We start from the raw sequence: 72089 nt of genomic DNA, 5'->3' as shown, positions 1-72089 counted from the left end.
CGGTGATGAAAAGATCTCCTTCGTTCCCCACAGACGACGCCAATTGATAATCTGAGATCCAGAAAATAGGGTTTTACAGAGGTTTTGTAGGTTATGGAAAAACTTAGAGGTCTGAGGGAAGGGTCTCCCCTTTTATCCTTTTCCTTTCGTCCGCTAGTGACATACAACAGAGCCCTCATCATTGGGCCACGTGTCTCTGTTATACAGATATGGACGTACGAACATATCAGGCTCCTGCTACATGCGTAACGATCTTTGATTCTCCTCTGACACGCATGCAAGGGGACCCGCTAGCAAGAAAGGCTGGCCGCTTTCGGTCTTCCGGGTCGGACAAGAAGGTGGGGTTGTGGCCGAGGATGGAGAAGGCTGGACTGTGGGCCCAGAGGGTTTGGGCCAGCTTGTAAGGAAAGCTTAGGTGAGGTGCGATCTCCCGGCAGAATGGGCCAGGTCTGGCTCTTGGGGAAGATCTGGAAGTCTTCATATCGTGGGCTGTCTTCATGGGCCGACCCTTAGACAGGGGTGAAGGAATCCAGTGGTCATCAATATTTATCATAATCTCATATCCACTATTTTACTAAGTAATTATTTTTAAGAATACCTTTGTCTATTAATTTTATTTATAAATATATATTATTTCATTAAATTTTTTTTTTATCAATGTATCTATTTTTAAGTTGTAATTATTAATTCTACATTATTTAAGCCTTAAATATATACTTTGTTAAACTAATATAATTTTCTTTCTTATATACATTTTACTTAATAATTTTAAGCAAGACTAACATTTAAAAAAAAATAAAATAAAATCAACAAAAACCACCTACAGCCGACATCCTTCTCCCATTCCATAGCCAACAACCACCATCGTCCCTTGTCCTTTAGCACTTCACATCGGTGCCACTATCTTCTGCTTCAGCATTTCATCGGCGCCACCAGCAGCAAGGGAGGTCTTCTTATCAATTCAACCACCCTTCTCAAATTAAAGTAAGGAATCGCAGCAGCCCTTCTCATCACAACATCCCTTCTCATTAAGAGCATTTTTTCAATTCATCCATAATAAAAAAAATAATTATCAATTTACGTAAAATCTGAAAATATTTTTAGATCCTATGTGTTAGCGGAGCGTGTTCGGCAGTGTGACTGTCGAACATGCTCGTTCGATACCCATGGTGTCGAATAATAGGGAGTTCGACACCATGGGTATTGAACTGCCATTGGACCAGCTTGTTCGACACCAATTGTAACGACCCGAAAATCGGACCGCTACCGGCGCTAGGATCCGGGTCGACTTAAGGCCGCCGGGACCCGTAGCAAGCCACATGAAATCTGTAAACCTGTTTAATCCCATACATGATCAACAATCATACATAAAAATCTAAACTTTTCTTTCATTCATTTCTCATACACCAACTCAACCTGTGCATGCACTAAAACATAGTCATAAACTTGACCCCTCTGTGGGATCTCATCAATGCCCCAAAGGGCGATATACATGTGTTGAGTTGGCTAACATCTGTATCATCAAATATCTAAGATCATGCATCAACAAGGGATTACAATACTCATAGGGTCAAGCACATCTATAACCTCAATATACCTCATTACATCATATACTGTAAACTCTTACATTACATCATAGTACAATTGTCATGTCCACAATCTAACTATTACAAAAAAACATACTTCAAAACTCTGGCTAACCTCCTGGTCTACCATGTACCTGCACATCTGGGGTTAGGGGAGAGGGGTGAGCTACAAAGCCCAGTGAGCAGAATAGTGAAATCATATATTAAAATTTCATGCTTTTATGAAATGCAACACATCACAACAAATCACATCTCGGATGGTATTGTCACCATTAGTCCTCTACATAGTCCAACTGTGCCGGGACGTAGAATGGGTACAACCGGTCTTTCCCTTAACATAACATATCATACAGTCCAACTGTGCCAGGGACGTAGAATGGGTACAACCTGGACTTTCTCTTACATCGTGCCAGGGACGTAGAATGGGTACAACCTGGACTTCCATACCATATCATGCCGTAACATCATCATGCCATATGAGGACTAAAGGAACATCCAATAACCAATCCACATCAACATCATAAATGCAATGCAACATATTCGTGAATACTAATGCAACAACCTACTATATCTCATGGCATTCATGATGCATGGATCATGCTCAAAATTCATATTTCATTTAATTTAAAACTTAAGGTTTATTCCACTCACCTCTGGCTAGCTCTGACAAACTCTGTAGCAGCTAGCTCACTGCTGGGGTCCTCGGTTCCTCGGGTCCGAACCTACACAGGTGGACTCCAATGAGGGACCAAACATACATAAACATAACTCTAATATACTCCCCAAAAACCCCCTAAAACATCATGAAACAATCATAGAAAAACATGCAAGAAATGGCTGGACAGGGCACTTTCGGCGGCAGGTTCGGCGGCCGAAAGTCCCTCCAGAGCCGAAAGTCAGGCAGGTTCGGCGGCACCTTCGGCGGCCGAAAGTCCCAGACAGATCCGAAAGTCTTCTTTCGGGGGCAAGCTTCGGCAGCCGAACCTGGTTTCTCCCAAAAGGGCAGAAACTCGGTTCACATGAGCCTCTTGCCTCCCAAAACCTCAAATCATGCATATAGCTCAACTAAAACATGCATACACGTTCCTAGGGGTCTCAAACAATCATATACCCCAACTACAACACTTCAAACACACACAATCAACACACATTGCTCAAAACATCAATATTAACCCATAACTCAACATATTTCCTAACATGCATTTCTACCCAAAGAACTCATAAAACTTTACTTAAAACACATAAGGAGCTTAAGATCAGCCTTTACCTCTTGAAGATCGAGAGGAAGACGACCTAAACTTGGAGATCCAAGCAAATGAGCTCCTGAGTTCCCAAAGCTCCAAAACTTGTCTTAAATGCTCAAAACTTGCAATGAGAGGTGAAAACTCAAGAAAAATGGAAGAGATTTGGAGAAAGAACACAAGATCTGGGGAGAGGGAGGTCGGAAGCTAGCTATGGCCGAAAATGGGAGAAAGCTCGCCCATTTCGGCTAAGTGACCCTTTTATAGTGGCTGGCCAGGCCACGTTCGGGGGCCGAAAGTGCTTCCGCATGCATGCCATGTTCGGCGGCCGAACCTGAACTTCCCTCACTCATGCTTTCGGGGGCCTAACGTGCCTCCAAAACGCATGCATGTTCGGCGGCCGAACTTGACTTTCGGCGGCCGAACCTGGGTTTTCCTCCAAAGACTTTTCATGCAAAAACTCATTTAATTTTCATACTTAAAACCATGAAATATCTTAAAACATTTTATGAAAACATGTTTCTACCCTACTAGAGGCTTCCGACATCCGAGATTCTACCGGACGGTAGGAATTCCGATACCGGAGTCTAGCCGGGTATTACACCAATGGTGTCGAATAAGCTGTTTTCTGTTTTCTGCCACAGAAACAGTTCAAACTGCTCCCATAGCTGCATGCGTGGGGTGCCGAATACGCACAAGCATCAAGACTTTGTCCGAGATTCCTAACGAAACCTTGACCAAAAGAAAATTATTCGACACGTATAGTGCGACACACTTTTCTTTTGCATGAACGTCCGTGCAGAGCCACGCAGACCTACATGCACAGGCCGGGGAAGACTTTGGTGTTAATGCCAAGTCTCCCTCCATCTCCCCCTTTTTTTCTCATTTTTCATCAGCATTCTTTCTTCTCTTCTCCCCTCCCAGCATTCTTTCTTCTCTTCTCCCTCTCCACACTTTGCTCCACGTCTCCACCTCCACAACTCCATCTCCAGCACACTGTAATCTTCTCCTCCAATACAGCATACTGTGATCTCCATTTTCATCTCCTTCCATTTTCTGAGCATATCACTATTATCAGTTTTTTTATAAATTGTTTTTTATTTTTAAATGTATATATATTTTTCTTACTTGATATATAAAAATAAAATATTAAATGCTAATAAAAAAAGTAAGATATGTCAGATTAAATAATATTGTTAATATAATTTTTTATTTAATTTTTATAATTTTAGAAATTTTGTTAAATAAATTTTAAAATTTTTAAAAATTAACTAATTTGTATTTTTATTTAAGAGATTAAATAGTTAATTTTTTTAAAAAGTTTTAACCGTACATCAATTATTTAATTAAAAAATTATTTAATTATATTTTTATATAAATTTATCTGTAAAATATAATTAAAAATTTAAATAAAGTTGAATAAACATAATCCACACCCATAAATTTTTTATGAATTAATTTTTGGAGAAACTTTTAAAATGATAGTTGAAAAAATTATTTTTGTTTAAAAAATATAATATTTTAAATTCAAATATTATAATAATATATAAAGTGGTTATTATTAATTTTATTTTATGTTTAAGTTTTTTAAAATATTTTTTAATATTTAATAAAAATTAATATTTTAAAATAAATGTAATTGAAAATTTAATAAAGTTTAATATTTTTTTAAAAAATATAATAATTTAAATTCTTAAAATATTTCATTCGTCTAATTTTTTTTATTATTTTAAAATTATTATTTATTTTATTTTTATATTATAATAATTTATAAATTGATTAGTATTAATTTAAATACTGTCGCCAAGAACGAGAAGTTTGGAGAGCTGTTGTCCCACTAGTCTGCTTTCATATTATAGAGACCGTATCAGCCGGATCGGGTCATGCGACAGTTTGGTATGCAGTAGTATATTCCTGCTGAACCTCAACAACCTACTGCACTCCATGATGTTGATTTGCGGAAGAGCGACACAAATTGGACAGAAGTGCACTCTCATTAGATCGCGCGCTGGAACACCCGTGATAGAAGAATAATAACTAGCCCGCCAATAACAGAGCCACTCCATTTTCATTCAGAGTATATGGAGTGGTACCGTAGGGTGTCCAGACGTTGGATTTTGGTTAAAAGAGCGGCAATGGGATCAGAGATAAAAAATTTATGATTTTTATATCATTTTCAATCATAACAGCATATTTTAAATAATATTATTGAATATATAATGCAGGAGGATGGTCTAGAGCATATGTACGCTATTGCTACCAACCCAACCACTGGGAGCATGACAACTATTTGCGACCTCATACAGTCTGTTTCTTTTTGTATGATGGATGAGAGGTGGCAAACACAGTTCCTAGCTCCACATCCAGCACCTACTGCACCGCCTAGCATGGCTGACCCAAATGACCCACCTATTCCAGATTTAGTTTCACCTAGATGACCCACCTATTCCAGATTCAGTTTCACGTGGTAGTAAGGGTAGGACTCGTGGTCATGCTAGGGGCCGTAGAAGGGATCAAGCACAAGCAGCACAAGGTGAGAAGGATGTGCATCCAGTGCCACCCACAATACAGTATCATCAGTCACAAGCAGCACACAAAGATGCACCAAGTTCATCTCATGTGCCACCTAGTTCATCTTAGGTTCCTTCTATGTTTTATCATTCTCAGAGTCAATTCATGGGATGAACGCCTGGACCGAATGCAATGCCTTCATTTACGACTGGTGCTTATGGTGTACCATATACGCCAATAGGATCGGTGTTTCCTGTATTTGCATCAGAGCTTGCACATGAGCCTTCTACTTCTAGACAGTTTTACATGTCAGGCGGAACTACAGAGAATATGTTTGGAGGATATAACGCTGGATTAGGATATGGCCAGACTGGTGTCAGTCTGTTTGGTTAGTCCGATCCTTTTGCTGTTGTGGTGCAAAATCCAGATGTCAATGCGCCGATACAGGATGATCTGGATCCTCAACAATTTCTAGTACCGGGACCATGGCAAGGTCGCTTACGGGCTCCACATGAGAGGAGACATTGAGGGTGTAGTACTGGTGATCATAACTGAGTGTGAGTTGAATATGTCTGTAAAAAATGTTTTAATTAAATTATTTTCATTATGTTTATTTTTTTGGGGGGGTATTTAGTTGAGCCTATTCCAAGATATTGATTGAGTCTTATGATTCACTATCATTTTGGGCAATGTAGGTAGTAATTAGACATGACATCTTTGGCAGGCACTTGAAGAAGCTGCTATTGAGTTCATTCTGCATGTAAAATTGGTGCGTGTAATTTTTTATTTTGAATCAATTATACTTTATGATAGGTTCTTATTTGCATTTTTTTTGAATTATCTTGTTTGCAATTGAACTATAACTCTATTCTGATCGTGAGTTGCACTTGCATTAATGTAGTGAGCTATTGATACGGATATGTTTATAATCATATATTTCAACTTAAATCGATTACACTCTTATTATTGTCTTGTTTGATTTATATGTAATGGTGGGGTCTCTAATTGTAAGTTGCTAAATTCAATATTTCCTTGTTGGTGATCTCAGAATACGATTTGAATGGATTAATTGTGGCTATCTAAATATTAACATGAGTGAGCATGATTTGAACACTACACATTTTAACATATGTTGACTCCTTGATTTGTTGTTCCTCTTTAGATTCATGGTGATTATTCAACAGATGATATTGGTGTGAAGTTGGACATGCTTGCTTATGATAGAATGGATTAGGAGTAGATTGAGGTTGTCGGTCCAACCTTGTAATTTTCAAATTCAGAAGCGCAACTATATGAGTGGTTGCTTAGATATTAAGTTGATTTTGCCATTTTTCCATGTGAATAACGTTAGCAATTTGCAACCTTATGCTTCATTATAATTTCTGTTATGCTTTATGTTTGGATGGTTGCCTTGCTTATGTTTAGCATGGTTGCGGACAGTGAATGCTTTTGAATGAATGGTTGCCTTGCAGACTTTCTTGCATGTGGATATGAGTTTGTTAATTATTTAGATTGATTAATAAAAAAATTGGTTGTCCCTTTGCTGTTACAGTTGCATATTCTTTATGAGGAAATAGATTAAAATCTCAATTATTTTTTAGCATCTTTTTTAATTCACTTAGATTTTAGTTCAAAATGAAGTTGTTACAATTTAACTAATGAACCTATAGCTGTTTATTCACTAATGAAACATAGTCTCAATGTATACTACTTGTTCAGATAACTAATAAAAAAAAACTTAAATTTCAATAATTATTTTTTTATCAATCGATAATTAATAAAAAAAAATGTGTGAGTTATAAAATAAGTTTAGTGAAATTGTAGACAACATAAAGAATGATAAAAATAATCTCAATTATTACACTTAATATTTAATTATGTTACAAATTCATATATAATTCTTATGTTATAAAAATAAACTAATTTATTAAAAATAACTTAATAATTAATTGAATTCTTTGCAATACTCTATACATTTATAATAAATAAAATGATCAATATTTATCTATTTGATTCCCCATTCATACAAGTTTTCTTATTGTGCCCCACCCTGCTACATATGGAACAATGGACTCTAGACGTTTCTTTTATTTTGTTTGACCTCCAGTCCATCTCATTATGTATTCTAGAAGACCTCGGCTGTCCCTTCTTGCTCTAGAAATATCAGACACAAGAGGAAGTCCATCTACTGCAGGCCAATAGTCAGGATGTCCAAGAGGATGGAATGTGTACGCATAACATTGGATGGTACGATCTAATTTATAATAGTCAGATACAAATTGTTCGTAGTCAATTGAATGTGACATGCATGCAGCAATAGCATGTGAACATGGTATCATTATCTCCTGAAATTTGCCAAATGTGCATGTTTGATACATGAGTTTCACCACTTGCTTTTGCCTACCATTTGCAGTAATTATTTCGCAAATCATTGTCTGACTGTTGAACCGTCTAACTCTATATCCATTCGCTTTAATTGTGTTAGCACGCAGTGTTTCACTGCAAGACTGACTGAAAACATAACCTTTGCTTTGTTGATCCAAAAATACTGTCCTTCGCGTATCAAAATGATGGACACACTGAAAAAATATTATTTCAACCATTGCCGTTACAGGCAATGCCTGAAATCTTTTCATCATGCCATTAAGGGATTCAACCATGTTTGTTGTCATCACGCCATACCTTTGTCCACCATCGTGTGATCTTGTCCATTTCTCTAAATTTTTCTTCACTGCTCAATCATATGATTCAGGGTGCACCTCCCGAATATTATTTATTGCCTCGTAAAACTTTCTCTTCTGGTTTTCATTTGCTGATATAAATGACAAGTTCATCAAAGTAAAATTAGCATTAGTCAAAAGTGACATTAAATTTAAAAAATAAAGTAAACTTCGTATTAAAACATGACACATACCTGCCTTGCGCCATGCTTCCTTTATTGCTACATTTTTGAATGTCTTGTTGTAATTACTCAAAATATGTCTGATGCACTAATGATGATGACCAGCTAGAGGTTGCCACTAATCTTTCTGCATAGCCTTAAGAATTCCAGCATGACGATATGAAATTACACACAAATCTTCTTGATTGGTCACAAAGATCCTGAAGCAATCCATAAACCACGATCAATTATCACCGTCCTCCTTATCAACAATGGCAAAAGCTAATGGAAAGAGTTGATTATTCCCATCGAGTGCGGTTGCACACAGTATACATCCGGTGTATTTTCCATATAGGAATGTCCTATCGATTGAGATTATAAGTTGGTAATGTTTAAATCTCTTAATCGATTGCTTAAAAGCACAAAACATACGGTTAAATACACGACACATCAGATTTAGTCGCTCATTTATCTAATGTGGATTATTTTCAATCATGTATACTGTTTCTGGGTTAAAATGATGAAGAGCAGTCATGAATCTATGCAAACGACTGTATGATTCATCCTAACCCCCATAAAGCCTTGCAATTGTCTTTTGCTTTTCTTTCCATATTTTTTGATAAGACGGCTCATACCCAAATTTGTTCCTCACTTCGGCTTGTAGGGCAGCAATTTTTATATCAGGCTGTTGTTCAATTAATACAAAAATAAATGAACAAATGAAATTTTCATCCAATTGGCTATGGTTTTTCGTCAACTGAGGATTTTTACATGTGTGCAGTCCACTGTATCTCGTAATTTTCCATATATCCTCTCCTTCTTTCTTGGATGCTCGAAGCCTCCATGCACACCCACTGTCTTTGTCTTTACACTTTATAGAATAAGTCTTCTCTCTTGTTTCATAGTAAAAAAATTGACGATGATGTCTTAGGTGATATTCTTTTGCAGCCGCAGCCACAGCCACTGCATCTCTCAAAGAAAATATCATCCCAACTAAAAACTCTTTAGAAGGATCTCAAAAGGAACGACCTTCTGGCTTATCATAAGGATCCACCCTAAGCAAATCGAAGTCTATTTCTGCATATGGGGGAGGATGAACAACAGGCATAATAGGATTAGAAAATTGAGTGTTGTAATATCGAGACCCACTTCCACTATCCTCCTGACCATTATCATCATCATCATCCTCAATAGACATCTATGAATCATCGCCATCGTCATCGTCATCCTCGTCCTCACCCTCTACTCTATCAGATAAATTATTTGACGGCCCTCTAAGACTATCAGATAAACCATAATCATCCACTACATTTTGCTCTTCACATTGTTCATCATTTGATTCCACAGCAGTTCTAGATGGACCTATATCAGCATCCTCATTTATCGCATCAACACAATGAAGTATCTTAACATATATTTCTATACTAGGTATACCACCAATTTGATACAAGTAATTAAACATATACATCATCTTCACCCCATATCTCCATACATTTAAATTTTAAGGATCCAACCACAATTGTAGGCTTTTTAAAACTAATTATCTCTATAAATTCATTATTCTCGGATAATCCAATTGCACAAGCAATTTTTCCAACCAATTGATTAAAACTTATCCATTTACCCATTGGAATAATCTTTGAAAAACCTCCATCATAATCGTAACCATGAGAACTATTTATAATATTTCCATCCCAATGAATAGCATATGCAGGAACTGCCATTCTTCTGATAAAAAAAATAAAAAAAATATATAAATTCAATATTTCTATAATTGATAATTAAACTTTTAATTTCTTAAAAATTACAATAAATTAAAATTAAACACAATAAATATAAGATATTTATTTTAAAAAAATTATAATTTTTTATATACTTACCTTTTAAGAATAAATCACTGTATTACGTTTTCACCGGATCGATCACTAAAATCAATTCACTCAATTCCTGCGAATAAAAAATAATTTGTCTTGAGAATTTATTTTCCTTTACTCAATTTACTATATAAATAAAAAAATTTAAAATTTAGAATATAAAATATTTAAAACTTACCGACGTTTCTTTTTTTGTAGTCGAATCGAAACAAGTAGATATAATAATTTTGTGAAATTTGTAGAGGAAAATAAACAGATTATAGAATGCAATTTGTTGAGATATGGTGCAGATTTTGGGTAATTTATAGAATTGTGGGTTGGGGTAATTTATAGAGAGGTTGGGTAGCCGTTGGTGGGAGAATGGCTCAAAACGGCTAGTTCGGCAGTGAGGGTGCCGAGTTAGCTGTTGGCTATACAGAGCCACGCGGGCCTGCATGCAAAAGAAAAGTGTTCGGCACTATAAGTGCCGAACACTTTTCTTTTGGTCAAGACTTCGTTAGAGATTGTGCGTGTTCGGCACCTTGGGTGCCAAACATGCCACGCATGTAGCCACGGAAGCAGTTTGGACTGCTCCCGTGGCAAAGAACAGTTTGTTCGACACCGTTGTTGTCGTCGAACAAGCTAGTCCAATGGCAGTTCGACACCCATAGTGTCGAACTCCGTATTGTTCGACACCATAGGTGTCGAACGAACGTGTTCGGCAGTATGATTACCAAACACGCTCCGCTGACACACAAGATCCGAAAATATTTTCGGATCTTACATGAATTGATAATTATTTTTTTTGTTATCTATGAATTGAAAAAATGCTCACAACCTTGTCCTCAAGGTTGGTGTTAAGGAAGTTATCCTTGAGCTGTCAAGTGTCTTCCCATGTGGCATCTTCAGGCCTTAGCTTCTTCCATTTGACCAAGCTTTGTTCTATTATTTTGTCCTTTTAATCCAAAGAGTATCCAAGATAGTGTCTGTGCCATAAGAAATGCACCATCATTAGTGATGACATGCAATTTTATACTCATTGTAGATGTGGTACCTAACTTCTTCCTTATAAAGGACATATGAAGATGAATGCGTGAAGTGGTTGGCAACTTGAGTTTATATGCTACAACCCCTATTTATTCTTCAATCCAAAATGGTTCATAAAATTTGGTGGCAAGCTTTTAGGATGCTCGATGAATCACAGAATGCTAGTGGTAAGGCTAAAGCATAAAAAACACAAGGTTCGCTTACTTGGAATTCTCACATACTGTCGTTTGGCATGAACAAGTTGCTTCATGTGATTATTGGCAGCATGTAAATTAAGTTTCAGTTGACATAGTTCATCTTAGTATGCTATTTGGCAGTCTACTTCATGTATGGGGCTTGAGCCAGCATGGTATAATGAAATAATCATGGTGTTCGTCCATAAAATACTTGGAAAGAAGTCATACCTTTGGATGTAGGGTGTGTAGTGTTGTACCAAAATTCTAGCCATGGAAGGTTGGAATGCCATTTGTGCAGTTCTTGATGAGTTAGGCAACAGAAGTATTGTTTAATGCAATGATTGACTACCTCTGGTTAGCGTTAGTTTAGGGATGATATGAAGTGTTATGTTTTAATTGGCTGGCAAGCAGTTTAAAGAACTCTTGTCAAAATTATCTGACAAAAACTAAATAATGGTCACTTGTAATTATTTTTAGCATGCAATATAACTTGACTACTCCCTTAATAAATTTTTCTACAACCATTTTTGCTATCTAAGGATGAGAGAGTCTGATGAAATGTGTTGATTTGCTCAGTTTGTCAACCACCACTAAGATTGAATTTTTGCCTTGTAATGTAGGTAAACTATCAATAAAGTCCATTGTGATATTGTCCCATATTTTATAAGGATGGGCAGCAACTGTAGAGTGCCAATGTGTCGAATTTAGCTCATTGGCATGTGTCACAGGAAGCCATATACTACTTCACCGTTCGATACATCAAGGGCCAGTAAAATTGTTGTGCTAATCTCTTGTACGTATGTAGGACCCCTGAATGCCCCCAGATTAGTAAATCATGAAATTCATATGGTAGTTTTGGAATGATTTGGGACTATTGCAATACCACCACTCGATTCTTGTAATATATTAATTCATTCTACCAACCATAAGGCTTTACAAGCTAGTCATTTGTATGTTGGTCGATTCTCTACATGTATGGATCTGTTTTAGCTTTTTATTTTATCATGTCCAAAGTCAAATTTAGGAAACAAATATGTTTCTAGACAAGGACTATCAACTACATAAGAGAGAGCATTAACTGCAGTATTCTATTTGCCAGCTTGTATCGAATTTCATACTCATAGCTCAAGAGCTTTGTGATCCAATTTTGTTATTCTGAGGTGGTAATCCACTGATCCAATAAGTGTTTCAGGCTGCATTGGTCTATATGAATGAAGAATTTACGTTCTAATAGATATGGTCTCCATGCAAATGTATAATGGTAAACATTTCCTTTGTGTATACTGACCATGATTTCTTATTAATTCCCAATGCTCGACTCATGTAGCTATTGATTGCCCATTATAAGTTAGAATTTCCCCTATCTCATCTCCAGATGCATTCGTCTCAATAACAAAAGATTCATTAAAATTAGGCATGTCCAAAGTTGGCTTGAAGTCCTTGCTTTTTTGAGTTATTGAAAGGCTTGCTCAGCTTCATTTGTCCATTCAAATTTTCTCTTTTTACGAGATTGGTGAGAGGTCAACCTATGATATCATAGTTACGAAAACATTTACTGTAGTAACCTATCAAACCTAAGAATCTACGCAACTTAGTAACATTAGATGGTCGAGGCTATTTAAGCATAACAACAATGTTTTCCTTAATCCCTTTTAACTCACTGTTATGTATTATATGCCCTAGATAATTGTAATTCAAAAGCACACTTGGTAATTTTTGCATAAAATTTGATTTTACCTTAATATTTCAAAAGCTTTACGAACATGTTCTAAGTGCATGATCCAATTAGGACTATAAATGAGTATATCATCAAAGAAAACCAATATGAACTTATGGAGATAAGGCCAAAAAATGGAGTTCATAATGGCTCAAAAAGTTGAGGGAGCATTATATAGTCCAAAAGGCATCATTAAATATTCATAGTATCCATTGTGGGTACGAAAAGCAATTTTGGGAATGTCAGATGAATGTACTCGTATCTGGTGATAACCCTCTCGCAAATTGAGCTTTGCATAGAATAGGTAGCTCTGTGAAGTTTATCTAACATGTCTTCAATTGTAGGGATGGAAAACCTACCTTTGATGGTTACAACATTAAAAGCGTGGTAATCAGTATAAAATTGTCATGACCCATTTTTCTTTTAATTAAGAGTATAGAAGAAAAAAAAGGACTTGTACTTGGTCATATTAGCCCCAATTTTAGCATGTTTTGAACTTATTTCGATTTTTGCTTTTTGAAAATTGGCATACCTATAGGGTCGCACGTTAATTGGTTCCACGCCATCCTTCAGATTAATGTGGTGGTTAACTTCCCTTAATGGTGGTAGTTGTGAAGGTTCCTAGAAAAGGTTACTATACTGTTCTAGCAATTACTTCATTTATGGTTTTACAATCGGAGTTGATTCATCGGTCAAGTATGAAGACAAATGTCTAATGTAGAATTTCCTTGCTTCATGCCTTTGGCAATAACTTAGGTTGGTGCAACCTAAATGCTTTGTTTATTGATTCCTTGCAACCTGTGAGTTTGATTATTCTATAGCAAGATGCTTCTAGTCACAAACAACTATCTCCAATTGTGCTAACCACTAAACTTCTAGAACCAAATCCAATCCCATTAGTTGTAATATATATATAGAAGGGTAAAAGTGATACCTTGAAGTAGGAGGGAAAATCATCAAACTACCCCTGGCATTGAAGCACTCTTCCATTAGTGATCTTAACTTCAAATGGCTTAGTAGGAGTTATGGGCAGTTATAGTACAATAGCCAACCTCTCACTGATGCAATTGTGTGTAGATCCACTATCTATTAGTACTACCACTTGACAGGTACCCAATTTGGCCACTACCCTCATGGTATTAGCATTAGACCAGTCCACAAGTGCTTGTAAAGAAATTTCAGGTTGCAACTCTAATGAATTTCTTATCTCATCAACTTCTAGCATTCAATATTTCCATCCAGTAGTAGCAACTGTGGTCACTTGCGCTTATGTTCTGCAACAAACTTCTCATCATAATTAAAGCATAACCCTTGCATCTAATGTTTCTGCATTTTCTCCCATGACAACCTTTTTATTACTGTAGTTGGTTTGGTTTTTATAGAAAGTCCAAACTCCAAAGGGAATTGGCTAATCATCTGTGATGCTTTTCACTGTCACGTGAGTTGCTCGTGTCTCATATGAGCTAAGCTGATTGCTTTTTTAAGTGTCTTTGATTTGAACATGTGAATGCCATCAGCTATCTCGGGTTTGATCCTCCAACAAAAGTCTCTACTACATCATTCTGGGTCCATTCTTGCACTTGGTTGCTTAACCAGTCAAATTCTTGCTGGTATTCACAGAATGAGCCTATCTGTTGTACTTTAGATTAAGCTTCATTAAAATCTTCACAATCTGTTACACCAAATCTTGCCCATAATTCATCATGAAATATTTCTCATATTATTTCTTTTCCCTCTTCCTTATAAGCCTGGTGTAACAACTTCCACTGCCACCATTGATTGGCTTTCCCTCCAAATGGAAAGAGGGCAAAGGAGCTTTTTATAATTTTGTGGTGCCTTGGTATTCAAAAAATTGTTCCACTTTTGAGAACTATTCAATAGGATCTGTGTAAGAAAATCGAGAAAATTCTAGCTTGGCTAATTTCAAAAGAACATCTATCGTCCTCCTTGATGGGAAGTTCGGGTTTTACCTTGTTGGCTTTGGGATGGGTTAATAGGAGATACATTCGTGATTTTTGAATTTAAGTCGGAGGTGGGAGTTTTATTAGAAAGAATTAGCTTAGAGATTCTATTAAATAGTAGTCTTTAAATAGTGCAGCTTATTTGCTCTGCCTTCTTTTATTCGGCTAATACTAGTCTATAGTCCTCCCAAAACTTACTTCTAAATTCGCTCTTTATTAGTAGCCATACTCTTAATACCAATGATAGATTCTAGTTAGACTCGAAGTTAAAAGTTTGTAAAAAGGGAAAAATTCTGGTTATGGTGAGAATGCAACTAGAGAATTGTTTTTTATTTTTAACACCGAACTTTCCAAAATACAAAAAAAAATTAATTACAAATAAGATACCACTGTTGACCTATCTTTTAGGCCATTAAACAAGAAATATAAACAAAAAAAGTAAAAATCCTTCATCATGTATGCATGGATTGTGAAAACATGCGAAAGTGTAAAAGTAGAAGGGGAGCCAACGTATTCTGCATGTGATCACGACGTGACCCATATTTGCATGGTGTGGGTTGTTAACAGGTACACGTGTAGACCTTTGCAGCTTATCATTGCGCGCGGCTATAAGTTTTGTGCAGTATCATGAGTGAAATTTAACCTTTTCTAGTATTACCAAACTATATACTTTATTTTATTTTCTTTCTTTATAGATTATTTATTTTAATTGTATTATTTAAAAATAATTTAATTTTATTTATTTTCAATGGAATTGCGATCATCCTAAGATGCTATAAAATTAGGTCAGTTTTCCCATAAAAACAGGCTTATAATGATTTCATATGTATTAAAATAATAGATTTTATATTATTTTTTTCTAATATATTCTCCACTTATATTATTCAATTACTAATTTATTCTTAAAATTAATAAATTTATTTTCAATGGTAAAATTTAGAAGCTAAAAAATAATTTACTATATCAAACATAAAAATGACATAATTAAATTTAGGGTGAATGAAAAAGAGAAATAGATCTCTCTTTGTAAAGCTATTCTTTTGACAGAGGCCAAGAACAATTCCTCAAAAAATTACAAGTTTCCAGATTCTACATAAGACTTGTGACAGACTGATGGAAAAGAGCTACAAAATATTTAGGTTAAATACATAATTTGATTTTTCACCTTTATATAAAAAGAAAAATTGATACCTTCAATTTTTTTTTATAACTTTTAACTCATAATTTTAAAGTGTAGTTATTTAACGTCTAATTTTTATAATTTATAATTATTTAACACTTAAATTAAATATTATAACTAATTAACCCTTGAAAATTTAGAATATGTGTAAATCACATAAATATATAAAGATTAAATAACTATATTTTTATAAAAATTAAGTATTAAAAATTTAAAAAATAAAATAAAATGCGAGGTAAAAATCAGGATCAAATTATAAATTCAGCTAAATATTTACTTAATATTCAATTTCTCTTGTACTTATTGAAAAAGTTCAATTTATCTCTTTGTAACACTCTGCATATTAATATAGAAATCTCAACTTAGCCCATATATCAAGAAAAACAAAAGCTTTCTCAATTTTTGAGCAGAAATTTAAAAAAAAAAATTGGCATAAAAATCAAGGAATTTAACTTTTTGATTTTTAAATCTAAATAAAGAAATCGAGAAATTTGGATAAAGATTTTGATTCTTGAATTTAAATTAGAACTTTTGAGTTAATTTAAATAAAAAGTTGAACTTGAACATACAAGGATGAAATTGAACTTCTAGTCATGAAATATTTTACAGTTTCCATCCTGCAATCCTTCACAACAGAAGAAATCATAATTTTCTATACGACTATGCTAACCATAAAAGAAAATTTTGAACATGTAATGGCTTCAAGTAGACAGTAAATGGTTGCTATTTTGAACATGTAATGGCTTCAAGTAGACAGTAAATGGTTGCTAATTATAATTAATAATTTAATATATTTGAAGATGATAAACATACAACAATAACAAAGCCTTGCACACAAAACCAGTTGGGGTCGGTTATATGAATCATTTTCGCCAATCAGCTCTGTTAGTATGATATACAAAAATAGAAAATAGATATACAATGCAACATGAGGACCTGCCAAATATCTAGAAAAGCCAATGCTTTCTTCTTGATACTCTGGTTGGCACATCTGCAAGTATATTGTTTGAGTTAAAAAATGAAGGTTATTACTGAAATATCCATTGTCGAACGAAAAACACAAGCTTTCACTCACCTCCACTTGCATACAAAGAATTATAATGAACTTCACTCCAAAAGCTCAGCCACACCTCTGCGGACAAGCAAGGCAGCCGAATCCAGAAATACTTAATAATAACAATTGAAACTCACGAATAAAAGAATGTAATCTGATAAAAACTAACGTTAAATATTCTAGAGAAGCATTTACCATTGCCAAAATGGAATTGCCCCAAGAGTATCAAATCTCAAAATCAGTTATACACGTGCAAACCCACTCATATATAATACAATAGAATATGTTTTAAGGAAAATTACCATTTAGTTCTGTGGTATGGGAAAATTAAATAATTATTCCTTAAATTTTGCAAAATACATTAAACCACCCCTGCGATTTTAAAAAGTAGAGCAAGGCACCAAATAATAGAACAAGGAATCAATCTATGGTGAAAATGAATTACCACTAGATGTTGTCAAGTATGAAAATAGCCAAGATAATCTACCACATATATATATTAGTATCCTTTAGTTAATCCAAAGTAAAAATACAACCAACTTAATTTTTTTCTAAAACTCCAATGTCTTTTGTGAGAAAAAAATTGAATAAAAGTTGTAAAATACAAAAACTGCTAGTGGGCGGAATCAAATTTGCTCCTTTTGGTTCAATTTTCCGCTTCTTGCTTTCAAAAATGTTCTTTCTGGAAATTGTAATTTTGATTAAAAAAAAAACAGTGCAATAATAGATATAACTTTTAACTATTTGGGTTTTACTTTACATGCGGAGAGAGAAGAGAAAAAGAAATTATCAGAACTTAAATTTTTTGCTTTTCATAAATGGCTATCTTTTTTTTTTTTTGGAGAGAGAGACTGCAAGAGGCTCAAAAAAAATTGCTAATTTCTTTTTCATAAAAGCAGAAAGATCAATCTCACCAAATGGACTTACACAATCTAAACTATCAACCAAACATTTATCATAATCATATTATAATTAAACTCTGTGGAATGAATTTGATAAAGCTGAACATTACTTACGCAATGATCAGTGTTGCTAAAGGCGCGAGCCTCAGAGAGAGAGGCGCCAGAAGCCAGGCAAGGGAGACGTCGCCAGGCGCCAGAGCCCGCTTTTTTAAACAAAAAAAAAAAAAAAAAGAATAGAGCAGAAGTAGAGAAAGAAGGAGAAGGAAAAGAAGAAGAGAAGGAAGAAGAAGGTGGTCACGTGGAACATGGAAGAGAGAGTATTTTAACTTTTTAATAATATTTAAATTTCACTTTTCTTCCTGAAAGAACAAAAGACAAGGAATCTTTTGATTTTTCTTCATTTTTTTATTTTTTTAGTATAATTATTTCTCCTATCGACAAATTTCCTTATACCCATGTCAACTGAGCTGGAAGGAAAAAAACTATACAAGAAAATCATGTGATGCCTACTTTGCAGAAAAACAGAGTCCAAGATTCTTAAAAGGCGAAATTTTCTTCTCACATTGTGATTGGGAGAGATGATTTATGTTTTTAAAGTTTCAGGTGGTTAAGGAAACAGTGGAAGGTTGTTACAAAAAGAAATTCATCTCAAGGATAAGATTCATATACCGGGAGAGTATACAAGGAATAAAATAAAGGCTAAATAGGACTATGAGGATTTACCTCTGGTAGGATTCTTGTCCTTGGGAGTGATCTCAATATAGCAAGTGTCCCGGAAAGATGTGACCAAACAGATTTTGGCTTCAAACTGAAAATATTGGTCTACACAGTCAGAACTCGAACAAATAATAGTTGGAAAGGACACATGCAATTACAAAACAGAATTCACGTGATTTATATTTTCAGATTTATCTTGTGACGGAATATACCTGGATTGTTTGCTATATCCCATAATTAATTTTTTAGCATACCATATTTCTGAACCATGTAAATTTACCTTAATTATTGGAGTTTAAACAAAAAAAAAAAAAAAAAAAACAGTACCATGTGACTTCTAATCCATGTTAACAACTCATACTAATTGTTACCTGTATAGGAGAAATTCAGTGGATTTCATCAAGGGATTAGATGTATAGACAATTACTTCATACCATTAAGCTAATTAATTATGAATCTATACAAATTCTATCCTCTAATTTTCCTGAAATACAACAATTGTCATATAGAATTCAATTATGTACAACAAAATCACATTTCAATGCAATATTTTGTACCATCTACTACAATGAAACCATCAGTTCCTATTTTATCGGTGTTACCGTTGATGAGATTCTTCTTAAATTAAGGAGAAGATTACTCCTTAGTTTAGGGATTAAGCATCTCCTTCTTAAGGCTCTAAGTCCCTAATTTCTCATTTCATTCATAAATTTTCAATTCTAAAATATCAGTTCTTTTACCCCAACTTTTGGTGAGTAGAAGGGAGCTTAGCCAAGTATATTGCTGCACCTTGAGGGTGTTGCTAAACCTGCTTGGTTTCTGGACATGTTGTAGGGATCTGTGGATGATTTTGAGTCACTTTTTGGTGGAGTTAAGAAATCCAGAAAACAAGTTTCTATGGAAAGCAAGAATCAATAGGCCACTAATGGCCAAATTGCATTCGGCTGAAAGGAAAATATCTGCGGACAGCCAGGAATTACAGAGGTGTTTCTCAAGAAAATAGCCAAACAAGCTAATCTCTCCCCAAGCTAAGAAGCTGGAATAACAATTCTAAATTTTAAAGGAAGAAGTCATGCCAATTACACTGTTCACAGCTGTTATTTATAGCCTATCCCCTCACATGCATTACATGATTTCCTCTAACAAATTCACTTCCACATCGGATGCTTTTCCCTTATGCTTTCTAAAATACACTTTCCATTTTCTCCATGTGGACTCTTCCTTTGGGCTTTGGATCTACTGTCTTATCATTGCCAGAAGCTGAAGAATCAACCTTGTCCTAAGGTTGAAATTGGGAAATTGAGCACGTATCGATCCAAGTAGCCCCATTAACTGGTTTGCCAGGCCAATGAATTAAAACTTTCTGAATTGGGATGCCACTGAGAGTGTCAGTAGTGCAATCTAGGATAGCTTGCAGAACAGCCAAAGGATTGTCATCTGGAATCAATTCCAGAGGAATGGCCCGGGGGAGGGCGCGGGGGGGGGGCGGGGGGTGTGTGGCTGGCCAGTAAATTGTGAACGATAAGCCACTGGTAGTGAGGTGCCAACTTCTTATTGCTGCAAAAAGCCAGAGTTTATTGACAAAAGGTTCTTAATTTAACCAAAACTGATCTCCTGGTGGTGCTTGTTGGCATGTCAGGCCATCTTAGATTGAGCTAGACTAAGATTGGTCTTTGGTTGTCTGAGAATGGCATCTCTCTCGATAAGGGCTTGAGAGACATGCTCAACTTTTGTCTTACCAAGCATGAATTATATAATAGAAGGTGGATGTCTACCGTAAAGGATCTCAAAGAGAGTGATCTTGACAGTTGCTTGAAATGTGGTATTGTACTAATATTCAGCCTAATGCAACCAACGAATCCACAATTTGGCTGATAAGAAACAAAACATTTGATCCAAACAACGGTTAAGCACTTCAGTTTGGCTGTTGATTTGTAGGTGGTAAGCGGAGTTGAGTTTGAGGGAAGTTTGCATAGACTTGAATAATTATGACTAGAAATTACTTCAGAACAGTGGGTCTTCGTCACTGACAATGGATTTTGGGGTACCATGTAACTTAATGATTTCCTTGGTGAAAAGGTCAACTACTATTTTTGCAGTGAAAGGGAGTTTGAAGGGAAGGAAGTGGGCATACTTAGAAAGGCCATCAAAGATGACTAAAATACAATCACAGCCTTATGATTTGGTAAGGCCAGTAATAAAATCCAGAAAATATCTTTTCAAACCTAGTGCAGTATTGGTAAAGGCTGGAGTAAACCCGCAGGTTGTAGAGCCTCATTTATCTTTTTGACAAGTAATGCAGTTTGCCACAAAGTGCTTAACAAAATTTGTCATACTTGACCAATAGACAGATGCCACTAGACAGCAAGATGTTCGAAATGCGCCAGAATGTCCACTTGTGAGAGTAGAGTGAAGTTCGTGCAGCGACTTCGGTATCCATTTAGAGGAAGATGGTATAACTAATCTGCCTTTGTAATAGAGTTGATTATTGACCAGAGCATAAGGAGTCTTGGATGCAGGGTCAAGCAGCAGAGCAATAACAATCTAGTCGAGAACAAGATAACACTGAATTTCAGAATGCAATGAAGCAAAATAAATCCAGAAAGGTCGAGATATAGCCGAGAATCCAGGAGATCCTCATCATCCCTGCGGGATAAAGCATCAGCTGCTTTGTCAGACTTGGCCCGGTTTATACTCAATATCAAAATCATAGCCCAAAAACTTAGAGATCCAAGTCTAACATGCTGCTCTAGCAGATGACACAAGCTTCGATGGTCAGTGCGAACTATGAATTTTCTACCCATCAAATACAACCTCCAATGTTGTATGGCTAAGACCACTGCCATTAATTCCTTTTCACACGTAAAGCGAGCCAAGGTGCACCCAAAGAGAGCCTTGCCAAAATAGGCTATGGGTTTACTCTCTTAGAGAAGGCCCCTAAATAAGGTAATACCAAAAAAATAAATCTAGAGTTTTAAAAAAACAAAAAAAGAAAATTTGAATTTAAACTCTAAAATCAAGAAAAAACTATGATACCATAAAAAATTTTATAGAATTTTAGAGTATTCTTGTATATCGCTCTTAATCTTTGCAAGTGATTTACATGACTATTTATATACAAAGAATTATTATTAAACAAGAAGCAAATAATCAAAATAATTACAGAGATAATTAACGATCCTAATTTATGCATAGAATTCGTAATCAAATTAAATCATATCACTAGAAATCAGTGAATAAGTCAACATAAAAATAAAAGAAAACTCAAAATACATTGTCGGTATCCACAATGCAACATAAGAAACTATAAGTTTCATTTTAAGTAAAATGTTTACAATTAGTTATGTAAAATAAATTTACATTTTCGTGTATTTTAAAAAGATAATATCTTAACAATGCATCACCTCTACCATGCATTATAAAGAAATTATTCTTTCTATTTATCTTCTTATTCGATAATAGATTCATAAAATATTATTTCATTGAAATCAAATTGAACATTTTTATTCACAAACATGAAGAGGATTATTTTCCAGGAGAGGTCATGATTTTTATAGGAGGGAAAAGTACGACTTACAAAAACAAACAAAAGAAATCTCAAAACACGGTTACAGTTTCAACAATACACAATAAGGAATATAATAGTAACATAAGTTATGTTTTTAATCTTCATGTATAACTTGCATCCACATATTTTCTACCCTCTTAACTTTATCACATCACATCTAGTCAAATTACATAGACAAACTCATATCATCTACAAAGCTCAAATTATAGCTTATTGTTGACTTATTTGTTGATCCTAACTGATTCTAGGAATATGATTTGATTTGATTATAATCCTTAATTATCTCTGTAATTATTATTTGATTATTTGCTTCCTGTTTAGATATAATTTTTTGTGTATAAATAGTCACGTAGACCAATAGTAAAGATTAAAAGTAAAATACAAGAATACTCTAAATTTTCTCAAAATTTTTCATGGTATCAAAACCTTTTCCTAATTTTAGAATTCAAATTCAATTTTTCCTCTTTAGGGTTTCAAAACCCAAGATCTACCTTTTTCGGTACTAACCCATCTAGGAGCCTTTCCTCCTCTCACTGCCGGCACCAGGAGAATCGTCGGACTGTCGTCAGCCGATCGCCCAGCTTTGACACCGGAGAAGCCCGCGCATGAGGCTCACGCGCCTCCCCTTCCCAATGCATGAGCCATCACCTGACGCGCCTCCCTTTCCCAGCGCGTGACCCATTGCCTGACGCTGCTTCGCCCCTCCGATCACTCCGGAGACGATTCCGACCATCTTTCCGGCCTTCTCGTGCTGCTATCCGATCTTTTGATGAATCGATTGGCTCTCTTGTGTGTACAACCTTGGATACCTCCTATTTTTTCACGGTTCATAAATCTTTATCATAGTAGAAGGTAAAAGGGTTTCGATGACAGAAGGTAAGGGTCTCGATGATAGAAGGTAAAAGGGTCTTGATTCCTAATTCTAATAATCATTCCTTACAAATTAGTCTCATAAAACTTGATAGAACCAATTATCTTTCTTGGTCAAGGTCTTGTTTGTTGTTTATCAAGACTAGAGGACTGCAGGACTATGTCACTGGTAATAAAAAGCAGCCGGATGAGAGTGATTCAGATTTTCCTCAATGGGACTCGGATAATTATTTTGTTATGACATGGTTACTTAACTCTATGCAACCTCATATCTCTAAGTCCTATTTGTTAATTGATATTGCTACAAAAATATGAAAGGCTTTATCCTTAACTTATTCCAATGATGCCCAAATTTATGATATTCGGAATAAGATTCATGGTACTAAGCAAGGAGAAATGACTATCTCCCAATTTTATTCTGAGTTATGTGGCTTATGGCAGGAACTTGATTACTATCAAGACTTCCATGCAGACTGCACTGGAGATGCAGTCAAATTTCGGAGAATGATTGAAAAGGAGCAGGTCTATGATTTTCTTGCAGGGTTGAATAACGAATATGATCCAATTTGGGTCCAAGTATTGGTAAAAAATCATTTTCCTTCTCTAGAAGAAGCTCACGCCCATGTTCAACAAGAGAAAAGTCGTTGACATGCTATGCTCTATACTGCACCAGTTGAAAAGGTTGGGTCGACTATTAATTTGAGCACACCACAGTGTCAGGGTCATAGAGTTTTCAGGGACCAAAACTGTAATTTTCCAACATTGGAATTTCTAGAAAGCAATATTGGGATAAAATAGTAGAAATTAGTAGGAAGATAATGGCCAAGACAATTTGTTATAATTCCTTTTCATGTATTTATTTTAGAGGGGGTGTCATATGAGACATGGTGATGTCTTCTCCTGCTACAAGCCAAGTTGTTCCTAAGGCTCTTTAGGGGGGAGTGACTAGTTGGCCACCAGTTGGAGCTGGGCCCAGTTGGCTACCGTAGGCCTACGGAGATCCAAGTTGTGCCTTCACTCCTTGTAGACCGTCCCCCCCTGTCTACAAGGGAGGTGAGAATTATTGTAACGATTGCATTGATGATAATGTATAATTACTATTTTGCCCCTGTAATAAAATAAGTAGCCTGTTCATGAATTATCATGTTCAGTTCTTATCTTTTGGGCCTACTGTAAGGCTTTTAATGGAATGTTGCCTGTTGGCTTCGTAGTTCGCTTATATAACCTTGACTAATCAAGGTATTTATGTTCACAGGATAATTGGGTGACTCTTAAGGCTGACTTGGCTTGAAAGTGTTCAAGTCAAGTGCCGCACGGTTTCTGGTGATTGCTAAAATCTGAAACCGTGACAATTAGTATCAGAGCAAGAAAGATCTGCGAGCAAGGTAAAGGAATGACGAAGTTTGGCACACGCACGAAGGCCATTGAGAGAAGGGTGAGAATCGCGCTGCCTGGTTGGTTGTCTATGCCCCCTAAGAGGGAAAGGCATTGGAGATGATTCTGGTTAGAAGTGCCCTAAGGCACTAGAGTGAAAAAAAAATAAAATAAAAATGAACGTTGTTGGCTATGATAGCCAAATTGGTGGGAGATTGAGGCCTTCCAAAAACCTCTTTCATGCGAATGACACCCGGTGGGGTGATCTTGAGCGTAAAGTGGTGAAAGGGGGAGGCAGTGACCTCCCAATTATGAAGCTACGAGGAGTAGTAGCACATTATGAGGCGAAGAAGACAAAAGCATGAGCCTTCGGGCTAGACTGGCCATATTAACTAGAGGTGCTGCACGCTCCACTATGGACACCATTGGGAGAGAGGTAATGACCTAGTATTGCACACTCCATTGGAAATGTCTTCTGGAGAGAGGGTAATGACTAGGTGCTACATACTTCCTTTTAGTGGCCCTTGGAGAGAGAGTAATGACCTCAAGGTATAGTGATAAGGGAGAGGATGAGCCAATAAAGCTTGAGGCCATCCGAGAATCCCGAGACTATTTCACTCAAAATTGAGGCAAGAGGCCTCACGAGACAGAATTGAGGCAAGAGGCCTCTTGAGACATAATTGAGGCAAGAGGCCTCCGGAGATAGAATTGAGGCAAGAGGCCTCCCGAGACAAAATTGAGGCAAAAGCCTCTCATGTATTTTGTTTTACTTGCAAGAATAGTGCAATAATATTAAATATGACATAGGAAAAACTATGAGCAATACTTCAGAAGTGAACTAGAGGAACAATTATCAATGGCGTGAATCACGAGCTAATGCCTATGAAGTAGGCACGGGTGGAATCCCAGAACTTCAATCCTTGTTGTGGAATGGAGGTAAATAATCTTCTCTTCAATATGAACTTATGCATTAATATTATTGGGAATGGTGACTGTGCAGACATAGAAAGAACAACGTTTATGGGATCAAGCTATAAAGCTAAATCTATTCTAAAAATGAAAGGGTAAAGTCCCATGAATAGAGAGTGTTCACTCTATACATAAGAAAAGGGGGATATGAAATGATAAGCTCCAGTTTTACTACAAGAATGTAACATTTGTTATTCAAGAGAGTTGGTAAACTCCAACAAGGTGTTCATAAGGAAAGTACATAAAGGAACTTTTCAGCATCTATGGATGACACAAGAGGACGTGGCACTCGATTTTTAATAGAGTAAGCGGATTGTGACAACAATTCAAGAGATATGACTGAGCTTAAAACCTTCCTGAAGAAGGTCGGAACCTAGAGGATTATGGTGTAGAGTAAAGGGCGACCAATATTGAGTTGGTTCTATTAACAAGGAATTGAAGGAATATTCAACTCTGATATCTGATTGATAGCCGCCTAAGAAGATGGGCCAAAGCAATAAGTGGGGGAGCAGTCTGAAAGGTGGTAAACAAGAGCACATGGAAGTGGCATAACTAAGCAGTATGAAGTGTTCTCTATGAAGAAAGCCATATGATTTTACAAGTTGCTGGTGCGGAAATGTGTTGAAGGTCTTGAGGGACATGGTGAGTAAAGGGGGAGGGAACATTAGGTATAAATCATAGAGTTGTCAACTCTAAGTTGTTCGTACTTTCTTGTTCCTCCCCGCCTAAGGTAGTATTATTCGCGTGAAGGAATCAAGCATGATGGAAATATTCTGTGAGTGTTGTGTCAAATAAGGGACATGGGATGGAGGAGAAGATCTTCAAAGTCTTCTTGAGGACTCTAAGAGAAGAAATGAGAATCGAAGCTAGTATAAAACAACATATTGTTGCCCAGTGTCAAGTATAGTGGAGTTGATGCTACAAAGCGGGCACGAATACAAGATTCGTACACTATTTACACAATTGTGAGAATCACGCATAAAACTGAAGTGGATGATATGAGGAAATAAAGACCAAGCAGACAACTTGAGTGCGGGGATTAAGTTGAGCATGTCCTTTGACAAACTCGCTTAATCGAGGACATCAAAAACAAGATGAACTTCACAATTTCTTTTTAGTGAACCTGGGACGTTAATTGATGTGGCGTCTCCCAAAATGACACAAATTATCTCTATTTCGACCAACAATTATTCCTTGATAAAGGAGAGGTAGTCGAGAGTAGCGAAGAAGAAACTAGTGACTATCCAAGCATGAAGTGGTGCAAGGGTAAACTCAACGAAAAGTAGCATTTGATGAAGTATTGTCTAGCCGTGCGTGAGTGGGAAAAAAATAATAATAAATGGAGTAAGTTGTGAGAAATGAGTACTGTGGTTATCAACTGTTATGATATTCTTTTATAAATTACTTGATCCTGGTGCGTAACCAGGGAGCAAGCTAGTGCTCCTACAACTCTTACTATGTGGTGCGGCGTTGTTAGTGTAGAAGAAAAGTTCTTGGGAAACTCATATGAAACACTGGTATGGATAAGATGGTGATAGATCAAAGGTGGTGGTTGCCTCGTCTCTCAAAAACATATCCTTTACAAGAGTATAAAAAGAGCACCAAATAGGAAGGGCATACCCTAAAAAAAAAAAAAAAGGAAAAAGAAACCAAGACTAAGTTTTGCGAGGATGAAAATGAGTCGGAAAAGAGGAATAGATGGGAGTCCAGAGGGGATGAAAAGAAAACAACAAGTACCAGAGTATGGGATAATGTCTGAGAAGTGCCAACCAACTATGATTGTTGAGCACATGTTCATTCTCTTTGAGGTAAGTAAACATTTTGATAGGACAACCCAGAGGAATGTATGGTAACATTGGGCAAGAGTTGCATCAAATACCGTTGGGAACAACAACGTTGTGAAAGCAAATAATTCACTCATCCTACGACAAAAGGAAGGAGGATAAGCGAAAACTGACAGAAGTGAGGACCATTGAACTGGTCAAAGGAGTGTGGTGCTCAAGGTAATGATGAGAGATGGAGATCCTTAATGATAATTCAGTACGAGAGAAAGGAATTTAACGAGAGGGAACCCTCTCACATCAGATGAGTATAATGTTTTTGTGTTTCCTGATATCATTCCTTACCTTACTTTATATAGTTATTCATTTATTCTGAAATATTTTGTGGATTATTGAGTCAGGTTCCTTGTGATGTGGGACTTGACAAGTTGGTGCTAACAAATATTGTGAACATATAGGATGTAGCTGCCTTAAAAGGGATTGGATAATAATGTGTAATTAAAAAGGACAAATTTAGTTCTACCTTTTTTGTCGGGCAGGAAAGAGACCTCATAGCCAAATAAAAGTTCTCACAAGTGCATCAACGTGTAGGAGGACCGAGATGGGTCGAGAAGCACAGGTTGCTTGAGGCAAGTTGGTGAGGCGAATCGATGTTGTGAGCTATGATGAAAGCAGTATAAGAAAGGGAGTATCTTCTAGTAATTTCTTAGTGTCAAGTCATGATGATGGTATTAATTGGTTCATGTATAGTCAATCTTAATAGTTGTTTTGAGTAGATTTCTGTGGCTCATAGGATTCAACAAGAAAATGCCCCTTTTCAGTGGTCGTGGATATTTTGTGTGCGTAATGGGAGTCGTTTTGTAGGCATTTGCGTAGACTACATTCTTAGGGAGAGGAAAAGGAGATAAAGTGTACATAATACTAGAGCTTATGAAGGGGAGGAACATAAAATGTACAAAAGGAGAAAGAGAGTGTTGAGCGAACTCTTTTGACTATAGGGACACCAGTTCCTTAGGTGGAATAACGTTGTGTTATGTCAAGCGGATGGGTAAAGACAGTTCAAGTTTTAGTGGTCAAGTGTTGTTGTCACACCTATTGATTTATAATGGATTGTATTCTAGATGACTTGCTATATTAATTCGTATTTGATTCTAATGTGGTTAGTACTAACCTTTCTTATGAGACTATTACAGGTTAATCATGATGTCGTATGGCATGAGTGTATGCAAGTTGATAGATTTGTTGCACCATAGGGTCGTGCTTTGAGGCAAAGAGTAAGGTCGACAATTAAAGACAAGTAATGGCGAGACAAGTTAAGGAGAAAAGAACCAGTGATCAATGACTTCAGGCAATAAGTTCGTGCAGAGGAGTAAAGCAATAATTTCTCGCACCATTTGCAGTAGTCTAAGGAATCAAGGGCAGAACATTTAACACTAGAAGATAGAGCTTTTGTAGTCTCATCATCATTAAGAACTAGCAGTCCACATAGATCAATTAGGAGGAGATACTAAGGATTAAGGCTGTTCAACAATTTAATTGAGAAGGACTGGAATCAAATCACACTGCAAGCCTAAGAATGTCGGACTCAAAGATTGAAGAACCCCAACAAACTCAGTCGACGAGGACGTCGACCATTTAAGTGGGGGAGTGTCAGGGTCATAGAGTTTTCAGGGACCAAAACTGTAATTTTCCAACATTGGAATTCCTAGAAAGCAATATTGGGATAAAATAGTATAAATTAGTAGGAAGATAATGGCCGAGACAATTTGTTGTAATTCCTTTTCATGTATTTATTTTAGGGGGAGTGTCATATGAGACATGTTGATGTCTCTTTCTGCCACAAGCCAAGTTGTTCCTAAGGCTCTTTAAGGAGGAGTGACTAGTTGGCCACCAGTTGGGACTGGGTTGGCTACCATAGGCCTACGGAGATCCAAGTTGTGCCTTCACTCCTTGTAGACCATCCCCCTGTCTATAAGGGAGGTGAGAATTATTGTAACGATTGCATCGATGATAATGTATAATTACTATTTTGCCCCTGAAATAAAATAAGTAGCCTGTTCATTAATTTTCATGTTCAGTTCTTATCTTTTGGGCCTACTGTGAGGCTTTTAATGGAATGTTGCCTGTTGGCTTCGTAGTTCACTTATATAACCTTGACTAATCGGGTATTTATGTTCACAGGATAATTGGGTAACTCTTAAGGCTGACTTGGCTTGAAGGTGTTCAAGTCAAGTGCCGCACGGTTCCTGGTGATTGCTAAAATCTGAAACCATGACACACAGCCTCCTACTTCTGAAAAAGATCACTTACAATGTGACTATTGTGGGAAACCGAGGCATACCAAAGAGACTTGTCGGAAGTTACATGGTCGTCCCACTAGAGGTCGTGGAGGAAAACGAGGTCCCTCCAGAACTCAAGCTAATTCCTCCAGAACTCAAGCTAATTTAGCAAAAACTATGGAGAAGCCCTTTAAGGAGACGACTGAATTCCTTTCCCCTAATGAACTTCAGAGTCTCAAGTGCCTCCTGTCTCATATTGATACCTTTTCATCCTCCGGTGCAACGTCTAACTTTGTAAAGTCAGGTAATGCTTCCTCTCTTAATAATGTTCCATGAATTATCGATTTTAGTGCGAATAGACACATGACAGACTCTTCTAAAGGCTTTCTCAAATATTTTCCTTCTCTAACTAAAGATAGTGCCAAAATTGTTGATGGCTCTTTTACTCCCATATCCGAAACAGGTTATGTTATTTGCACATTCAATATTAAATTATCATTTATCCTTCATGTTCTCCACTTTCCTGTCAACCTTTTATCTGTCAATGGTATCACCAATGTCCTTAACTGTAAAATTGAATTCTTTCCTGATCATTGTGTTATTCAGGATCTTTGCACAGGGAAGAGGATTGGCAATGGTAGGCTGCATAATTGCTTATACATGTTGGAGGGTAATCCAGGTTCTTCGATATCTCAAGCCTGTTTTGAAGAAAATAAGAATGTCAATCAGGAAATAATACAGTGGCACAAGCGGTTAGGGCATCCATCATTTTTTGTCTTAGAAAAACTTTATCCTAATTTGTTTGCTAGAACTCAGTTTGGTTCTTTATTTTGTGATACTTGTGAGTATGTTAAACACACTAGAACATCTTATCCTTTAAGTCATAATAAAAGTCAAATTCTTTTTGCGATTATTCATTCTGATGTTTGGAGGCCTACTCAAACTGTCTCCTTATCTGGTAATCGATGATTTGTCATCTTTATTGATTGTTGCACTCGAATGACCTGGGTCTATTTGATTAAAGCTAAAAGTGATCTCTTTTCTTGTTTTAAAACAATCCTTTCATAAGATAGTTTGTACTCAATTTGATACTAAGGTGAAAATTTTGAGAACTGACAATAGAAGAGAATACATGGATAGTAGCCTTTCTGCTTATTTAGAGAGTAATGAGATAGTACACCAGACTAGTTATCCTTATACTAGTGCTCAAAATGGCATTGCTGAGAGGAAAAATAGGCGTTTATTAGAGGTAGCTCGATCTCTTATGTTCACCATGAATCTACCCAAAGCATATTGGGGATATACAATCCTTTAATCTGCTTATCTTATCAATAGAATGCCTCTCAAGACCCTTAACTTTATGAGTCCTTTAGTGGTTCTACAAGGGAAGAATTCATACGTTGTACCACCAAAAGTATTTGGGTGTGTTTGCTTTGTCCATACTAGGACGACAGGGAAATTGGATCCCAAGGCCCTAAAATGTGTGTTTGTTGGGTATTATCCGACACAGAAGGGATACAAGTGTTATCATCCTCCCTCTAGGAAATACTTAGTCAGTATGGATGTTACTTTCTGTGAAACTGAACCCTACTTCAGTACTACTCACTCATCTCTTCAGGGGGAGAATAATGAGTAAGAAGAGGTGATCCCGAATTCTGTGATTCTGGATGATATGGTTCAACTAGAGAGTTTGAGTTCTAGTAGACAGGGGGAAATGTCCAATCAGGGAGAGAGAATTGGTCGTTTGGACAAGCCAAATTTGAGAAGGTATTCGAGGAGAGATATGACAGAAGAAGTGATTATGCAGTCTATTCAGAGTCAAGAATCTTCTTCTGGTGAGTTACCCACAACTCTTGAATGCTCAAATGACTTAGATAAACCTATTGCACAAAGAAAAGGAGTCAGATCTTGTACTAAACATCCTATTTCTAACTTTGTTTCTTATGAAACTTTGTTTCTTATGAATCCTTGTCTCTTTCCTATAGGTCTTTGCCTTGTCTATTTCCTTTGTGTCTACTCCACAGGATTGGAAGAAAGCTCTTACAGATCCTAAATGGAAGGAAGCAATTATTAAAGAGATAAAAGCATTGGCTAAAAATGAGACCTAGCAGCTTGTCGCTCTCCCTCCTGGGAAGAAACTTGTAGGCGGTAAGTAGGTGTTCACCGTGAAATACAAAGCTAATGACACAATTGTACGGTTCAAGGCCAGATTGGTTGCTAAAGCATTCACACAAACCTATGGAGTGGATTACCAAGAGAAATTTGCCCCAATTGCAAAAATGAACTCAATAAGGATTGTGTTATCTTGCGCAGCCAACTTGGACCGAGACTTGCAACAGTTTAATGTAAAGAATGCTTTTCTCCATAGAGATTTAGAGAAAGAAGTGTTCATGGAAATTCCTTTTGCGTTCGCTGACGAGAAGACACAAGGAAAGGTGTGCAAGTTAAAAAAGGCTTTGTATGGGCTAAAACAATCTCCCAGAGCTTGGTTTGACAAGTTTAGCAGAGCCAAGATATCCTTTGGTTACCAACAAAGCAATGCTAATCTCGCTCTGTTTATCAAACATCACAAGGGTAAGATCACCCTTCTTATTGTGTATGTTGATTGCTGACAGGTAATAACAAAGAGGAAATGGCTCAACTAAAGAGGTTGTTAGCTCAGGAATTTGAAATAAAAAATCTAGGAAAACTGCAATATTTCCTAGGTATCAAGGTGGCTAGATCAAAAAAAGGAATTTTCATCTCCCAAAGAAAGTACATTCTGGATCTTTTAGAAGAAACTGGTATGATGAGATATAAACCAGCAGAATCTCCCATTGAAAGTAATCACAAGCTGGAAATAGGAACTGGTGTGTTCGTCGATATTGAAAGATACCAAAGATTGGTAGAAAGGTTGATTTATCTCACACGCTCGACCGGATATAGCCTATATTGTTAGCTTAGTCAGCCAATTCATGCATGACTCTCGCGAGACTCATATGCAGGCTGTACTTCACATCTTAAGATACCTAAAGTCTGCGCCAGGGAAAGGGCTTCTTTACTCTAAACATGGTCACCTCCGAGTTGAAGCTTTTACAAATGAAGATTGGACATGACCTCTCGATGACAAGAGATCCACCTCTGGCTGCTGCATAATTGTGGGAGGGAACCTTGTCACCTGGAGGAGCAAAAAACAAAATGTTATTGCTCAGTCAAATGTTGAAGCATAATACAGAGTAATAACCCAAGGTGTGTGTCAACTCTTATGGTTGCAAAAGTTATTGGAGGAGTTGAGGTTGCCCAAGAGAGACAAGATAACTTTGTATTGTGACAATAAAGCTGCTATAAGTATAGTACAAAATCCAGTCCAACATGACCGGACGAAGCACACTGAAATTGATCGGCACTTCATTAAAGAAAAATTAATAGGGGTGTTGAGTCTAGTTCATGTGACTTCTAAAACTTTGATGAAAATAAGAAAAAGAGAGTAGAAGATTTGAGAGAAAATGCTTGATAATTCCCATCAAGCCAATTGGGGTATATATACTACTTACAAGAGTACATACTAGATAAGAAAATAAATTAATTCCCTAATTATAGCCTAATCATATCCCAATCATATCACACAATCATATTCCTAATTATCACTACAAATCTAGGATATTTACAGAAATAATCTCAATACTCCCCCTCAAGCTGGAGCGTACATATCATATGCTCCAAGCTGGTTACAAATATACTCTATTCGTGATCCTCGAAGTGATTTTGTGAACACATCAGCCAGTTGATCATTTGAGTTGACAAAGCTAGTAGAAATGCATCCGGACTCAATCTTTTGCCTAATAAAGTGGCAATCCACCTCTATATGCTTCGTCCTCTCATGAAAAACTGGATTTGATGCAATATGGAGGGCTGCTTGATTATCACATATCAACTTCATTTGACCAGTATCGCTATATTTCAATTCCTGAAGGAGTTGCTTCAACCAAATGAGTTCACATGTCCCTAAAGCCATAGCTCGATATTCTGCTTCTGCACTTGATCTTGCTACCACACTTTGTTTTTTACTTTTCCAGGATATAAGATTCCCTCCAATCATAATACAATATCCTGAAGTAGATCGTCTATCTGAAGGAGAACCTGCCCAATCTACATCAGAATAGCCAACAATTTGTGAGTGACCCTTGTCCTCATAGAGTAGCCCTTGTCCTGGAGCTCCTTTGACATATCTGAGAATGCGAATGACTGCATCCCAGTGACTACTGTATGGATTTTGAAGAAATTGACTAACTACACTTACAGCAAAGGAAATATCTGGTCGAGTGATAGTGATATAATTGAGCTTGCCGACCAATCTTTTGTATCTAGCAGGGTCTTTAAGTGATTCCCCCTGTTCAGGAACCAGTTTGACATTTGGATCCATGGGAGTATCTACATGTCTACAATCTAACATGCTTGTTTCTTCCAATATGTCCAAAGCATATTTTCGTTGAGAAATTGCGATACCTGTTTTAGACTATGCCACTTCAATCCCTAAGAAATACTTCAATTTTCCAAGGTCTTTAGTTTGGAAATGATTGACCAAATGTTGTTTAAGCTGAGAGATTCCATCATGATCATTTCCTGTAATGACAATATCATCAATATAGACCACCAAGTAGATGCATCTATTGTCATTATGTCGAAAAAACACGGAATGATCAGAATCACTTCGAGACATTCCAAACTGTTGAACTACATTGCTGAATCGCCCGAACCATGCTCTTAGAGACTGTTTTAGACCATACAATGAGCGTCGAAGACGACATACTAAGCCTGACTCCCCCTGAGCAACAAACCCCGGAGGTTGCTCCATATAGACTTCTTCGGCGAGTTCTCCATGAAGAAATGCATTTTTAATGTCCAGTTGATGAAGGGCCCAGTGATTAATTGGGCCAATGAGATAAGGAGACGAACAAAAGCTATTTTGGCTACTGGAGAGAAAGTATCACTGTAATCAAGCCCATAAATCTGAGTGTAACCTTTAGCTACAAGGCGAGCTTTATGGCGATCAATTTTGCCATCAGGTCCCACCTTAACTGTGTAAACCCATCGACAACTAACAGTAGACTTGCCAGGTGGTAAAGAGACCAGTTCCCAAGTTCCATTATTATGAAGAGCAGTCATCTCCTCAACCATTGCATTACACCAACCAGGATGATCCAATGCTTCTCTAACTGTCTTGGGTATAGAAACAGCAGACATAGTGGAAACAAAAGTATAATAAGAAGGAGACAAACGATGATAACTCACAAAATTATAAATGGGATGAGGATTGCGAGAAGAGCGAATACCTTTTATGAGAGCAAGAGGAGGAGTAGCTGTTGCTACTGAAGGCATGACCGAAGGAGGTGAAGATGGAACTGGAGGTGAGTCACTAGAAGTACCTGCATCAGGGAGAGAAGTATCAGTGTTAGTAGCAGATGGGTGGGGCCGACGGGTGTAGACCTGAAGGGGTGGACTGACATGAGGCCAAGGAGATATAAGAGGTGTAGGTACAGGCAAAGCGCTAGGAACAAAGGTTTTATGCGTTGGACTAGAAGAAAAGTAAGGGGAGGTTTCAAAAAAGGTGATATCTGCAGAGACAAAATATCTGTTAGTAGTGGGATCATAGCATTTGTAACCTTTTTGAAGCCGAGAATAGCCAAGAAAGACGCATTTAACTGATTTGGGCTGGAGTTTGTCTTTACCAGGGGTATGATCATGAACAAAACATATACATCCAAAAACTCGCAGTGACAACTGGTTGGAGGTCTGGTTAGGAAAGAGAACCGAATGAGAACTCTAATGCTGTAAAACAGAGGAAGGCATACGGTTGATCAAATAGCAGGCAATAAGGACCGCCTCACCCCAAAAACGCAGCGGAACATTATGATGTATAAGTAAGGTGCGGGCGATTTCAATCAAATGCCGATTTTTACGCTCGGCAACACCATTTTGTTGAGGAGTATGGGCACAAGAAGTCTGGTGAGTAATACCCTGAGTAGACAAGAAATGAGAAAAAGAGAAAAGATATTCTCGTACATTATCACTACGCAAAATCTTAATGCGAACACCAAATTGATTATGTATCTCAGCACAAAATTTTTGAAAAATGGAGAATAACTCGGATCGATTCTTCATTAAAAACAACCAAGTGCAACGAGAATAATCATCAATAAAAGTAACAAAATACTGAAATCCCAAAGTTGTACTGACACAACTTGGACCCCAAATATCTGAATGAACAATATCAAAAATCGAAGTGGCCCTATTATTGACTCGCTTGGGAAATGAAGCCCGAGTTTGTTTCCCAAGTTGACATGACTCGCATGACAAAGAAGACAAAGAAGAAAGACTGGGGACGATTTTCTGCAATTTGAGAAGACTAGGATATCCCAAACGGTTATGAATAAGCTCAGCAGACGTAGTAGAAACAAAAGCAACTGAAAAGGTGGAAAGGTGGTACAATCCTTGTGACTCAGATCCTGTTCCGATCATTCTCCCAGTACTTCGATCCTGCACAACAACAGAATTAGTAGTAAAGGTTACTGAACAATTAAGGTTTTTGGTCAATTTGCTAATGGAGATTAAATTATATGGACATTCAGGAGTGAACAAGACGGTAGTTAAGGAAATAGAAGGAAGAAGTTGTACATCTCCTATTCCTTTAACTTGAGTTTGTGAACCATTAGCTAGGGTGACTTTAGATGGTGTAGAAGGTGAAACAAGAGTAGAGAAAAGATTGTGATTACCAGAGATGTGATCAGAAGCACCAGAGTCTAGGATCCATGGACCAATAGGTGAGGACTTAGTTAGACAAGCAAAGGAATTACCGGAGTGAGCAATGCTGGTAGATGGAGGATGTTGCTTAGCTGCTTGGAACTGCAAGTATTCTTTATAGTCCTCTCCAATTAAAGTAATTGAATCTAGATTCTGAGATTTATTGGTAGGTTGTGGAAGCAGACCTTCTTCATTAGATTGGGCAAGATGGGCTGCCAGCTTGCCAGTATTATCCGATTGATTGGACCGTGGTGGTCGGCCATGTAGTGCCCAACAAGCATCCCGTGTGTGACCCTTTTTATCACAATAAGTGCAATGAAATTTCTTTCCTTTACCTTTGCGATTGCCTCCTTGTCCTTGATTTCTTTGTACAGCCAAAACTGAGGATTCCATATCTGTAGCATCACTCTTACTAAGGGAAATACGTAAGAGCCTAGCTGACACATCTTCTAAAGTTGGAATAACTGAACCAGTCAAAATTTGATCTTTCACAGAGCAAAGGTCAGATCGCAATCCAATTAATGCCAAAACCATAAAAAATTTATCACGTTGTCCTTCTTGCGCATCAACATCATTAGTAAGGGGCATAAGAGAATTAAATTCATCTTTCAGAGTGTCTACTTGACCCAAGTAACTAGCCATATCCTGATGATTTTGTTGTTAGTGAACCATATCTGACACAAGCTTATAGATGCGTTGTATATCATTAGTATACAACGTTTTGGCCTTAGTCCAAACCTTACAAGTTTTACAAGATTGAAACAAAGCAAGCAATTTTGGATCCAACGAATGCCACAAAAGACTACATAGTTGAGCATCAATCTTAACCCAGTTGGGTCTATCAGTGACAGTGATATCAGTGGCGTTTTTTGTTAAATGATCATTATATCCCTGTCCCACAAACCATAATTCTACGGATGCAGCCCAAGACACATAATTATTATTCCCTTGCAACTTAACCGTAGCAATTGAAAAGACAGGTTTAAGAGACTCAGAACCTGTATTGAGGGTGTTTTGCTTCTCAGACATGTCAAGAGAGATTCTGAAACAACAAGGGATCAAATAGAGACCCGAATCTGCAAAAAGGAGTCGAATTGCCAAAAAGAGCGCCTGTGAACAGTAAATCTGACGACCGGACTTACTAGGCTGGGGTCGCCGGAGGCGAGCGAGGCTGGAGGAAGAGTCGCCGGCGTGAAACAGTCGCCGAAGGATGTTCACGCGTCCGCGCGTGGAGGATGGACGTGTGAAGACGGGCTGATCTGACAACCGGACCTACTGGGCTGTGGTCGCCGGAGCCGGGCGAAGTTGGGAGAAGGATCGCCGGCGTGAAACGGTCGCCGGAAAGTGGTGCACGCGCCGGCGCATGGCCGAAAGCAATCTGTGCAGGGTGGCGCGTGGAGGCCCGTCCGGAGGCGGTGCTTCGCCGGAAAATAGATCGAAGGCCGGCGTGGGGAATGGGCTGGGTGGTGAGACTAACTGATTTCCAGAAAGTCACCAAAGTAATGTGGCAGGTCTGCCACTCAAAGGTGAACCAAATTTCTTGGCTCTGATACCATGAAACTTTGATGAAAAGAAGAAAAAGAGAGTAGAAGATTTGAGAGAAAATGCTTGATAATTCCCATCAAGCCAATTGGGGTATATATACTACTTACAAGAGTACATACTAGGTAAGAAAATAAATTAATTCCCTAATTATAGCCTAATCATATCTCAATCATATCACACAATCATATCCCTAATTATCACTACAAATCTAGGCTATTTATAGAAATAATCTCAATATATAGAAATAATCTCAACAACTTCTATAGGGCAACTTGCGGATGTGTTTACTAAAAGGCTCAACAACAAAATCTACCATAATCGGATTTGCAAGTTGGGCATGTGCGACATTTTTGCACTAACTTGAGGGGGAGATTATCTCTATAATTATTATTTGCTTTCTGTTTAGATATAATTTTTTGTGTATAAATAGTCATGCTACACCAATTGTAAAGATTTAGAGTGAAATACAAGAATACTCTAAATTTTCCCAAAATTCTTCACTTATAAAGACAAGTAGGATGCTAAGTACATAGCATTAAGTTGTTTATATAGAATATATCAAAATAGGTGAATAAAGAGGAGGAAAAAAATAGTACTTACTCGATCTGCAGCTGCTTGTAAAGTAACATGATCCCCCCATTCCCCTGGTCTAGAAGAATAAAAATCATTCCATGCACAAACCAAATTAGCCCAAGTGACATTCATCAAATATGCTCTCATTTTTGCAAGAAGAAAGCTAATATTCATAGCCATAGAAATCTTACTTTTTCATTTTCTTCAAGTAGCTTCTGTACTTCATCGGCACATAACCTTCATATAACTTTTTGAAATGTTTTAGCTGACAAAAAAGAGAGAAAAAAAACTAAAATAATAATGAAGCATTAAAATCAAACAATATAAGGCAATTAAGCACACCATTCGTATGCAAGAACATGTGTGAGTACATATCAGTAGGTAAACTGATAAGTGATAAGGTTAATCATATACTCCCAAACTCCATTACTTTCCCCATCCGCAGCTAGAGCTTCCAAATTTTTCATCTTGCTTATGAGATGCGACATGGTTGTTGCTTCAAATTAATTAAATGGTTGTTGCTTCAAATTAATTAAATGGAAGCAAGTAAAAAAGAAATATGACAACGCAAATGGAAAATTTCACTTCAATTCTTCATGTTCCTAACATTCATAATAATCTTCTTTGTTAGCTCTATTACTCAAACCCTTGATTGAAAATTTAAGTTTTTTCTACTCATTTGTGGATATCAGGAACTGAAAACAAGGAGAATAATCAGTAGAGGTAGATTACAAGATGGCTAGCATCTTCTAGATGACAATTGTAGTTCCTCAAATCCTAACATGAACCATACTTAATTAGAACATTGCTAACGAAGAGATCATCTAGTGCATAGGCAATTAGGACATCCGTACTTTCCTACTTCAAAAAGGTATACCCAAATTTATTTTTTAAGCAATGCAACTCAAATTTACTAGTTTGATGCTTGTGAACTTGCTAAATACACAAGACACTTATCACTTAATAAATAATAAAAGCTTGATCTATTTTATGATTATCCATTCTCATGTATGGGGACCCACCCAAATCATGTTAATATCTAGTTATCAATGTTTTGTCACTTTTATTGATTGTTGCATTAAATTGATATGAGTTTATTTGATGAAAGCTGTTGATTTATTTGCCAATTTCCAGTGACATGATTTAATTTGATTATAGATTCTAGGTAAAAATTAGTGTAGAAAGGCAATATTTGTTATCTATTACAACAAAGATTACAACCTATTTAGACATGAGAGACTCTATCTAAACAAGAAGGAAAATCAAGCCTATAATCATGCAATCCCTAAGATTAAGCAACTGACACATTTATCAATATTTACTTCCTATATTAACATATTTACTTTCTATAATTTGTAACACTCCCCCTCAAGTTGGAGTATAGATGTTAATCATGCCCAACTTATTACATATATAATCAACTCGAGTCCCATTTAGAACTTTAGTGAAGATATCTCCTAGTTGTTCTCCAGTTCGGATATGTCCAATTGAGATTATCTTTTGTTAGACCTTCTCCCGAACAAAATAATAATCAATCTCGATGTGTTTAGTTCTCTCATGAAATATTGGATTGGAGGCAATGTGGATAGCTGCTTGATTATCACACCACAACTTAGCAGGCACCGAATTTATGAACCCAACTTCTTCCAATAGTTGACATACCCACAAGACTACAAACGGCTTGAACCATGACTCGATATTCAGATTCGGCACTAGAACGGGAGACCACATTTTGCTTCTTACTTTTCTATGCAACCAGGTTACCTCCCACAAAAACACAATATCCAGTAGTTAACCTCCTATCAACCTTCGAGCCTGTCCAATCAGCATCAGAAAAACATTCAATATTTGAGTGCCCATAGTTACCATAGAATAGGCCTCACCCTGGAGCCCCTTACAAGTAACAAAGAATCTGTCCCAGAGCATCCCACTAGGCAACAGTAGGGGAGGACATAAATTGACTTACCATACTCACTGAATATGCAATATCAGGACAAGTCACCGTCAAATAATTCAGCATGCCAACTAATCTTCTATACATTTCAGGATCTGCAAATGGCTCACTGTCTTCTGTGGTAAATTGAAAGTTAAGGGTCATTGGAGCACTACAAGGCTTAGCACCCAATTTTCCTATTTATGCCAACAAATCATGAACATATTTTCATTGAGATAAGAAGATACCTTTCTTACACCGCATAACTTCGATTCCTAAAAAATATTTCAAGGACGCCAAATCCTTTGTATGAAACTGTGCTTTAAGAAATTTTTTTAGGGATGTGATGCCAGCAACGTCACTTCCTGTGATAACAATATCATCCACATATACTACAAGCAGAATTACTCCACTATTAGAATTTCTATAAAATACTGAGTGATCACACTTACTCATCTTCATTCCAAACTGTTGGACCACTTCACTAAACCTGCCAAACCATGTCCAAGGACTTTGTTTCAAGCCATAGAGGAGTTTTCGAAGTCTACAAACCTTGCCTGACTCCTCATGAGCAACAAAACCAGCTGGTTGCTCAATATACACCTTCTCCTGAAGGTCACCATGGAGAAAAGCATTTTTAATATCCAGTTGATGTAAAGGTCAATCATGTGTAGCTGCCAAGGAAATAAACAATTAAACAGATGCAAGCTTGGCAACTGGAGAGAATGTATTAGAATAGTCAACTCCATGAGTTTGAGCATAACCTTAGGCCACTAAACGGGCCTTGAGGCGAGCAACAGATCCATCAGGGTTTACTTTCACAGCAAACACCCATTTACACCTAATAGCCCGCTTTCCAGAGGGCAAGGACATCAACTTCCAAGTACCATTAGCGTCGAGGGCCATCATTTCCTCTTCCATTGCAGCACGCCAACCAAGATGGGACAAAGCCTCAATAACAGTTTTGGGGACTGAAATAAAATCTAAAGCAGTGACAAAACAACGAAAAGAAGAGGATAATTGACTATAAGAGACACAGGACGAAATAGGATAAGTGCAAATACGTTTACCTTTGCGAAGAGCAATAGGCAAATCCAAATCAGACAGTGAAGGATCAGTGGGAGCAAGATCTATTGACGAACAAGTGGGTAGCGAAACAGAGTCAGAGTCCTCTAAGCGTCTAGAATACACATGAAAGATGGGAGGGCGACCTGGCACATGAGCGGAAGGTGTAGGAGTAGTCTGAGGAGACAGAGAGCGAGCAGTGTATAACAAGAGGTCATCTTCCTCCCTCTGAGTATTATAAACAGATGATGGCAGAAAAAACGGAGTGGACTCAAATAATGTTACATCAACAGATACAAGATACCGATTAAAATCAGGAAAAAACAACGATACCCTTCGTGACGTCGAGAGTAGCCAAGGAAGACACATTTGAGTGATTTGGAATCCAATTTAGTAACTTGTGGATGAACATTGCGAACAAAACAAGTACAATCAAAAATACGTGGCTCAATAGAAAACAAAGATTTAATGGGAAACAGAATGTTATAAGGGATATCACCATGAAGGATGGAGGATGGCATGTGATTGATCAAAAAGCAAGCACTGGATACAGCATCAGTCCAAAAGCATTTAGGTACTTTCATTTGGAATAAGAGGGTTCTGGCTACTTTAAGAATATGTCGATTTTTTTTCTTTCGGCAACTCCATTCTGTGAAGGAGTGTCAACACAAGAGGACTGATGAATAATCCCTTTTTGTAACAAATAACATTGAAATTCCCTAGAGAGATACTTTTTAGCATTATCACTTTACAATATACTTATGGAAATATTAAATTGAGTTTGGATTTCAGCATGAAATGCACAAAAGATAGAGAATAATTCTAAACGACTCTTCATTAAAAATAACCAAGTAGTACGAGAGTGTTGAATCCCACATCGGTTGTGGAAAGAGGTAATGTGCCCCTTATATGGGCCATAGGCACTCCTCCCCTTTGAGCTAGCTTTTGGGGTGAGTTAGGCTTGACCCAAATTTAACACAGAGAAATCATCAACAAAAGTAATAAAGTACTTAAAGCCAGACTCAGACACAATAGAACAAGAACCCCAAACATCTGAATGTACTAACTCAAAGCGGGACAAAGCCCGTTTATTGACTCGAGACACTGTAGGTAAACAATGATGTTTGGCAAATTGACAAGAATCACAATCTAAAACAGACAAAGAATGAAACTGTGGATATAACTTCTTCAAAGCCGAGAGAGAAGGATGCCCCAAATGGCAATGAACATCAAAGGGTGTTAAACGCGTGGAACATGCAAGAGATCTAGCTAGTTGCTGATCCAAGACGTAAAGACCCTTTGACTCACGCCTTCTACCAATAATCTGCTTCGTCGAAAGATCCTGAAAAACTTAATGATCAGAAAAGGATGAGACACAACAATTCAGTGCACGAGTAAGTTTACTAACGGAAAGCAAATTAAACGCAAAAGTACATTTTGAATCTTTTGGATGAAACTAGTATGTTGGGGTATAAACCAGCAGATCTCCCATTGAAAGCAATGACAAGATGCAAGCAGGAACTGGTGAGTCTGTGGATATTGGAAGATACCAGAGATTAGTAGGGAAGTTGATTTATCTCTCACACACTCGACCGGATATAACCTATGTTGTTAGCTTAGTCAGCCAATTCACGCATGACCCTCGCGAGACTCATATGAAAGTTGTATAAGCAGTGAATTCATGCATGACCCTCGCAAGACTCATATGCAGGCTGTACTTCACATCTTGAGATATCTAAAGTTTGCGCCAGGGAAAGGGCTTCTTTACTCTAAACATGGTCACCTCCAAGTTTAAACTTTTACATATGCAGATTGGGCAAGATCTCTCGATGACAAGAGATCACCTCTGGCTACTGCAAAGTTGTGGGAGGGAACCTTGTCACCTGAAGGAGCAAAAAATAAAGAGTTGTTGCTCGGTCAAATGCTGAAACAAAATACAGAACAATGGCCCAAAGTGTGTATGAACTCTGATGGTTGCAGAAGTTATTGGAGGAGCTGAGATTGCTCGAGAGAGACAATATAACTTTGTATTGTGAAAATAAAGCTACCATCAATATAACACAAAATCCAGTTCAACATGACTGAACGAAGCACATTGAGATTGATCGGTACTTCATTAAAGAAAAATTAATAGACGGTGTCTTGAGCTTAGTTCACGTGACTTCTACTGGGCAACTTGCAGATGTGTTTACTAAAGGACTCAACAATAAGATCTATCATAAGTTGATTTGCAAATTGGGCTTGTGCAACATCTATGCACCAACTTGAAGGGGGGAGTATTGACTTATTTACTGATTTTAGGGATATGATTTGATTTGATTAGGATCCTTAATTATCTCTATAGTTATTATTTGATTAATTGATTATTTGCTTCCTATTTAGTTATAATTCTTTGTGTATAAATAGTCATGTAAACCAATTGTAAAGATCAAGAGTGAAATATAAGAATACTCTAAAATTTTCCAAAATTCTTCAATAAGGAAAGTAATTAAGAAAGTGTTTAGAGGAACTCATCATGTATCTATTTGCACCAGAATCAATAATCTACAGTGCAGTATCAAAAACACGTACATCACCTCCATTAGTGCCTTTCTTATTGTAGAAGGATAATATTTGTTGTTGTATTTCATAATAGAGATTACAATCTATTTATACATGAAAGACGATATCTAAATAGGAAGAAAAATCAAGATTACAAACTATTTATATATGAAAGACGATATCTAAACAGGAAGGAAAATCAAGTCTATGATTATACAATCCTAAGTTTAAGCAACTGATCTATCTATCAATATTTACTTCCTATATTAACATATTTACTTCCTATAACCTATAACACTCCCCTTCAAGTTAAAGCATAAATGTTAATCATGTTCAACTTGTTACATATATAATCAATTTCAGCCATAAGGACAACAAACCCAAAACAATCAAAATAAACAAAAGATCAGAAGAACAGAACCCGTGAACAATAACTCGTGAACAGTACCCGATGAACCGTACCTGATGGAGCCGGATGTCTCTAAATGTTACCCTTTATGGTAACCCAAATGAACAAAGCCCTAAATCTCCAAATGTTACCCTTTATGGATAACCCCGATGAACAGAGCCCTAATTCTCCAAATGTTACCCTTTATGGGTAATCCAAATGAACAGAGCCCTAAATCTCCAAACGTTATATGAGCAGTCCCAATGAACAGAGCCCTAACTCTCCAAATGTTACCCTTTATGAGTAACCCAAATGAACGGAGTCCTAAGTCTCCAAATATTACCCTTTATGGATAATCCAAATGAACGGAGCTCTAAGTCTCCAAGCGTTACCCTTTATGGGTAACCCAAATGAATAGAGCCCTAAGTCTCCAAGCGTTACCCTTTATTGGTAACTCAAATGAACAGAGCCCTAAGTCTCTATTGGTAACCCAAATGAACAAAGCCCTAAGTCTCTAAACGTTGGTAACCCAAATGAACAGAATCCTAAGTCTGTAAACGTTACCCTCCAAATGTTACCATTTATTGATAACCCAAATAAACAATCCAAATAAATAGAGTCCTAAGCCTCCAAATGTTATGGATAATCCAAATGAACAGTATCAAAAAATGCCTCCACCCAACACCTAAACGGCAAAAGAACCACAAATATGACAAGGGGCTGCAAGGCGACTTTAGGTGGACGGTGAGAGACAAATATTACCCTAGATGGATAATACAAAAAAACAGGAGCCCTAAGTCTCCAAAAAAATTTAAATATCTAATGAGGCTCTGATACCATGTAGAAAGATAATATTTGTTGTTGTATTTCACAATAGAGATTACAACCTATTTATACATGAAAGACGATATCTAAATAGGAAGGAAAATCAAGATTACAACCTATTTATATATGAAAGACGATATCTAAACAGGAAGGAAAATCAAGTCTATGATTATACAATCCTAAGATTAAGCAATTGATCCATCTATTAATATTTACTTCTTATATTAACATATTTGCTTCCTATAACCTATAACACTTATCTACCATTTTAAAGGTAAAAAAGGGCCAGCAACATAGAGGCAGGAACTACCAAGTTACTGTTAAAATACCTTGAAAAACAAAAAGGTGAATCTGGTCACAGAACTGGGCCGGTCAAAGGCACGACATGCCGAAAAGAAGCATCGATAAAAAAGGACTTCGAAGAAGGGCTCACGCATTGGTGCATGGAAGGAGACGCAGAATGCTGTGGGGGCGTGTGAGGACAGGCGTGCTTGGAGCGGGATCGCATCGCCGAGGATCGGCCGAAAATTTGATGGGGGCTTTCCTTCGAGACAAGTGGTGTCGAATAACTCCTTTGATATAGTCATCTAGAAACTTGACCTATTAGTTAACTCTAACTTTTTGTGACAAATTTAAAACCTATACCAATTGAAGAGGCAAGACTCTAATACTATGAAGAATTTTGGAATAAATTTTTAATTCTATTTCAATTTAATTGATCTTTACAAGATTTGAGTATTTATATACAAAGAATCAGTCTAAATTAGGAATATTTATAATAAGAATAAAATCCCTATAATAAAGCCCTATATTCAAGGCTAATTAGGATCCCAAATATGTGAATCCTCCTAATTAGAAACTTTCTATGTTGGTCAACAAAAATATATAATATGAGAAGAATTGTTGTGCAATCATAATGAAAATGAGAGGAAGCTCTGTAAAAGCATGAGAATAAAAATGGAGGAGATAAACAGAAAGAAAGAGGAGGCTGGGGGGATGGGAAGTTGAAAATTGCAATTGTTCTTGCTAGAGTATTAAACTTCCAAATCATTCACCAAAACAGAAAATATACAAGGTGAATATAATTAATGGAATTACCCAATGTAGAACCCCATAAACTGCAGCACTTATACAGTTTCATTTCATCGTAGTGTGAAAATCATGGTCAATTGTGTCACATTGACTAACATGCTCGCGAGTTTTATGCTTGTAATCTACCCAATTTGGATAGACAGCTTCATCGACATTAAAGGTGCTTGTCAATAATTTCAGTTGCAGCCCACAGGAGGTGACTCGGTGACTCGAGAATTATACTAACAAAATGCTCCTGCATGCTCTCTAGTCTTTTATCAAACTTGACTCCTCTGCAGAACATTAAACTATAGTCTGCTCTGAATGGTTTGGAAAGACATGTACTTGTTTTTGGTTTCCAAGCATCTTCTCTACTAGCAAACAGAACAATATTCATCCTATCTATGGTTTCCATGAGCACAATGCTTCCTACACCATATTATAGCTTCATGGTCAGTCTGATAAGTGGTATCTCTATTTTTGTTTATTCTGCTACAAAATCCAAGAATTAGAACTTACTCCCTCACAAGTCACAACTATTCAATTGGAGAGCAGAGACAACAATTACCCACCTCCGCCACCAAAGATACTTCAAAAGTTTAGGGTCTCACCTTTACCTATAATTTGAATTCACCTTGATACATCAAACCAAAGGATTAATCTATTAACCGTTTCATCCTTACAGGAACCAATTCTCCTATATATGTCCTTGCCATTGAATATCGATGAACTTTACAATTTTCTAAGCATCGCATCCCAAAAATATACTATGATAAAAAAAACAATCAGACATTAGACAAGTCCTAATTTGAGAGCCCATTAATGTTTCAGTCATCTACCAGTTATCCTGCTAACAGCAACTTCTTCATGCAAAAATGCCAGAACTGTGAGGAAATGTCAAGGGGACCCTCCTGTAAATTCAATATTTTTTCTTTTTAACTGCAATTGAGATCACAGTTGTGGTGCTGCATTATTGAGAGATGTAACTTGTAAAAATATAATATTTGTTATATCTCACAATAGAGATTACAATCTATTTATACATGAGAGACAATATCTAAACAGGAAGGAAAATCAAGCCTATGATTATACAATCCCTAAAATTAAGCAACTGACCCATCTATCAATATTTACTTTCTATATTAACATATTTACTTTCTATAACTTATAATATAACTTAAGTGCCAAATTTATTAAAAAAACTCACTTAGAGTGCCAAATTTTAAAAAATTCATAGCTTTTCACCACAGCTTTTAAATTAAAAAAGGGAAATGACTTAAATTTCATAGTTTAACGAGAACCTTTTTCCAAATAGTTTAATAAGATTTTAATTAAATATTGCCATGTATTAGTACTTTAATACAAAATAATTACCGCTTGAAAGAATTTGTAATTACTTTATTAAAGTACAAAATAATTACCGCTTGAAAAGAATTTGTAATTACTTTATTACTAATTTAAGTACTAATTTATTAAACATAGAATCTTTATAAAGATTAAATATGAAGTTTCTTACAATTAGTTTTAGAAAAAAATGAAGCAGAGAAAAAGTAGCCGAAAAGAGGTGACGTCAAACACAATTTGTTTACAAATGGGCCTACTGACAAAACAAAAGCTTAAAAGAAGGTCCTCTAAATAAAAATAACAATAGCAACAACAATAGTGTGTAGGCATTTGTTCGTACCAGGTATGACCTGGTACGTCCTCCTCCCCTCCCCCCCCCCCCAAAACAACTCCACCACCTTTGTCTCTCCCAAAGGCTCTCTTCTCTCTCTTCTGTTTTTTGCACGCTACACTAATGAGTAGTGATTGTTCAAACTGACATTCGATGGGTGTCTTGCATGGAATTGGAACCAACATATAACAGATTCTCCATATGTTTCACAGAAATATCCATCAAGGATGTTCATGTGCCATTAATTTTCATTAGGCATAACGCAAGCTGACATTTAAAACTATTATCCTATTTAAGTATAACCCACGTTCGGTAATGGCTTCTAATTTTGTGATGCTTATAACATTTAGAAAAAGGTATCTCAGCACATAAGCTTTGGTCAATTAGTAAAGGAACAAAATGAGCACAAACATTCCATGCCATCAACTTCCGCCAAAAATGAAAAGACAAGAACAGCATAACGTAAGCTCCAGAAGAGGACCCACAATAAAAACAATATTCAACAGTCTAAAAAACAAGAGTAGGCAGCATTAGCAGGCAATAAAATTTCCACGAGAAAACAGTTCAATGAGAATGATAAAGCAAGCATTATCTTATTATGTTTTTATTATCAATCTGCAAAGGATGCTGACTGTGGATGAGAGTTTAGCAACTATACCTGCTTGACTACTTGCTTCCGCACATGTTTGTGGTAATCTGGATTGCGAAACAGCTGATCTGCTAATGCTCGGAACTGTTATTTCAAAGCAAATAACAATTTTTGCGATGAGCTTGATGCAAGATGAAGTGATTATTTATAAGCACAAGTTGACAGTTCTCACAGACACATCCAATATAAATGCAGCACAAACAGAATATGATAGAAAAGTACAATTTCTAATAAAAAAATGAGATTGTGGGAAATGGAATTTGATGCTGAACCTGGCAATTCCCATCACCCTCCATTTGCAGTTCTGCTAAACCATATGTTGTTAACCTGAATAAAAAAACAAATATGGTTAAGAACTCCAGATAGAGAGAGACAGAGAGTACACACACATAAAAGATAAATTATTCAAGGTTTGGAGGTAAACATAGTCTATTTAAGAATCATGTTTGTTGGGAAACGACACTATCTAAAAGATGCATCTAAGAGAAATGGAACTCAATAAATCGAATGATAAAAGAAATGTATAATAAAAAATTTTACAATGATCAAAATAGAATGTTATGGACTAGCCAAATAACTACCAATGCAAAAATGAAAGGTAAATAGGATACAATCACATGATTAAAACACAACCTTTCAGATAGCCGCTCGTGGTCTAAGGTTGCTTCGTTCACATCAGGTATCTCACCATTGATTCGGGGAGTCAGCTGCAACACAGTAAATTGATAATGTTAAGAATCTGAAACCAGAACAGGAATCCCTGCAAGTGTACAATAGATTGGGAAGTAATTCCTCATACTAATGAGGAAGATGTTAGGCTTGTAATTATCCAGACTATCCCATTTAGAGCTTTTACAAAATCTATTTAAACCCAAGGGGTTGAAGGAATAATCAAGCTAATAATCCTCATATTTATTTTCCCTATTTTCTCATCGTATTAGAGCCTAGGATTTAATTCCCTTTCTCCATCATGTCTGAAAATAAAGACCTAGGTGTTACTGATCAAATTGTGGACTCAAGCCCAGAGCCCAAGTGATTACGAGTCTATTACAGAAAATGATTCAAGAGCAGCAAAATGGGGGCTGGGGCAGGAGACCCTTCTAAGTTGGGACACTTGGCAGAGGAATAGAAAGTGGTTATACCGTTGCCGAGGAATTTCCCAAGCACATGATCAGTATGCAGTTGGAATATTCATGTGCATAAATAAGAATAGTTGTGAAGGAGAAGGCAGGATATGTTCTGTTATTTTCTCTGCTATTGCTGGGCTAACTTTTGTTAAACGGGAGTTATCTCTTGGAATTGATTCTGAGTTGTATTGAGAAAGCTTAATTCTTAATCATCAGTCAGCTTAAACTTTGGGTTTCATTATTTTATCATATGCATAATAACTATTCTTGTTGCACTTAGCTATTCTTAATGAAGAATCATTATGAATTATATTTTATCTTTAAAATTTTGCACTTGAAATACGTAATCAATTTGGTAGTTGTGTTAAAGTATTACATAGCGAAAATGCACAAGAATATTTTTCTCTTCCTTTTCAATCTTTTATGTCCCCTCAAGGTATCATTCATAGGTTCTTCTGCCCATGCTCAAAAAAATGGAATCAGTGAGCATAAGAAAAGACATCTAATTGAAACAGCCCTTACTTTGCTCATTCATCATATTTGGAGGGATGTTGTCCGTACTGCTTATTTTTTTAATTTTAGTTAATTGTATGCCTTCTTTTCGTTAGCATCAAAGTCCTAGAACCCAGGACCAACATGTGATCAAAAACCCCAGAACAAAGCAAAGATATCTTCCAAAAAGTTGTTTTACTACACCCCTAATCAACGAATGTGATTAGAAACAAAGATGATGGGGTGAAGGGTTCTCTACTCCACCCCTAACCGGCCAATGTGATTAGAAATATAAAAAATCGAGCGAAAGTTGCTCTACTACACCCCTAACCAACGAATGTTATTAAAAATATAAATAATGGAGCGAAGGTTACTCTACTACACCATAACCAACCAATGTGATTAGAAATATAGATAACCAAGCGATTCCAGCTTTGAGAACGCCACAATAAATTCTTGATAAGTTAACTAAGTATGAAAGAGATCCATAATAGAACGCCACAAAATTAAACCTTAATAAGTTATTAAATAATGGAAAAGAACTAAATATTGTTCATAACATCGTCTTTATTCATTGGCTAGTTGTGGTTGCCACCTTAAGGGTGTTTTTATAACCTCCAAACCCTAATTCTATTCTATGAAGGTGTAATTACAATATTGGAAGGGTATCTAGTCAAATAGTCAAACTTAAAATACATTAAAGATCATTTTCCTAAATTATCTTGGAAAAATCTCCTTCCTAAATGGGCTACACGAATTTAGTTTCTAATATAAGCCAAATTAATTTAAAATAAATCTCATAAAATACTAAAATACCAAAATAACAAAATTAGCCTAAATGCAATTTATTCATAAATTCATTACGCGATCTGAAATTGTGTTGTGCGTCCACATGTGTTGAAGAGTGTGTTGCTTATTTCCTTATTCTCTCATGTTTCCCAAATATAATTCTCATCTCGTAAGCCTTGAATTAAGCGATGGTAGCTTGATTTGTCATGATTTGGAGTTTTCCATATTAAATTTTTAAAACATCATGTCATTTCCTTGCTCGTATCATTCTCTCCTTCAAAAATATTTCGTCCTCGAATCTTCAACCATAATGACAAGAAAAGAATCGACATACATAGGATCCTCTTTGAATTCAATATGACATTTCGAAAATGAAGCACTAAATTTTGACATCCCTCCTCTTTTTCCTTTTTTTTTTTAAATCAAACAATTGAAACGATTTTTTTTTCACTCTTCTTTTCTTTTATATAACTTTTTTTTAAAATCTCACACAACTGAAATAAAAAAAATTTTCTTCTATTTTTACATAAATATAACTGAATTTTTTTTTACGAGAAATTATAAGATAAACTGAAATAAAAAAAATAATACGATAGACTGGAAAAAAATAATAAAAAAATCCTTACGAAACAAATAAATATAGATAAATAGGAATTTATCTATCATCGTACTCTGATACTAACAGATACGGAACCTAGGACCAATATGTGATCAAAAACCCCATTACACAACTTGATAAAGAACAAAGCAAAAATATCTTCCACAAGGTTGCTCTAATACACCCCTAACCAATGAATGTGATTAGAAACATAGATAATGGAGCGAAAGGTTCTCTACTACACCCCTAACCAACCAATATGAACCAACCAATGTGATTAGAAACATAGATAATCAAGCGAAAGTTGATCTACTACACCCCTAACCAACGAATGTGATTAGAAATATAGATAATGAAGCGAAAGTTGGTCTACCACGCCCCTAACCAACCAATGTGATTAGAAACAGAGATAATCAAGCAACTCCAGCTTCGAGAACGCCACAATAAATTTTTGATAAATTAACTAAGCATGGAGGAGATCCATATTAGAACGTCACAAGATTAAACCTTGATAAATTGCTAAATAATTGAGAAGAACCAAATATTGTTCATAACATTATCTTTATTCATTGGCTAATTGTGGCTGCCACCTTAAAGGTGTTTCTATTGCATGAAGGTATAATTACAATATAGAAAGGGTATCTAGTCAAATAGTCAAACCTAGATTACATTAAAAATTATTTTGAATTGTCTTGGAGAAATCTCCTTCCTAAATGGATTGCACGAATTTGACTTTTAATATAGGCCAAATTAATTTAAAATAAATCCCACAAAATACTAAAATACCAAAATAACAAAATTGGCCTAAATGCAATTTGGCCATAAATGCATTACGCGATCTGAAATTGTGTTGCGCGTCCACATGTGTTGAAGAGTATGTTGCTTATTTCCTTATTCTCCTGTACTTCCCAAATATAATTCTCATCTCGTAAGTGATATGGATCCAATAGGGCAAATTTCTAACAATGGTGTAGAGCAAACTTATATCATTGAAATGGATCTAAAAGGAGTTCAAAATCATATTCATATAATCCATATACATTTAGGGCGTGCTTCAACTCATATGGGGCAGATTTGGTGCAACACTTGCAATCATAGGCTTAGGGAGCCTAATCAAACATATAGGCCAAAACTACACAAATGGAAGCCTAAAGTGAAAATCAAGAAAGGTTTCTGGGAAGATTCAGCTTTGTTATGATGGGCTTGCTGTGTTTTATTATTTAAACATTTGCTTTTATTTTGGCTTGTATTCTAGCCATATTTTATCTTTTAAGTTTTAGAGTGTTGGGCCATGTCTTGGACTTATATTTTAATACTTATGAGTTAGATGTGTTATTTTAGTGTGTAATTGGGTTTGGACCTTATGTGTGGTTCGACCAGGCCTAAGAAGAGTGTCTTAGGGTTTTATTTGTTTTCTCCTTACTATACAAGGATAAGAAATACTTGTAAGAGGTAGTTTTGAATCTAAATTTTCAGAATTCTTTTTATGCCTTTGGCGTGTATTGCTTTGAGTGAGAGTGAGGATTTGCTTTCATCAATTGCACCAAGAATCTTGGCTAATTTATCAACTATTCATTGTGGCGTTTGTCGGATTCTCATCTAAATCCTTCGATCATTGGTGTTTCAACTTCTCTAAGTGTGGGGTGCCATAGGAGGTGAGTTTATCAAATCTTTGGATTCTATATCTACTTGTGCATGTGGGTTTGAGGCTTGTGCCATAGGATTCCACGTAAGTTGATATCAGAGCAAAGCGAGGTAAATTCTGATTTATCTTAGGTTCTAGAGTTTTTTGAGTTTTCCTTTTCTTCCTTGTTGATTTCGGTAAAGTTTGTGTGTCCATGCCTACATTTTCTTGATTATGAATTATCACCTAATCTCTTTTGGAAGAAAAATTCAAAATCCATAAAAAAAGAAAAAGAACAAAAGAAAGAAAGAGGAAATTCTAAAGATTACTTTTGTTTGGCCCAAAAAAAAAATCGTCTTTGCCTTATGATGTGGCTGAAATTGTGATATGCTTCCTATTTTATCTATATTGCCTTACCTATCTCAATTGATGGCTGTAATTTATGGGAATCAATTTTGAATTTTGAATTTTGAATTGGGTTGAATCCAGATTAGGAGACAAAAGAAATTCTGCCTATTTCCTAAAGTGTACATTTAAGGCAATTGCATCTAAATTGATTTGATATCAAATCCTTCTTTTAAGACCACAAAATTCATCCATGATGCTGAATTGAGTGAAATTTTTTTTTTCTGGTTCTATTTGTGGGTTTCTGATACGTGCCTTTTTGAGTAGATTTCAATAGATCCATATTTAATTTGCTTTGAAGTGAATTAAATTCAAACTTTTGTTCAGATTCGTTTTCATTTGAATCCTAAGTTTTTGTTTTTTTTTTTTGTTGTTGTTGTTGTTCTTTAAGCTTGCTTTTGGCTTCCTTGACATTACTAGAATATTGTTTGCTTGTGTCTATACTCTAGGTGATAAATTTCAAGTATCACAACACCTTGTTCGTGTGTTACTTTCCAAATTGTTAGTGTCTTCTTTCTAGTTTTTGGGCGCTTCCTTCTTTATGTAGGTTTTCTTCTTTGTTTCTTTAAACGCACCTCATAGTTGATTGGTTGACCTTAATTTCTGAAGTGCAATTGAAGAATCAGCAAAAGAGTGGTAAGAGTGCAAACACTTGAGTGCTTTTATTTCTAACATCATATTTGCTAGTTCTCTTTGTTCTTTATTGATTTATGGCAAGATGAGTAAATACAAAAATATGGTGGATAGTGATGATGAAAGTGAATGGGTTTCTCATCTAAATCTTTTGATCATTGGTGTTTCAGCTTCTCTAAGTGTGGGGTGCCATAAGAGGTGATTTTTGGATTCTATATCTACTTATGCGTGTGGGTTTGAGGCTTGTTCCATAGGATTCCACGTCAGTTGACATCACAGCCAAAGTGAGGTAAATTCTGATTTATCTTAGGTTCTAGGGTTTTTGAGTTTTCCTTTTCTTCCTTGTTGATTTCAGTAAAGTTTGTTTATCCATGGCTGTATTTTCTTGATTATGAATCATCACCTAATCTCTTTTGGGAGAAAAATTCAAAATCCATAAAAAAAGAAAAAGAAAGAATGAAAGAAAGAGGAAATTCCAAAGATTACTTTTGTTTGGCCCAAAAAAAAAATCTTATTTGCCTTATTTATCTTGATGTGGCTGAAATTATGATATGCTTCCTATTTCATCTATATTGCCTTACCTATCTCAATTGATGGCTGTAATTTATGGGAATCAATTTTGAATTTTGAATTGGGTTGAATCCAGATTAGGAGACAAAAGAAATTATGCCTATTTCCTAAAGGGCACATTTAAGGCAATTGCATCTAAATTGATTTGATATCAAATCCTTCTTTTAAGACCACAAAATTCATCCATGCTGCTGAATTGAGTGAATTTTTTTTTTTTTATTCTATTTGTGGGGTTTTGATACGTGCCTTTTTGGGTAGATTTCAATAGATCTATATTTAATTTGCTTTGAAGTGAATTAAATTCAAACTTTGTTCAGATTCGTTTTCATTTGAATCCTAAGTTTTTGTTTTTTTTTTTTGTTGTTGTTGTTCTTTAAGCTTGCTTTTGGCTTCCTTGATATTGCTAGAGTATTGTTTGCTTGTGTTTATACTCTAGGTGATAATTTTCAAGTATCACAACATCTTGTTCGTGTGTTACTTTCCAAATTGTCAGTGTCTTCTTTCTAGTTTTTGGGCGCTTCCTTCTTTACGTAGGTTTTCTTCTTTGTTTCTTTAAACGCACCTTGTGGTTGGTTGGTTGACCTTAGTTTCTGAAGTGCAGTTGAAGAATCAGCAAAAGAGTAGTAAGAGTACAAACACTTGTGTGCTTTTATTTCTAACATCATATTTGCTAGTTCTCTTTGTTCTTTATTGATTTAAGGCAGGATGAGTAAATACAAAAATATGGTGGATAGTGATGATGAAAGTGAATGGGACATGGCTAGTGATTATAAGCTCTTCAAAAAGTCAGTTGGTGGTGAGTTTAGAAGGGTTTATAAAACTCTTGAGAGGTTAATTGAAACTATGGAGAGTTTGAATGTCTCACAAGCTCTCACTCCTACAAGAATACTTCAAAGAACTCTTAATTCCAATAGACCTCAAGTCCGAGATGAAGAGTTGATGCGCCAGAAATTCATCCCTTCACACTATTATAGGGATTTGAACAACAGGTTGGCAAAACTAATTCAAGGAGGGAAGATGGAGAAAGAAGAGACTAAAGTTACAATCTCAACTTCTATAGAGATTGAAATTGAAGAGGAAGTTGTAATGCATGAAGTTAATGTAGTTGTTACTGAAAATTCCATCAATATGCTTATAAAAGAGGTTGTGAATGATGGTGAACATGGGGAACACATGATTGATGAGGAGGAGGCAAATGAGGATGTTTTGGAAGTTGTAGAGGAGAATGGGTCACATCCATAGAATCTTTCTATGACTAATATTTTTATGCCTAGTTCATTTGTTCTTGATGTGCATGTTGTTGATGAAAACATCCATAACGAAAGTTTTATACTATTTCTACCTATTCAAGAGGAGGCCTTTGAAGATGCATTGGTTTCTAAAGCTTCTCTTCCTGACATAAATATCAGCAAGATTCGATGACGAATCTTTTCTAAAGAAAGAGGGAATGATGCGGATCCAATAGGGCAAATTTCTAACAATGGTGTGGAGCAAACTTATATCATTGAAATAGATCTAAAAGGAGTTCAAAATCATATTCATATAATCCAAATACATTTGGAGCGTGCTTCAACTCATATGGGACAAATTTGGTGCAACACTTGCAATCATAGACTTAGAGAGCCTAATCAAACATATAGGCCAAAACTACACAAATGAAAGCCTAAAGTGAAGATCAAGAAAGGCTTTTGTGAAGATTCAGCTTTGTCATGATGAGCTTATTATGTTTTATTATTTAAACACTTACTTTTATTTTGGCTTGTATTCTAACCATATTTTATCTTTTAAGTTTTAGAGTGTTGGGCCATGTCTTGGGCTTATATTTTAATACTTATGAGTTTGATGTGTTATTTTAGTGTGTGATTGGGTTTGAACCTTATGTGTGGGTTCGGCCAGGCTTAAGAAGAGTGTCTTAGGATTTTATTTGTTTTCTCCTTACTATATATGGATAAGAAATACTTGTAAGAGGCAACTTTGAATCTAAATTTTCAGAATCCTTTTTATGCCTTTGGCGTGTATTGCTTTGAGTGAGAGTGAGGATTTGCTTTCATCAATTGCACCAAGAATATTTGCTAACTTATCAACTATTCATTGTGGCGTTTGTCGGATTCTCATCTAAATTCTTCGATCATTGGTGTTTCAGCTTCTCTAAGTGTGGGGTGCCATAGGAGGTGAGTTTATCAAATCTTTGGATTCCATATCTACTTGTGCATGTGGGTTTGAGGCTTGTGCCATAGGATTCCACGTTAGTAAATCTTGAATCAAGTGATGGTAGCTTGATTTGTCATGATCTAAAGTTTTCCATTTTAAATCTTTGAAACATCGTGTCATTCCCTTGCTCGTATCACTATCCTTCTTCGAAAAAATTTGTCCTCGAATCAACCATAATGACAAGAAAAGAATCAACATGCATGCAATCCTCTTTGAATTCAATACGACATTTCGCGAATGAAGCACTAAATTTTGACATCCCTCCTCTTTTTCCTTTTTTTTTTAAATCAAACAATTGAAACAATTTTTATTCGCTCTTCCTTTTTTTTATATCACTTTTTTTTTAAATCTCACAACTGAAATAGAAAAAAAATCTTCTTTTTTTACATAAATATAACTGAATTTTTTTCTTTTTTTTTCTTTTTTTTAAGAGAAATTATAAGATAAACTGAAATAAAAAAAAATAATAAAATAAACTGAAAACAAAAAAAAACTTATGAAACAAATAAATATAGATAAATAGAAATTTATTTATCATCGTGCTCTGATACCAATAGATGTGGAACCTAGGACCAACATGTGATAAAAAATCCCATTACACAACTTGATAAAGAACAAAATAAAGATATCTTCCACAAAGTTGCTCTAGTACACCCCTAACCAACGAACGTGATTAGAAACACAGATAATGGAGCGAAGGGTTCTCTACTACACCCCTAACCAACCAATGAGATTATAAACATAGATAATCAAGCGAAAGTTGCTCTACTACACCCCTAACCAACGAATGTGATTAGAAACATAAATAATGAAGCGAAAGTTGGTCTACCACACCCTTAACCAACCAATGTGATTAGAAACAGAGATAATCAAGCGATTTTGGCTTCGAAAACGCAACAATAAATTTTTGATAAATTAACTAAGCATGGAGGAGATTCATATTAGAACGCCACAAGATTAAACCTTGATAAATTGCTAAATAATGGAGAAGAACTAAATATTTTTCATAATATTATCTTAATTCATTGGTTAATTGTGGTTGCCATCTTAAGGGTGTTTTTATAGCTTTCAAAACCTAATTCTATTGCATGAAGGTATAATTACAATATAGAAAAGGTATCTAGTCAAATCTAGATTACATTAAAGATTATTTTGAATTGTCTTGGAGAAATCTCCTTCCTAAATGAACTGCACGAATTTGACTTTTAATATAGGCCGAATTAATTTAAAATAAATCTCACAAAATACTAAAATACCAAAATAATAAAATTGGCCTACATGCAATTTGGCCATAAATGCATTACGCGATCTGAAATTGTGTTGCGCGTCCACATGTGTTGAAAAGTATGTTGCTTATTTCCTTATTCTCCCGTGCTTCCCAAATATAGTTTTCATCTCGTAAATCTTGAATCAAGCAATGATAGCTTGATTTGTCATGATTTAAAGTTTTCCATTTTAAATCTTTGAAGCATCGTGTCATTTCCTTGCTCGTATCATTCACTCCTTCGAAAAGATTCGTCCTTGAATCTTCAACTATAATGACAAGAAAAGAATCGACATATATGGAATCCTCTTTGAATTTGAAAAATTTTGGGAAAATTTAGAGAATTTTTGTATTTCACTCTTAATCTTTACAATTCTATAAAACTATTTATACACAAAGAATTATATCTAAACAGGAAGCAAATAGTCAAATAATAATTACAGAGATAATTAAGGATCCTAATCAAATCAAATCATATCCCTAGAATCAACTAGGATCAGCATATAAGTCAACACTCCCCCTCAAGTTGGTGCAAAGATGTCGCACATGCCCAACTTACAAATTAAATTATGGTAGATCTTATTGTTGAACCCTTTAGTAACCACATCCGCAAGTGGCCCAGTAGAAGTCACATGAACTAGGCTCTAGACACTGTCTGTTAATTTTTATTTAATGAAATGCCAATCAATTTCAATGTGTTTCGTCCGGTCATGTTGGACTGAATTTTGTGCTATACTTATAGCAACTTTATTGTCACAATACAAAGTTATCTTGTCTTACTCGAGCAACCTCAACTCCTCCAATAACTTTTGTAACCATAAGAGTTCACACACACCTTGGGCCATTGCTCTGTATTCTGCTTCAGCACTTGACCGAGCAACAACACTTTGTTTTTTGCTCCTCCAGGCGACAAGGTTCCCTCCCACAATTGTGCAGTAGTTAGAGGTGGATCTCCTGTCATCGAAAGATCCTGCTCAATCTGCATCTACAAAAGTTTCAACTCGGAGGTGACCATGTTTGGAGTAAATAAGTCATTTTCCTGGCACAGACTTTAGGTATCTTAAGATGCAAAATACAGCTTGATATGAGTCTCGCGAGGGTCATGCATGAATTGGTTGACTAAGCTAACAGCATAGGCTATATCCGCTCGAGTGTGTGAGAGATAAATCAACCTTCCTACCAATCTCAGGTATCTTTCAATATCCACGGACTCACCAGTTCCTGCTTCCAGCTTGTGATTACTGTCAATGGGAGATTCTGCTGGTTTACACCCCATCATATAAGTTTCCTCCAAAAGATCCAGAATGTACTTTTTTTGGGAGATGAAAATTTCTTTTTCTAATTTAACCACCTCAATACCTAGGAAATATTGCAGTTTTCCTAAATCTTTGATTTCAAATTCTTGAGCCAACAACCTCTTTAGTTGAGCCATTTCCTCTTTATCATTGTCTGTCACCACTATATCATCAACATAAACAATAAAAAGGGTGATCTTACGCCTGTGACGTTTGATAAACAGAGTGTAATTAGCATTGCTTTGTTGGTAACTAAAGGACATTATGACTCTGCTAAACCTGTCAAACCAAGCTCTGGGAGATTGTTTTAGCCCATACAAAGCATTTTTTAACTTGCACACCTTTCCTTGTGTCTTTTCATCAGCGAACCCAGGAGGAATTTCCATGAACACTTCTTCCTTTAAATCTCCATGGAGGAAAGCATTCTTCACATCAAACTGTTGCAAGTCCCAGTCCAATTTGGCTGCGCAAGATAACACAACTCTGATTGAGTTCATTTTTGCAACTGGGATAAATGTCTCTTGGTAATCCACTCCATAGGTTTGGGTGAATCCTTTAACAACCAATCTAGCCTTAAACCATTCAATTGTGCCATCAGCTTTGTGTTTCACTATGAACACACATTTATAACCAATGAGTTTCTTCCCAGGTGGGAAAGTGACAAGCTCTCAGGTCTTATTTTTAGCCAATGCTTTCATCTCTTCAATCATTGCTTCCTTCCATTTAGGATTTACAAGAGCTTTCTTCCAATCCTGCGGAATAGACACAGAGAAAATAGATAAGGCAAAGGCTCTATAGGAAGGAGACAAGGATTCATAAGAAACAAAGTTAGAAATAGAGTGTTCAGTACAAGATCTGACCCCTTTTCTTTGTACAATAGGTTTATCTAAGTCATTGGAGCATTCAAGAGTTGTGGGTAACTCACCAGAAGAAGATTATTGACTCTGAGTAGACTGCATAATGGTTTCTTCTGCCTTGTCTCTCCTCGAATACCTTCTCAAATCTGGCTTGTCCAAACAACCAATTTTCTCTCCCTGATTGGATATCTCCCTCTGTCTACTAGAACTCAAACTTTCTAGTTGGACCATATAATTCAGAATCACAGAATTTGGGATCACCTCTTTTTGCTCATTATTCTCCTCCTGAAGAGGTGAATGGGTGGTGGTTCAGTTTCTCGAAAGGTATCATCCATACTGACTAAGTATTTCCTAGAGGGAGGATGATAACACTTGTATCCCTTCTGTGTTGGAGAATACCTAACAAACACACATTTAAGGGTCTTGGGATCCAATTTCCCTGTCATCCTAATATGGACAAAACAAACACACCCAAATACTTTTGGTGGAACAATGTATGAATTCTTCCCTTGTAGAACCGCCAAAGGACTCATAAAATCAAGGGTCTTGAGAGGCATTCTATTGATAAGATAAGCAAATGCAAGGATTGCATCTCCCCAATATGCTGTAGGTAGATTCATGGTGAACATAAGAGATCGAGCTACCTCTAATAGATGCCTATTTTTCCTCTCAACAACACCATTTTGAGCACTAGTATAAGGACAACTAGTCTAGTGTACTATCCCATTACTCTCCAAATAAGGAAAAAAACTACTATTCATGTATTCTCTTCCATTGTAAGTTCTCAAAATTTTCACCTTAATATCAAATTGAGTACAAACCATCTTATGAAAAGATTGAAAACAAACAAAAGACATCACTTTTAGCTTTAATCAAATAGACTCAAGTCATTCGAGTGCAATAATCAATAAATGTGACAAACCATTGATTACTAGACAAGAAAACAGTTTGAGTAGGCCCCCAAACATCAGAATAAATAGTCGCAAAAGGAATTTGACTTTTATTATGACTCAAAGGATAGGATGTTCTAGTGTGTTTAGCATACTAACAAGCATCACAAAATAGAGAATCAAACTGAGTTCTAGCAAACAAATTAGGATAAAGTTTTTCCAAGGCAAAAAATGATAGATGCCCTAACCGCCTGTGCCACTAAATTATTTCCTGATTGACATCTTTATTTTTCTCCAAAACAGGCTTGAGATATTGAAGAACCTAGATCACCCTCCAACATATATAAGCCATCATGCAGCCTACCATTACCAATCCTCTTTCTTGTGCGAAGATCCTGAATAACACAATGATTAGGAAAGAATTCAATTTTACAATTAAGGGCATTGGTGATAGCACTAACAGATAAAAGGTTGACAGGAAAGTGGGGAACATGAAGGACAAATGATAATTTAATGTTGGATGTGCAAATAACAGAACTTGTTCCGGATATGGGAGTAAAAGAGCCATCAGCAATTCTGACACTATCTTTGGTTAAAGAAGGAAAATAATTGAGAAAGCCTATAGAAAAGCCTGTCATGTATCTATTCGCACTAGAATCGATAATCCATGTACCATTATTAAGAGAGAAAGCATTACCTGACTTTACAAAGTTAGATGTGGCACTGAAGGACGAGTAATCAGAAGGTTGCTCTAATACACTCCTAACCAATGGATATGATTAAAAACATAGATAATGGAGCGAACTACTACACCCTTAACCAACCAATGTGATTAGAAACATAAATAATCAAGCGAAGGTCGCTCTACTACACCTCTAACCAACGAATGTGATTACAAACATAAATAATGAAACGAAGGTTGCTCTACCACACCCCTAACCAACCAATGTGATTAGAAATATAGACAATCAAGCGATTCCAATTTCGAGAACGCCACAAGAAATTCTTGATAAGTTAACTAAGTATGAAGGAGATCCATATTAGAATGGCACAAAATTAAATCTTTATAAGTTGCTAAATAATAGAGAAGAACCAAATATTATTCATAACATCATCTTTATTCATTGGGTAATTATGGCAGCCACTTTAAAGGCGTTTTTATAGCCTCCAAATCCTAATTCTATTGTATGAAGGTGTAATTACAATATAGGAAGGGTATTTAATCAAATAGTCAAACCTATATTACATTAAAGATCATTTTCCTAATTTGTCTTGGAAAAATCTCATTCCTAAATGGGTTGCACGAATTTGGCTTCTAATATTGGCCAAATTAATTTAAAATAAATTCCACAAAATACTAAAATACCAAAATAACAAAATTTGCTTAAATGCAATTTGGCTATAAATACATTATGCAATCTGAAATTGTGTTGCGCGTCCACATGTATTGAAGAGTGTTGCTTATTTTCTTATTCTTTCATACTTCCCAAATATAGTTCTCATCTCGTAAGCCTTGAATTAAGCGATGGTAAATTGATTTGTCATGATTTGGAATTTTCCATTTTAAATCTTTGAAGCATCGTGTCATTTCCTTGCTCGTATCACTTAGTCAATTATCTATCTCAATCAAATTCCATTTCCTCTTCAGCAGTGTGTAAAGGGCAAACTTCAATCCAAATCCACCAGATTTTGTTCTTAGGATACTCTTGTTTTCAGAAAGGCTACTTAGCTGTGATCCCAATATTAGTAAATACTTTGGTTCAACAAATGTAACATTTTTGCACCAAATACAATTAATCAAACTTCCATCTCCACCACTATTTCTATTCCTACTCTTCCAGACCCGAAGCCAACTCGTCATTTCAGGTCTACTCAAGACGACCTCACTCATACGTTTGCCTACTATCCAAGTTAATATTATTTCAAATTATACAAGTCTACACATTATTCTCAGTAACTCATTGCCTGCTTCAACATCATCTCCTACACTGTTTGAGCCCTTAACTTACGATGCTAACCTCCTGATTGCCCTGTGAAAAGGTACACGAACCCCTCACAATCTTTATCCTATTTATAATTTCTTCAATTCTTCCCCTTCATATCATGCCTTATTATCAATTTATCAACAATGTGTTATCCTAGTTGGCAACAAGTTATAGCTAAGGGAAATTACTGCTCTTCACGATAATGATACTTGGGAGATAGTTTCCTCACCACATGATAAAACTAAAGTGGCAGTTCCCTTACCACACTGTAAAACTTTAGTGGACTGTCATTGGGTGCTTACAGTGAAAGTTGGTCCAAATGGAAAGGTTAATCACCTTAAAGCTCAATTGATGGCAAAAAGATATACTCAAATCTTTGGTCTTGATTATAGTGATACCTTTTCTCATGTTGCAAAAATTCATATGTCCACTTGCTCATCTCTATGGCAACCATGTTTTATTTAGCCTCTCCATCAGTTGGACATGAAAAATGCATTCTTGCATAGAGAACTTGTAGAAGAAGTCTATGTGAAGCAACCACTAGGTTTGCTGCTCAAGGGGAGTCTAGACAGAGCAATCATTATTTTTCTTCAACCCTTGAGTGTATTTTTTGTAAACATAATAGTAGCTAACAAATATCTTCCAAGAGTAAGAAGCAAGATATGGTAGTCAGATCAAATGCACAGACAGAGCATCAAGCCATGGTGAGGAAATTAACTCGTGATAGTCAAGCTACACTCCATATTGCTTCAGATCCCATGTTTAGTGGAAAAAAAAAAAAAAACAAAGCATATAGAGATAGATTGTTATTTATTAAACAAAAGATTGAGTTCGGGTGTATAAACGATTAGTTAGAAGGCATCATTATAAAATCCTTTTGATCTACAATTGATTACATTTGTAACAAGCTTGAAGCATACAATATATCTGCTCCAACTTCAGGGAAAATCTAAAGTAAGATTAGGAATTCCTATAATCATGCAATAGATTAGGAATTAATTTCTCATACTAACAAGGAAGATTTTAGGCTTGTAATTATGTATATTTTCTTATTTAGAGCTTTTGCAAATTCTGTTTAAACCCAAGGGCTTTAGGGTATAGTCTAGTTAATTATTCCTCATTTCTTTCTCTTCTCTATTTTCTTAGGTAAGTACTTGTAGCCAAACAAATACCCAAAGCAACACAAAATGCAAATGGGAAATGCTAGTAACAAAAATGAGGACAATGGCTACATTGAAGATTGTTTATGTCTCTTAACACATAGTCACACCGATAAATTTAGCAAAGAATGTAGCTTAAAAGAAATTCACAATCACCAAAACACATGAGTAATTGACCGAAAATTTTTGGAACTGCATAAAAGTTCAACGAACCATTGATAAGTTCTTCCTACACACTACTTCTCAGTTCCTACAAATGAATAGAGTGCATGCCTTTTATCTGCATATGTGAAATCAGTTTTGGATATAAAGTAGTGTACACCATCAGTTCCTTTGCAAACAGTATTATACATTTTACAGTTCCTTATAAGGAGTACTTGTTATACTTTCACAACGATAAATTTATAACTCCTTATAAGGAGCACTATCTATAACTCTTTATACTTTCACAGGAAACAAAATACTATTACTTCTTTACTTTCACAAGGATAGTTCCTCTGCAAACAGAATATTTTCCTATGCACCACATGGTTGTTTATATTATATTTTGGGGAAAATGCCACGTATCTTCATGAATGTTCTGCTTAATCATCTGTTGTTTGGATGGGCTTATCTAATAGTAAATGCTTGTACAACAGAATTGGGAAGTTATCGCCCCTTTGTGCATTGCTACGTAATTAACTGAATTAAAGATTTTCCCTCGTTAAGAGAAATAAAATGACCAAATGAACTATGAGACCTAGCAAAACAATTTCAGGGCTAGATTTAGATTGATTTGAAAAACCTTGAAAGGAAGAATTAATAAAGACAAATAAGATTTCTAGATGGGCACGAATGAGAAGCAACATAGAAAAGAAAAGACAGGTTTTTCAGCACAGATTTGGCACTGTGAAGTGTGGACATAAAAAATTATCATCATTTTCAGTGTCATTAACAAAATTGATGTCATTTTATGGAGGATTGATTAGGCCTTTCAAGCCAGGATTATACCAAAGTTTTCTAGCACAACTGAAGAAAAACCTAGGAGCCATTGAAGAATTCTCCCTAATTTTATTGAAAAAATTAGTATTGAGTAGATGTATATATTAAAGATACAGCAAAGACCTTTTTAACTAAGACTAATGGGAATTTAAGAAGACTCAAATTTCTTCACACAGCCCAGCTGATTCCAGCAGAGATGGGAATTACCAAATACACCCAACTCCTAGAGTTAAAAAATCTTCAAACTCACTCTTTTTTGAGTTTTTTTTTTTTCACCAACAAAAGAGAATATTTTGGTGCATTTTTTAATATCAGGAAGAGTGAGATATAGATAGGTGAACAGTGAGATTCACCCAAGTGAAAACTCCAATAAGTTATATGATCGCTAGAACCATCCTTAGTATAATTATCTTCTACAGTATTGCTTAAACAACATGCATCTATAGATAGCCCATCAGGTGTTAGACATGCTCAACATGTTAAACTTACCTGATTTCCTCAAACATGCTTTCCAAGCAATTATATGTAATGAAAGTCATGAAAAAAAACCAATGTTATGATTTTACGTATTTGAGGAAAAAGGCAAAATATAGATATGGAAAGTGACCTACTGGTATGGAATCCAAATGAGAAAGTCTCTTCCCAAGCTTTCCAGCAACATTTGAGTTTTCCTCTTCGGCTAAGATGCTTGCAATGGTTTGGTCATCCTCTGTATCTGGGAGGCTGCTATTCAAACTTGAGGGTGAGCTTGCACTTGCATTACTATGACTTTCAGTCATCATATTATATCAACAATAACATAGATAGATAATCTTCTTAACCTATAAAACAAATCAAAACAAGCAAACAAAACCAATTAAACCATCAGCTGTATTAATATTTAATTAAATTTGATAACTTTCCATTCAGATCATTGCCAAATTCTACTAGTATAATATAATTGATTTAATAACGCTTAACTATGATTAGTTGGTCTTCAAAACGCCCTACATCTACTTCCAAAAATTGAACTCTGAGATACCCACAAATTAAATAATAATAATAATAACAGAAGATCACAAAAATTAAAAACGCAGGCTATCATCAGGAGCCATAGAAGTGCCAATAAAGACCCACTACTGCTCTATTGCTATGGTTATTATTTTTCCCTTTTCCTTTCTCTATTTTGTTTCTTTGAAGGTGCCAAAGAAAAAGGAGATGAAATCATTTAGCTCTAAAAGGGGAGTATCTTTTCCATTATTTAGCTCTAGAAAGGGAATATCCTTTCCCTCCATTTTCTGGGAAGGCGAAAATAGAACACCCAACAAGAAATGAATCACAAAATTAAGCATCAACACAAAGAAAAATCACATAAATCAACGAAAAAGTAAAAGGCAAAAAATAAGGAAATTTTAGCAAAGAATAAACAATAACCAGGATCAAACTCGCTATTCAGTTGCTGATAAAACAAAAAAAAGAAAAAAAAATGAAAAATAAGTTTCTAATATTTGGTTTCTATCCCATTCTCAGCAACCAAGAAAGCAAAAGGAAGTTTCAAAGATCGCAAAAAAAAAAAAAAATCAAATGAAATAGATTGAATTTAACACAGTAGAGAGAGAAAGCCCAATAAGTTACCAAAAATGTCAAAGGGAGATGAAAGAGAAACGGTGGAAAAGGTTCCTTGGATAGAGGAAAACTCTGTATCTGTGAGCTAGCAGTTGATATTGAAGTAGTCTTGGACTAAACGTTATTCTATCTCCAATCTCTCCGACAAGAAACGAACACAATTGCGCCTACGGACGACCAATCAAATAGAGTTTTACGTGTTATGTAAATCAACCCAAGTATATTTAGCTTAATATTGTAATTCCAAAATTTGGCTAAGCTCTTTTTATTTTATTATTTTTTGAAATCATTTAGCTAAACTCTCTTAAAAAATTTAATTCAATTGGATTTTGTTTAAAGGAATAACTTCCTTTTATCAATAATTTAAAGGAATAACTTCCTTTTATCAATAATTTAAAGGAATAACTTGATGAATCCGGAATTAATTAAACACATCGTCTTAAGCCTTTTGGCCGCCAGAAATTTCTGTCATTTATTAGTATAATAATGACGCTCAGAAAAAAAAAAAAAAAAAAAAAAAAAAAGCGCCATGGGCCATTGTCTTTGCCTTTGCCAATTGTTTCGGAACATAACCGGACGATGTTAAAAACAAAAAAAAAATCGATTATAAAAATATAATTAAATTGATAAAAATTAGTTTGATTTGGTTTAGTTTAATTCAAATTGAAATCTATAATTTTTTTAATTTTTAATTTCAGTAAAATAATTTAATAAATATTTTACATAAATTTATTAATAAATATTGTCTGAATATATGATAATAATATTTAAAAAATATATAAAAATTTATATAAAATTTAAAAATGTATAAAATTAGTATTTCACATATAAAATCAGTTATTCAATTTATCGGTTATTTAATATATTTAAATCGAACCGAATTAAAAATCAAATAAGGTGGAAAATATTAATCAAACCGAATTGGCATAGATGCAGGGCTGTGCAATCGATCGGTTCGATTTTGAATCGAACCGAACTAAAAAAATTAAAAATTGAATTATAAAGATATTAAAAATTAAAAAACCTGATTATAAAAATATAATCAAACCGATAAAAATTGGTTCGATTCAGTTCGGTTTGATTCAAACTGAAATTTGTAATTTTTTAATTTTCTGCTTTTAATTTCAATAGAATAATTTAATAAATATTTTACATAAATTTACCAATATATATTCTCTGAATACATAATGATAATAGTTAAAAAAATACATAAAAATTCATGTAAAATTTAAAAATACATATAAAATCAGTATTTCTATAAAATCGATTATTCGGTTTGTCGGTTATTTAACACGTTTAAACCGAACCGAACTGAAAAATGAATAAGGTGAAAAATACTAACCGAATCAAACCAAATATTTCGATTAATCGAACCATTAAATCGAAATAAATCGGTTCGGTTCGATTTTTCGATTCAAACCGATTTATGCTCTCCCCTGCCAATTGCTTTCTTTTAAATATATATATATATATATATATATTCAAACGAATTTTCGCACACTTATTTTACTTTTTAGTACAATTTTCTTTTAAAAATAAATTATTTTTTAATTATTAAATTTCAAATCATTAAAATTAATAAAAAAAATTAATTTAATTGAATTCTTATTAAAAATTAGGCTACACATCTTTATCATGCAAAGGAAAATTATTAAAGAAATAAAAGAACTCATATGTATTCATTAAATTAATCACTAAAACACAATTGACTGAAAAAGTTTAATGAAATTATCAAATATCTAGTCATCATTAATCACTGAAAAAGAAGAAAATGAGAGCATTTGGAACTAGGGTTATTTAAAAAGATAAAAATACCTCAAACAAATTGGTAAACACCATATTCACCAAACAATAGAAAGTGATAAATCCTAACTACCACTTGTCTAGGCCATAAGCATTAATCTTGCATGTATGTGAGTATGGTAGTAGCTTGCTCCTTCCTTGAGTCATAATGCAAGTCATGTTATCCTTATCACCATGATGTCATTATGATTACTATGGCATAGCCTTCTTGAAAAGGATTTGCCATCAAATCCAATTTGTTGTGAAGGACTCTTGTTTCATCATCCTATGCTTGTTCTTTCCCCAATCAATTAAAATTTTTGCTTGAATTTAAAATTTGACCTTCAGTCTGTATAATTTAAAGATAGAAAATTAAAATTTGAAGGATTAGATAATAACATTAATATTTTTTAGATCAAATTTGAAAAAATGTGCCATGTTGTAAAAAGTGAAGTTATGTTTTTTTTTAAAAGAATTTTAATTTTTTTTTATCGATGAAATTAAGTGGATGATGCGATCGGATAGATGTTATGTTGTGATTAGTTGGAATCTGCAAAATAGGAAATATGAACTGGTGGTGGATGTGATTAATTAAAAATCTCGTAATTTTAGACAAAATGAGAAAATATATAATAATAGTAATTTCGTGTCAAGATTCGGTCTATTAAAAAAAAACGAAACATGACGATAATTCAAATGTTAAAGTGTTCGGATATCTCTTTATTTGAGTGTGAACGTATTTTTCATTTGTTAAATTTCGATCATTATCACTTATAATTTAATTTATTTTGAGTGGATGTTAAGTGGGATCAATTTTATTTTTTAAAAAATCACATCAGGTTATTGAGAATAATTTTTAAAAGGATGGCAATTTGAAAAAAAAAAAAAAAAGTCTTGTGCGTAAATGGGACGATGGTCCCTTTATTTCATAAATTGTTTTTAATATTATTGAACTTTAAAATAAACGGAGTATTGTTTATTATTTTTTGTGTTCCATAATTAATATTTAAGAAAATGAGAAGGTAAATTAATATGGGTCGTTATTTTTATTTCTTTTAATTAGGATTCTAATTTGAAAGGAGGAAATTAATTAATACCTAGAAAATTGAATCTATTAGTGAAGACTTCCACTCAACGAAGTGATGTTTCATTATTTCAACTTGAAAATTAAACACATAATTTGTTATTTACAAATTTATTTAAAATAAAATTATTATGAGTCAAAATTACTTTCTTCTTTCAATCAGAACTCTAATTTAAAAGAAGTAATTAATTAACCCTAAAGAGTTCAATCCACTAATGAAGTTAATTAATTTATTTTTTCTAAGTAAATTTAAAATGATCACAAATATGCAAATTCTCTCTAAAATATATTCCAAATACAAGTTGACCTGCAGCAAAGATATTACAATTTGCACATTTAAAATATGATATAAAATCTACCACTTGAGTTTATTATTTAATAATGAAAGACTATTTATTGATTATTTTTTTATAATTATTCTTAAACGGATCCAAGGACTTTCGCTCCAACTCCTTCAAACCATAATTTTTAGAATTTTTATTATTAAGATTTTAAATGATTTAGGAGGACTCTCATTTAAATCAAAAACTTTTTATTTTTAAATTTAATTTATTATTATGATTTTAAATAAATGCTTTGAAATCCCAGATTCATCTTTCAATTTATAATCCTGTGGGCATTATTTTCAATTATCAACAATTAAACCTGCAACAACATATGCAATCCCCACCAGAACAGAATCTCTCTCCTTTTAGAGAAGGGAACTTTAGCCACACAAAACTAAAACAACAATCTGGAAACGTGTAAAAGCATAAGCATGTATCAGATATCATCCACCAACACATAAATAAACACACAAATGCATTAATCACCTCACACTCATCCATCCATTCTTAATCCAAACAGCAGCCTAAAAATTACGAATACAACTCCATTTTACCTATAACCTTAGGAGAAAGGAAAGCACTGGCAGGAATTAAACTGGTATATCAGCCGTAAGCAAAGGCTTATCAGAGGTTCTGGAAATCAATGGATTACCCGAGCAGTGAAGCTGGACTCAATGTTGCATCTGGGGTTGAGATGAATAAAACAAATCTGGCCTTGCTTTCATGGAGATATATTTAGTCATTCTGCTTCGGGAAAAGACGCAATCGGCTCTGTGGGGCTCAGAATCGAAGAAAACCACTGTTGTGGTCTGGATTTTGAAGTTAAGGAGGGTGCGGATTCTGGGTATTCCGGTTTTGGGAGGGTTAGTCGAGAGAGGGAGTTGGCGTTGGGTTTTCTGGTTTTGATTGGAATCGTGTATGGAAAGATTCGTGGGTTCTGGTGCAGACAAGTTCAGAAGCTGGGTTAAATGGAGATGGAAAATGATGGAGAAGAAGGAGAAGGGCATGGGTCTAACTGGTACACCTGCTGGTGGCTTCGATGCTACGATCGGGAGAACGGACTGGGTAGGACTGTGGGAGTGGATTTTGGGAAGAACCGAGAGCTGCCGATCATGGAGATGGGGGCTGCTGACATGTTTTGGAGAGTGACATGGGCCACGTTTCAGGCAGACACGGAAGAGGGAAAACGTATTGGAAGAAATGAGGGCAGGCTTGGATAATTTCATATTGATCCTTCCATAATTCTTTCCCAAGTTTATAACAAATATCTTACTGGGGATGTCAACTGGATCATATATTTTTTATATTCGATCTAATTAAATTTTAATTCAACAAATTTTTGACTGTTATAATTAGATTTAAAATAATTTAAATTTAAAAAGTAATATTTATGATGTATTTTATTTTATTTTATTTTATAAAATATTTTATGTTTAAATTTGTTTATATAAATAATTAATTTAATATAAAAATATATATTTTATAATAAATTTGAGTTGCTTAAGTTGAAATCAGAATTTGTGATGAAGCATTGAAGAAAAGGAGACAAAAGATAAGAAGATGTTCAAGTTAAGTATGTCTTATGTGTACTGTATATAAAGGTGGGAAGAAAGGGAAATTATGGGATTGCCAATTTTACTCTTATAATTCATAACTATTTACAATTGATTTTAAATTTTAAAATCATAATTATTTTATT

The 72089-nt window shown here is 35.4% G+C and overlaps 1 protein-coding gene across 3 annotated transcripts; it reads right to left on the bottom strand.

Annotated features, from left to right (window-relative positions):
- Positions 1–16914: 16914 nt before the first annotated feature.
- Positions 16915–67465, bottom strand: LOC110622895 (OVARIAN TUMOR DOMAIN-containing deubiquitinating enzyme 11). Of its 3 annotated transcripts, XM_043960253.1 has the most exons (11): positions 67208–67465; positions 66205–66414; positions 49346–49419; positions 48985–49039; positions 48722–48796; positions 38757–38830; positions 38593–38641; positions 18833–18917; positions 18224–18312; positions 17229–17285; positions 16915–17144 (listed from the first exon to the last, which is right to left on the bottom strand). In XM_043960253.1, the coding sequence occupies exons 2-10, from the start codon at positions 66373–66375 to the stop codon at positions 17274–17276; spliced, it is 684 nt and encodes a 227-aa protein (XP_043816188.1). In that variant the 5' UTR covers positions 66376–66414; positions 67208–67465; the 3' UTR covers positions 16915–17144; positions 17229–17273. The 3 variants fall into 3 exon arrangements, with proteins under 3 accessions (XP_043816188.1, XP_021623296.1, XP_043816189.1); XM_021767604.2 differs by lacking the exon at positions 18224–18312 and having other exon boundaries at positions 67208–67459; XM_043960254.1 differs by lacking the exons at positions 16915–17144; positions 17229–17285; positions 18224–18312; positions 18833–18917 and adding an exon at positions 32698–32824 and having other exon boundaries at positions 67208–67464.
- Positions 67466–72089: the final 4624 nt, after the last annotated feature.

This window comes from Manihot esculenta, chromosome 9, assembly GCF_001659605.2.
Source record: "Manihot esculenta cultivar AM560-2 chromosome 9, M.esculenta_v8, whole genome shotgun sequence".
NCBI classification, from domain to species: Eukaryota; Viridiplantae; Streptophyta; class Magnoliopsida; order Malpighiales; family Euphorbiaceae; genus Manihot; species Manihot esculenta.
This window is presented reverse-complemented; position numbering and strand designations above follow the sequence as displayed.

What these genes read in the sequence shown, in the direction of transcription:
- LOC110622895 (XM_043960253.1), bottom strand. Translation starts at nt 66,375, where the DNA reads ATGATGACTGAAAGTCATAGTAATGCAAGTGCAAGCTCACCCTCAAGT. An exon ending in AGGGTGATGGGAATTGCCAG is followed by an intron (nt 48,797 to 48,984) that starts GTTCAGCATCAA and finishes TTGAAATAACAG; the next exon opens with TTCCGAGCATTAGCAGATCA. An exon ending in GGAAGCAAGTAGTCAAGCAG is followed by an intron (nt 38,831 to 48,721) that starts GTATAGTTGCTA and finishes CTTTTTTGTCAG; the next exon opens with CTAAAACATTTCAAAAAGTT.